General features: G+C 39.1%; 2 protein-coding genes across 9 annotated transcripts; both read right to left on the bottom strand.

Moving 5' to 3' along the window:
- Positions 1-18,021: 18,021 nt before the first annotated feature.
- LOC127624283 (mitotic checkpoint serine/threonine-protein kinase BUB1-like) lies at positions 18,022-51,079 on the bottom strand. Of its 2 annotated transcripts, none has more exons than XM_052099038.1 (25): positions 50,945-51,079; positions 50,113-50,172; positions 49,873-50,014; positions 49,190-49,386; positions 47,985-48,031; positions 47,817-47,899; positions 47,669-47,709; positions 46,525-46,700; positions 37,502-37,599; positions 37,093-37,352; positions 36,190-36,236; positions 35,976-36,092; positions 35,665-35,769; positions 34,205-34,286; positions 34,048-34,123; positions 33,368-33,542; positions 33,185-33,257; positions 25,950-26,989; positions 25,197-25,346; positions 24,809-24,909; positions 23,997-24,158; positions 21,677-21,834; positions 19,320-19,497; positions 18,764-18,870; positions 18,022-18,551 (listed from the first exon to the last, which is right to left on the bottom strand). In XM_052099038.1, exons 1-25 carry the CDS (start codon positions 50,965-50,967, stop codon positions 18,356-18,358), a joined length of 3,894 nt encoding a protein of 1,297 aa, XP_051954998.1. In that variant the 5' UTR covers positions 50,968-51,079; the 3' UTR covers positions 18,022-18,355. The 2 variants fall into 2 exon arrangements, with proteins under 2 accessions (XP_051954998.1, XP_051954999.1); XM_052099039.1 differs by having other exon boundaries at positions 24,809-24,906.
- A 1,570-nt stretch (positions 51,080-52,649) lies between these two features.
- Positions 52,650-67,090, bottom strand: LOC127624288 (heterogeneous nuclear ribonucleoprotein Q-like). Of its 7 annotated transcripts, none has more exons than XM_052099044.1 (12): positions 66,942-67,090; positions 65,876-66,035; positions 59,529-59,647; positions 59,332-59,439; positions 59,011-59,124; positions 58,259-58,435; positions 57,948-58,083; positions 57,238-57,443; positions 56,630-56,779; positions 56,424-56,545; positions 55,713-56,251; positions 52,650-54,291 (listed from the first exon to the last, which is right to left on the bottom strand). In XM_052099044.1, the coding sequence occupies exons 2-12, from the start codon at positions 66,021-66,023 to the stop codon at positions 54,263-54,265; spliced, it is 1,848 nt and encodes a 615-aa protein (XP_051955004.1). In that variant the 5' UTR covers positions 66,024-66,035; positions 66,942-67,090; the 3' UTR covers positions 52,650-54,262. The 7 variants fall into 7 exon arrangements, with proteins under 7 accessions (XP_051955004.1, XP_051955005.1, XP_051955006.1 ...); XM_052099045.1 differs by having other exon boundaries at positions 52,650-54,288; XM_052099046.1 differs by having other exon boundaries at positions 55,728-56,251.
- Between the last annotated feature and the right edge of the window lie 4,999 nt (positions 67,091-72,089).

Here is a 72,089-nt window from a genome sequence, read left to right as displayed (position 1 = left end):
AAGACAGAGCACCTGGTTGTTGGGAGGAGGGGTGGACTTCCTCGCATCACGTCGTTCTGCACTTCAAACCGAGCGTAGAAGTCGTTCAGCGCATCTGGAAGGGAGGCATCTTTGTCACAGGCAACTGATGTTGTCCTGTAGTTGGTGATGGCCTGGATGCCCTGCCACATGCGCCGCATGTCACCGTTGTCCTGGAAGTGACTGTGGATTCTCTGGGCGTGTGTGCGCTTTGCCTCTCTGATTGCCCGTGACAGTTTGGCCCTAGCTGTTCTTAGGGCTGCCTTATCGCCTGCTCTGAAGGCGGAGTCTCGGGACCTCAGCAGCGTGCGCACCTCCGCAATCATCCACGGCATCTGGTTGGAGCGTGTGGTGATGGTCTTGGAGAAAGTGACATCATCAATGCACTTGCTGATGTAGCTGGTCACTGATGCTGTGTATTCCTCCAAGTTGGTAGAATTGCCATATGTTGCAGCCTCCCTGAACATGTGCCAGTCAGTACACTCAAAACAGTCCTGAAGAGCAGAGATGGCTCCTGCTGGCCAGGTTTTCACCTGTTTCTGAAGCGGTTTTGTGCGTCTGACGAGCGGTCTGTATGCTGGAATTAACATAACAGAGATGTGGTCTGAGTAGCCGAGATGTGGGCGGGCTCCGCCCGTACGCGCCTGGGATGTTTGTGTAAACAAGATCAAGCGCGTTCAGCCCTCTCGTTGCAAAGTCCACATACTGATGAAATTTAGGGAGCACTGTCTTGAGATTTGCATGGTTGAAATCTCCGGCGACAATAAACAGTCCGTCGGGGTGAGCGTTCTGCAGTTCGCTCATAGCCCCATACAGTTCACAGAGCGCTTCCTTAGCATTAGCGCTGGGGGAATGAAAACTCCGGTTATTCAAACAGTGGTGAATTCCCGTGGTAGATAAAAAGGTCTGCATCTAACAGTCACAAGCTCCAACAGCGATGAACAGTAACTAGAGACTAGCATAGAGTTCTTGCACCATTCCGTGTTGATGTAAACACACAAGCCACCACCGCGAGTCTTACCGCAGAGAGCTGTATTTCTGTCGGCACGAAACGAGGCGAGCCCGACTAGCTGAATGGCAGCATCCGGAACTCTGTCGCTGAGCCACGTCTCTGTGAAAACAAAGATGCAGCAGTCTCTAAACTCACGCTGCGTAGCCTGCTGGAGTCGGATATAGTCCAGTTTATTGTCCAGGGAGCAAACATTTGAAAGCAGGATAGACAGGAGAGCCGGCCGGCTAGGGTTTGTTTTTAGCCTAGCATGGACCCCCGCCCTCTTTCCGCGCTTCCGCTTTCTCGCACACTGCTTACGAAGTCCTCTCCCCCGGCCACCGGCATCAGGCGACGCCGAGGGCTGGAGGCCTGGTCTCCGCAGCAAGCCATGTATGCGTAGCGCCTCCTGCAGGTCATCATGCAGCTTGGTTTTTGCATGAGTCTTATATTTCAGTAGTGTCTGGCGATGATAGATTTATGTGTTGCAAAAGTCTGGCTTTTTTAACAAAAATAGCACCATTGTGGATCCGGAGTGGCCGCTGCGTGCTACACGCCGCCATCTTGGATCAGTACCAAGATGGCGTACCAAGATGAAGCTGTCAGCGGAGGACATGTGAGGCATCTATTTCTCAAACTAGAGACTCTGATGTACTTATCCTCTTGTTTAGTTGTACATCTGGCCAGTTGTCCTTTGTCTTTGAAGATTTTTGGCAATTTCAAGCATTGTATAGCCTTGATTCCTCAAAACAATGATTGCCTGATGAGTTTCTAGAGAAAGAGGTTTCTTTTTTGCCATTTTTTACCTAATATTGACCTGAAGACATGTCAGTCTATTACATACTGTGACAACTCAAAAACAAACACAAAGACAATGTTAAGCTTCATTTAACAAACCAAATATCTTTCAACTGTGTTTGATATAATGGCAAGTGATTTTCTAGTACCAAATGATCAATTTAGCATTAATTACTCAAGGATAAGGTGTTGGAGTGATGCTGCTGTCTAGATTTGATCAAAAATGACTTTTTTCACATAGCGATGGTGCTGTTTTTTACATCAGTAATGTCCCGACTATACTTTATGATCAGTTGAATGGTTTATTAATCACATTCTGGTTTATTATTTCATGAACAAATTACATATCACAACTTACAGTGGGCAATCTTGAATCAAACAAGCACTCACTCAAATGTAATATGATGTGTAAAACCAGAAATATAATTTCTGTATAATTTGCTACTGAAGGCAAGTGCTTATATGGATCACATAGCGATGGTGCTGTTTTTTACATCAGTAATGTCCCGACTATACTTTATGATCAGTTGAATGCCCCTTTGGTGAACCAATTTCACCAAGTACCAATATCCTTCCAAAACAGCTAAATCTGTACATTATTCCAAACTTTTGGCTGCCAGTGCACATATATACAGTACTGTGCAAAACTTTTAGGCATTTAAGATGTCTTAACATGGTTATTTATATCTTCAGCTTTAGTCAATAGGAAAAATACATTTCAGACTCACAAACATTACTTTTGCAAATAGAAAAGATTAGAATAGAAGAGAAGAACAAGGTGCTCTGCAAGAGATGGCATTGCCCCCACAGAGCCCCCCATTGAACATCGAGTCAGTCTGAGATTATATAAAGAGACAGAAGAAATAGATAGAAGAACTGTGATGAATTCTCCAAGAAGATTGAACATCCGATCTGCCAACAACCAAGTAAAACTGTAACACACGAATATTGATTCATTTTTTATGATTACTGGACTTTGTATGACATTAATTGATAAATCAAAACTATTTATGTCATGCAACATTTTTCACAAGTGCCTAAAACATTTGCACAGTACTGTGTATATATATATATATATATCATATGTATATGTATATATATATATATATATATATATATATATATATATATAGATCATATACATATAGAAAAGATATACAGCTTTTCCATCACATTCTGGTTTATTATTTCATGAACAAATTACATATCACAACTTACAGTGGGCAATCTTGAATCAAACAAGCACTCACTCAAATGTAATATGATGTGTAAAACCAGAAATATAATTTCTGTATAATTTGCTACTGAAGGCAAGTGCTTATATGGATCGCTATTAGCAACGCTGTTCTCTGAGAGCGCCTCAATGAAACACGATCCTTACACATAGTGTTTTTGTTGGTGGCTTTTGTGCATGTTTAATTTTGTGGGCAGTTTTATGTCAATAGCTGGTTTAATAGGTCTACTATAATTGAGGATTAAAACATTTCTTGAAATGTCAAAGTAGAGTTTGCAGACAATTAAGAGGATTATACTGTACATGTCTGGTTATGAGTTCATTATATGACTTCTTCCTGCTGAGCTGAGCACAACCTACAAATCGACAAAAGCTGTCAGTCTATATTCTTTTTGACATAAGGACTGAAGATTCAACTATTTCTCCGAAAATTCATTGAAAAACAGACCAATAAATCTCTGAGAGACAATTGGCTTTTTCTCTAGGCTGTTGTGACACTTGAGCTATTTTTGACCATGGCGGCTGCATTTGAGAGTCCATTGTCCCCGCTAATTCATGTCTGCAGAGAAAAACTGTGTGCGTGTGTTTGTGTGTGTTAATGACACCGCACTGGCCATTAACTTGTGGCAAACAGCAGCTTTATGTACACAGGCACTTGCAGCTCTGTTCCCTAGAGAAAGATCTGTAACGCACATTTGCAAATTTGTCCAGATGTCCGAGAGAAACACTTTCGTCACACTGGAAGGCAAGAGACACGAGGGTGAGAAGGGGGATGAGAGAGTGACAGTGAGCAATATATATACCCACACACACATCCACACTAAGGAGACAATAAATCAATGCATTTAAAAGATCCACGGCAAAGACGTCTAGAGCTCAATTTAGTGGTTACAGGGATACTTCATCCCAAAAATTACCCTCATGTCATTCAAATCACGTATGACTTTTTGTCCTTTGTGGCACACAAAAGGAGATGTTTAGCGGAATGTTCATGCTGCTCTTTTCCAAACATAAGGACTGAAGACTGAATGGTGTCCAGGGGCTGTAAAGCGCCAAAAAGGACAAAAGAGCCCCATAAAAGTATTTCATATATCTTGTGCATTATTCCCAGATCTTATAAAGTTATAAATAGCTTGACCCAAATTTAAGTCACTGAAGAATATAATTATTCTCTGAACATCTTGACATCTTTTCTAGCTCCTCTTGATCCATTCACGATATAAGGAATAATTTGTCTGATTCTTGAACGAAATGGTCTGTTGTGTCAGATCTTTTCAATGTGCAGTATTGGTTGATCCATTTCACAAAGCTGCTTTGTTCAGACTGGTTATCAATGTCTCAAACTGTGCTCAGACCATCAGCATCACGTATTCTTCATCAAAAGAAATGAAGTTTCAATATGCTCAAATTCTTCCAAGACCAAATTATCTGAGCTATTATCGAATGTGATATTTGTATTACTTTTGTAGGCCTATGTTGCACATTTGTGTCTAATTTGTGTCTATTTTTATAGAAACGTTTGAGAAAAACTCTGTTTTCTGTGCTATGACAGAGAAACCCTGAGCAATACAATTTCCTCTGCTGTGACATGGAGAAGATGATGATTTAAATTTACAGTCAACATCTTTGTTCTCATGCAATAAACACAGGTACCTCAGGGAGAATTAACTACACTACTGTACACCTGATGAACAAACCCACATAAACACTCTCACATCAATACAAGCTGTTAAAATCAACTCAGAATTAAACTTCTTTAATGTATGTCATTAGCAAGTACATAGTCACAGTGGCGCCTCCAAGCAGGGGTAGGGGCAGGGGTTCAGTGCAAATAAAAATAAATAGGACATTACAGCACTCAAAAGATTAAACTCAGCTAAATAAACGCTGCAGAGTGCATCATTGTGTCATGTGCAAAAACCCTCTTAAAGAGACAGTAGCCAAATTACTGCTGTCCATAACATTTACATTCCAAGTAAAAGTAAAAATTATTCAATGGCATGTAAAAATGTAAAGACAATCAATCAACCTTCATTCTTCTGCAATGCTACGTACATACATTATGTTCCTCTTTGTTGGTTAACATTAATTTGTACATATATACATATATATATCCTTGTCTGTCCTTTTGCACTAAGAGTAACTGTTGCCTATCTTGCACATATTAAGCCTACCTCACAACAATACTTGCAGACTAGACATAACTTGCACTACAGTAACTACCTAGAGTAATTACTGCCTACACCCATCAGAATTTTTTCATTGGATCTGTTGCTATGCTTATTATCTAAAATACAAAGCTCTGACAATTTTAATTGTGAGTTTGTACATTGTGGCAGGGCAGAGGGCGGGGCCAGGTCGTGATCCTACACACTCGGTCCCGTATTAGGCTAATCAAGCCTCCGTGAGGGATAAAGGTCGACTGCAGAGGATCGTGAGAGAGAGAGATAGTTTACGGACATGTCCGCCATGTGTGTTTATGTTTGTGTGCTTCAGTTTATTATTAAAATATTATTTATATTGAAAAGCCCGATTCTCGCCTCCTCCTTTCCATTGATCCCTTTACACTGGTGCCGAAACCCGGGAAGGAGGAGGGATACGCCGTTGTAGAGTTCTCGCCACTACCGTCCACCCCAACAGAGCAGCCGTGGCCATCTGCCGGGGGACGAGGAGCCCAGCCGCCTGAAAGAGGACGATGGCCGCCGACCGCGAGGGGAGAAGGGGCTCCTAACCGACCGCCTGGAGCGGTCAGTGCCGCTGCCAGGGGCAGAGGAGTCCCCTTCCTGCCACTGAAACGGGGAGGGGCTCGCTGCCGACTGCCTGGAGAGGGAGAACCGCTGCCAGGGGCAGGGGAGACCCCTACTGTTCCCCCGAGAACGCGGCGGGGCGTTCCGTCCACCAGGGGCTGGAGGTCTGCCTCTGATCCACCCGGAGAGGCATGGCTGTCGTCCGATAGAGGGTGGAGGAGTGGCCGAGGAACAAGCTACGGCGTATCGGTGATATTTTTTCATCTCTCTCTCTCACTGCCGCTCTGCGTTGGCCTTTTCCCTCTCTTTTAAATTTTACAGTTACAGGAAGTACCCCCCCCCCCAGTTTAATTATGTCTGTTTCCCTCCCCTTGTTCCCTCCCTCATCCAGGTAGACAGGGATGACCTGCCAGCAGACAGGGCTTAGGGCACACCCTCCCCCAGGGAAAGGGGGGGGGGGGTGTACTTCATGCTGAGGGCTCCCCAGCCTGAGAGAAGGAGGGAGGAATGTGGCAGGGCGGGGGGCGTGGCCGGGTCGTGATCCTACACACCCGGTCCCATATTAGGCTTATCACACTGTCATGTGTGTTTATGTTTGTGTGCTTCAGTTTATTATTAAAATATTAATTATTTTGAAAAGGCGGTTCTCGCCTCCTCCTTTCCATTGATCCCTTTACATACATCTTGAAATATTTATGTCCAGCTACAGTTTTATAATCGTATTATTTCCCTAGGTTGACTTTATAATAAATAAACTTGACATTAAATGGATAGTCCACCCAAATTCTCTTTATTTACTCCCCCTCATGCCATCCAAGATGTGTATGACTTTTTTCTACTGCAGAACACAAAAGAAGATTTTTTTCATCTCTGTAGGTCCATACAATGCAAGTGAATGGTGTCTAGAGATTTGAAGCTCCAAAAATCACATAAAGGCAGCATGAAGGTGATCCATACGACTCCAGTGGTTCAATCTATGTCTGCTGAAGCGATACAAATGCTTTGAGTGAGAAAAATTAAAGTCCTTACTCACTATAAATCTTGTCATCTGCAGTCTCCTTGCCATGATCATAAGAAACGCTCATTCACACACTTCCTCGTGCTTGACGCATGCACACATTGATGTACACAAATCAAACACGATGTTGCCAATTTCATGGTTTTCACACCCAGTTGGGCTATAGACTCAAATATAAGTCTATATAAAACAGACTCAAGTTAATATATGTGTAATCTAGAGAACAACCCATCTTAATACATCTAAGCTGTCTATACATTTACTTTTGCCCTGCCATAATAAAAAATTATATTAACATTAACCTGTCATTAACCTCCAAAACAGTGCTTCATGTGATTATAAAACACATTTTATCTTCAAAGGGGCTGAATTTTGATCAAAGATTCATGAGTTTTGGAGAGGTATCCATGGTAACGATCTCAATAAGGGTGATATGAAGTTGGGGAGATGAAAATAAAAGCATATTTATTCCACTCTTCATTATGAGATGATGTGTGGTCGCTCATCAAGAGGAACAGCAATTGAAGTGCTCGGGGAGAGGAGAGAGCAGTGAGCAGAGAGAGATTTCAAGATGTGTCCGTATGAGCAGCTTGAGTTAAACTGATTTTTGTAAAATTGTTTAACAGAGCCACAGATCAATCAGGGCATCATCAGGTAGGTCAATGAACTCACATGTGCACAGTTTATAAAGCGCCTGGCAGCCACAATGCAACCGTGAAATTTACTGAGAGTGGTTTGTGTTCTGTGCGGCATACTCAGGGTGTGTGCTTGTTCTGAAAGCATTATTGAAAACATTGATTTCTGTGAAAATGCATCTGCTTCTTCTTCTTCAACAACAAAGTGCAAACTTGTTATGCATAGAAGGGTAGGCTCAGACAGAATCTGACAGTTCACATATTTTTAAATCGAACTCAGAGTACAACTTTACAGAATTACAGAAGTGATCATGTACAAACAGCCGTTCATTCTCGCAAAATACCTCAGACAGGGTGATTAAGACATAACCCCAATGTGGAACGCTTAAGATGCAACTTCTTACCAAATAAATAAATACATGATTTAAGTTTAATTATTTTATTAGTTTACTTGTATAGACCGCTGAGTGATACCTGATTGGCCAGATCAATGCCAGACCCTCTAAGATCCAAACCAATACCAGACTTTCCAAGACCCTGATTAGACTCATACTAGACCTTGCAAGAACCAGACCAATGCTAGACCATCCAATACTCTGACCAGACCAGATCAATATCAAACCCTGACCAGACAAATACTAGACCCTATAAGACCAGGTCTATACCAGACCCCTCAAGACCCATTTCAATACCAGACCCCCTAAGACCAACAGCAATATCAGACCATCCAAGACCATGACCAGATCAACACCCACTAAGAGCAAGCCAATTCCAGATCCTCCAAGACCATGACCAGGCCAATACCAGTCTCCCTAAGACCTGGACCAACATCAGACCCTCCAAGACCCAGACTAATACCAGACCCTCCAAGACATCTATTTAGCCAGGTATACAGTTAATTTATCCATCAACTCACAATCAGGCTGCTTTAGTTAGGTCTGCCGGAACCAGAAACCTTTATCATGATCATAACTCGCCAAATGTAATGGCATCTAGGCTAATATTATTTTAATTGTTTCTCTGTCTTAACCTCTGGATTCATATCCCGAGGTTACCAGATCCAGCTCCGTTCTTGCTTGACAGGGCCACGTTACCCACGTTACCCCAAAGGGCAACATGGGCTGTGAGATTAAATATTCATTTTAATATGAATTGTGTCATTTCATCACCAAATTCTGTAAAAAATTATTATTTCTAAGTTTTATTGTTTGCAAAAACAAGTAAATTCTCAAGTAAACAGTGTATTGCAGGTACTCCGGCCCCAAAGTCACACAATTGGTTAAGCCGGAAGTTGACATGTCACTCAAACTAAGGGAACAAACATTTGAAAGTGCTATAGTGCCAGTGTTTACATTCTTCCGGGGAAATCAACCTATAAATGTCTTACTCACTGTAGGCTATAATTGTCTCTGCGATAAGAGACATTATTTAAACATCGGGGGTAGAAAAAAAAAATCACACAACGATGTTGGTTCACATTCTAAAAATATGTATTTATGTGCATTACCCGTCTGAATTGGCTCCATACACTTAGCGCTTATAATTAAATTCACCCTTAAACCGGAGAGAGTTTGTTTTTGGAGATCAGTCTAATCAAAATCAGATGAGGACATCAGTGTATTGTAGAAGACTTGAACTGTACAATGACAATGTAATCAGAGCACGATGATCCCCTGCACCTTTTTTTGTTTCAAAAATGTATTTGAGGGCTTGCTTTCAAGAAGACCATCAAGAGGTTTTAAGTGGTTTGATGATAGTGGTGTGTGTCATTTTATTTTATGTTGATCTGCATATATGATTGCAAGGTAAATTTATCTATCCTCACTGGGGTAGGCTATTTTTGAGCGAAGATTTTGGGGTGTGGCTCATGAATATGAATTAGTTTATTATGACGTTGGTTAACCTGTGTACAGCTGTAGATCACGTGACCTAATTAATATGCATAAGCTGGCCAAGGGCCCCGGGGAGGCCCTGCTGCTTGGTGTCGGACTCTACTACTATGTGTCGCTGAGTGATGACTAAATGCAACCGGTGCCAGCCAGACATCATTTCAGGCTATTACAATAGAGGATGAACTGATGCCAACCATAAGACATGGGATACTTCATATGACACTGCCTGAACCTTGGACTTCACCGAAATGACCTGCCGGTTAAACTGCAATGCACCTCACTGATCTCTGCCTGCATCACCTCGGTCTATTGATGGACGACACTCTTATAATGGAATACATAGACTATCAATTAATTGCCAACAAAAGCCTTCATCAGCCAACTAATTAAGGACAATTACATCTATTTGAATTTCTGCAGTTAATCCAGGATAAACTTCAAAGACATTAGTCATTAATCTTACAGTTCATACAAAATCTTTGTTTAAACACTGGCCCTTAACACTTACTTAGTTTAATCATTTTAAACAATGACTTGCACAGCACATAAATAACTGATATTTACATTATAATCATGATGTTAGTCAGAGGGGAACTGGCCCCCACAGTGAGTCTGGTTTCTCCCAAGGTTATTTTTCTCCATCTTATGGAGTTTTGTGTTCCTTTCCACTGTCGCCATCGGCTTGCTCACTGGGGTCATTAATACAATTATTATATAACTATTTATGTATTTATTTTTATACACAATTTACAATCATATTTAATGAAACTACACAATAATGACTCTAAGACATAATATATATATATTACAGTTACATTTTCTGTTAAAGCTGTTTCTGTAAATCACAACATCTGATGTGTTGTGAAAAACGCTATACAAATAAAAATAACTTGACTTGACAAGGCCAATATCAGACCCTCCGTGTGCAGATCAATTACCAGACCCCTAAGACCCAGACCAATCCCAGACCATCCAAGACCCAGAAAATACCAGACCATCCAAGACTCTGGCCAGACCAGATCAATACAAAACCCTCCCAGACCCTGACCAGATCAGTACCAGACCCTCTAAGACCCAGCCCAATACCAGACCCTCCAAGACAAGGCCAATACTACACTCTCCAGATCAACACCTGATCTCTTAAGACCCAGACCAATACTAGACCCTCCAGAATTCAGACCAATATCAGACACTCCATGACCATATCAATGACCAGATCAATATCAGACCCTCCAAGACCCAGACCAAAGCAGACCCCTTGTGACCTAGACCAATACCAGAATTGTCAAGACCGAGAACAATACCAGACCCTTCCCTAGACCCTGACCAGATCAATATCAGACCCTCCAAGACCCAGACCAATACCAGAATTGTCAAGACCGAGATCAATACCAGACCCTCCCCTAGACCCTGACCAGATCAATATCAGACCCTCCAAGACCCAGACCAATACCAGACCCCCTATGACCCAGAACAATACCAGAATTGTCAAGACCGAGAACAATACCAGACCCTCCCTTAGACTCTGACCAGACCAGATCAATACAAAACCCTCCCAGACCCTGACCAGATCTGTACCAGACCCTCTAAGACCCAGACCAATACCAGACCCTCCAAGACAAGGCCAATGCCACATTCTCCAGATCAACACCTGATCTCTTAAGACCCAGACCAATACTAGACCCTCCAGAATTCAGACCAATATCAGACACTCCATGACCATATCAATACAAGACCCTCCCCTAGACCCTGACCAGATCAATATCAGACCCTCCAAGACCCAGACCAATACCAGATCCCCTACGACCCAGACCAATAGCAGAATTATCAAGACCGAGAACAATACCAGACCCTCCCATAGACCCTGACCAGATCAATATCAGACCCTCCAAGACCCAGACCAATACCAGACCCCCTATGACGCAGACCAATACCAGAAATGTCAAGACCGAGAACAATACCAGAACCTCCCCTAGACCCTGACCAGATCAATATCATACCCTCCAAGACCAAGACCAATACCAGAAATGTCAAGACCGAGAACAATTCCAGACCCTCCCCTAGACCCTGACCAGAATAATACCAGACCCTACAAGACCCAGACACAGAACAAAACTAAACACATATGTGAGCAAAACTGACATACTGTACAACCCTTTTTCAACATGAGCATCAGTAGGTTGGATGACCAGTAACCCATGTGAACATTCCCCCAGGAGCTGGTTTAACTCGCTTTAAGGGCACAGTATAGTGCAGTGACCTTCAGTAACCCTCTATCTGCTACTCTTCAATACTATGTCAACCTTGGGATTTCAGCTCAAACTTTTCAGAAATGACCCAGAATCACTTCAAAGATTCCAAGTGTCTTGAAATATGTTGTAGATTAGATAGAGCTCATTAGTCCAGTCTTATGAAACATTGTTTTTAGAACACAAAGCACTCTGTAGAGATTACATGAATGTGTTTTGCCTTTGTAGAGTTCATGTCAACTTGATGTTAATTGCCAGCTTGCTCAAGCGTCTGTTGTTGAAGCATTAGCCCTGAGGGAGTTGTGAGTGTCTGAATGTGTTAGGAGCTCTTGATAAAGTGCATCTCCACCATTTATCTGACTTTGCTCTCTAGTAGAACTCTCTATCAATCTATTCTCTATTAGTTTTTCTGTTTGTTCTCTGTTTTAAATTAAATCGAATGATCATGATGGGTCATTCACACCTGCCTCTCCAACTCCTGTAGTGAGAGGCAGCAGGAGCTGCTGTTAGTAAATCCATGTAATGCAATGTATGGTAAATTAATCATAGGACCCACAGAATAATGCATGCACACAAGGCTCAGAAGTGAATCAGTGTTTGGGGTCAGTGGTTCCTGCACTGTTCAAAATGTTTTATTGTATTAGAACATTTTATTTAATTTGAATTAAAAAGAAAATCCTGACAAATTAGATTAAACAGATGAAAGTGTTTTTTTATGGCATTTGTGTAACGCAAAGCAGATGCGATAATGGCCGCATTGTGTCAGGGTTTATTTTGCAATAATGGGAGGCTGGTTGTACATTATCCCTTACATAAATCTTGTTGTTCAGGTGTTTGTATGTGCTTCACAATAGCAACAAGAAAACGAGAGAAGGAGAGTGGTGTGTGTTAGGAGGGAGATCTCAGAACATAACACCCTCAACACTAGATGAGAAGAGCTGTCTACATTACTCAAGCTACTCACTTTATTATCCTAGATCCTTCTGAATTAAATTAATTAGGTTTCTGGGCGTACCCACATGAGGAAATCATACAGATGCCAGTTTGGGGCAAAAATGCCCCCGAAAATGATAAAATGCCCCAGATATTTAAATTGTGAGAGCAAACAAATGCCCCTGTAATCTGTCAGATCTGTCATCTGTCATGTACTGTCATTAATGGGGGCAGAACTGCATTCAACATGTTTGTTAGACCTTAAGAATTAATTAAACATAACTTAATTGTTTATAAGTAAATTCCATAGGGCAAGCTACCTTTAAAGTACACTCAGTTTAGGATTTAATCTTACATAAGGTGTGTGGCCTCGTTTTGATGGAATTTAGCCTACTTCATTATCTTCAGCTGATGTTTGACTCCACTGAACAAGTTTCTTGTGACGTTTCACTGTCCGGCTCAGTAGGTGATGGTAATGCACCAGAAACAACAATAAATATTAACAGAGGAAAACTGTATTTCCTGTGACAGCGCTATGGATCATGAAATAAATGTTTAACTAATAGTACATAAATAAACTGCAATAGTGTTGATGTCAGAGTTTTTGTTATGTTCAGTCGACAGCTGATTTATTGCATTGTGGGTGCTGTCTAGTTCGGTACACAACAATATTAAATTAGCCAGATAGCTAGCTAATGGCTAACGGCTACCGAGGCTGATTGGTTTTTATGACAGCAGGTCTGCCTGCTAATATTTCTAACAGGCTGATTTCATGTCTGTGATTCAATTAGCTAGTTGTGTATTCATTTGAACAATGACCACATCTGTCAACTTCCAAAATTAATAAAGGCACCTTAAATGTATAGTAAAATTTGTCTTGTGCACTATATTCAGAGTCTTCTGAAGTCATAATTTTATGACTGAAATTGAAATTTTCACAGGATGTCTTCCGTGTGCCGTTGCTCTCAAAACCCCTTAAGATATGTCTTGATGCACCATTTTTGAATGTGAAGCAGATTTGAGAGTGGCAGCAGAGGAGAAGATTATCAGTGAATAATGATTTAAATTTAATTCTGGTCCTCACATAAAGCTATCGTAGGACTTCAGTAGACATGGAATACAGTGAGTTTTAAGGTCTTTGAGTTTTACAGCTCCTGCATTCACATTGACTAGAAAAGAGCAATGTGAAATTCTGCAAAACATCTCCTATTGTGTTCTATGGAGCTAAGAAAGTCATACAGGTTTGGGAAAATACCCAAATACTCAATGTCCTGTTTGGGCCACTGGAAGGCGCACGGCTGAAAAGCCGTTACAGCGCAGTATGCTGTCAGAGCCAAAGCTTTGGATTTAGACCAATTAACTCTGTATCCCGAGAACTTATAAAAGGAATTAATAATTCTGTGGAGGCAAGGCATAGATCTAGTGGGGTCGGAGAGCAATAATAAAATGTAATTTTATTAAGCAGAAGATTATGCACCATACCTCCCACCACCACCCCTGGAAAATCCTCCTCCTTTCTTATTGCAGCTGCTAATGGTTCCAGGGCAAGACAGAACAATAATGGGGAAAGAGGGCAACCCTGCCACGTGCCCCTATCCAGAGAAAAATTTATCAATTTATTTGTACCGCTGTTTAAAGTAACTTTAAATCCAACCAATAAAAGTATTACCGAACCCATACATTTCTAAAATCTTAAAAAGATAATCTCATTCTACCATATCAAATGCCTTTTCAGCATCAAGTGAGATGGCAGCGACCGGAGACTGATCATTCACCATTGACCACAAAATATTGATGAAACACCTAATGTTATTAGAAGAGCTGTGGCCCTGAATAAACCCCAAATGATCTATAGGTATAAGAGATGTCATAACTTTAATAATTAGTTAGCCAAAATATTTGACTATTTTTACATCTAGCTGGATCAGGGAAATTGGATGGTAACTCTTACACTCGCTTGGATCTTTGTCTATTTTAAGAATCAGACTGATCCGGGATTGTGTGATGTTTGGCGGAAGCTTCCCATTCTTTAATGATTCCGTAAAAAAAAACTTCTAGAAAAAGTGGAACCAGTTCTGTAGCATAAGATCTAAAAATAAAAAATTCCACGGCAAAGCCATCTGGTCCTGGAGCCTTGCCTGTAGTCAAGGCCTTAATTACCTCACCAAGCTCCTCCAAGACTATCACAGAATCAAGAGAATTGCTTGATTGCTCAGCCGTCAGTTTAGGAATTTCTAATGGTTCCACAAAGTTTCTAATATCCTCATCAGTAGATGAAGACGTGGAACTATAGAGATCAAGATATAATTCTTTAAAAGCATTATTAATATCAATGGCTGAGGTAAATATTTCACCACCAGCAAATTTCTCTGAGGGAATGGTAGAAAAAGACTCTGTTTTATATATATCAAGCCAGTAGTTTTCCTGCCTTGTCCCCTGACTCAAAATATGACCGTCTTGCCCTGAATAGCCAAACATTTGTTCAGGCCCCTAAGAAACGCCTTAAGTGCCTCCCAAGCCACGCCCACAGAGGATACGGAGGACCAGTTGGTCTCCATATAGACTCCATATATTGATTACAGCCTTTAACATTTGTTGGAATTCAGGATTTTGCACAAGGTATACATTAAAGCGGCAACTATATGATTTCCTTTTCTCCATTTGTGGCAACACCTCTAAACTCACCAGAGCATGATCTGAGACCAAGATGTTTCCAATTGAGCAATCAACAACAGATGAAATGAGGGATTTAGATATAAATAAAAATTGATTCTAGAATAAATCTTATGGATATGATAAAAAAATATATATATACACTCACCTAAAGGATTATTAGGAACACCATACTAATACTGTGTTTGACCCCCTTTCGCCTTCAGAACTGCCTTAATTCTACGTGGCATTGATTCAACAAGGTGCTGAAAGCATTCTTTAGAAATGTTGGCCCATATTGATAGGATAGCATCTTGCAGTTGATGGAGATTTGTGGGATGCACATCCAGGGCACGAAGCTCCCGTTCCACCGCATCCCAAAGATGCTCTATTGGGTTGAGATCTGGTGACTGTGGGGGCCATTTTAGTACAGTGAACTCATTGTCATGTTCAAGAAACCAGTTTGAAATGATTCGAGCTTTGTGACATGGTGCATTATCCTGCTGGAAGTAGCCATCAGAGGATGGATCCATGTTCTCATTCTGTTTATGCCAAATTCTGACTCTACCATCTGAATGTCTCAACAGAAATCGAGACTCATCAGGCCAGGCAACATTTTTCCAGTCTTCAACTGTCCAATTTTGGTGAGCTCTTGCAAATTGTAGCCTCTTTTTCCTATTTATAGTGGAGATGAGTGGTACCCGGTGGGGTCTTCTGCTGTTGTAGCTCATCCGCCTCAAGGTTGTGCGTGTTGTGGCTTCACAAATGCTTTGCTGCATACCTCGGTTGTAACGAGTGGTTATTTCAGTCAAAGTTGCTCTTCTATCAGCTTGAATCAGTCGGCCCATTCTCCTCTGACCTCTAGCCTCAACAAGGCATTTTTGCCCACAGGACTGCCGCATACTGGATGTTTTTCCCTTTTCACACCATTCTTTGTAAACCCTAGAAATGGTTGTGCGTGAAAATCCCAGTAACTGAGCGGATTGTGAAATACTCAGACCGGCCCGTCTGGCACCAACAACCATGCCACGCTCAAAATTGCTTAAATCACCTTTCTTTCCCATTCTGACATTCAGTTTGGAGTTCAGGAGATTGTCTTGACCAGGACCACACCCCTAAATGCATTGAAGCAACTGCCATGTGATTGGTTGATTAGATAATTGCATTAATGAGAAATTGAACAGGTGTTCCTAATAATCCTTTAGGTGAGTGTATATATTCCCTCCCAGATGGGTTCAAAGGTCTCCAAATATCTGTAAGACCAAGATTTTTACACATCCTATGAAGCGTCAATGTTGCTCTAGGGGGCTTACACACTTTTGCTTCACTATTATCAAGGACTGAGTCCATCAAAAGATTACCTCCCAATATTATGAGGGGTGCCAGTGGCATGCAACATCCCTTCAAGATCTATAAAAAAAGAGCCCTGATCAACAGCGTGAGGTAAGTCAACCTTTGCCCCTGAATTTCTGCTAAAACAATAATGACTCTTCCTAATTTATCTTTAATCTGTTTGAGACATTTGAATTGTAGATGTTTACTTATCAGTGTAATGACTCCCCTGTTCTTACTTGAGCCAGCACTAAAGAAAATACATCCACCCCATAATCTTCCCAAAATGTTCCGCTTCCTATCGGGAAAGATGCGTTTCTTGAAGAAAAATTATATAATATTTCATACACTAAAGAAGATATATAACCTTCCTACTTTTTATGGGGTGCACTAACCCATTCACATAATTATAAAGACCACATTCCAACATTAGTGCAACAATCAAACCCCAAACTTCCCCCTGAACCAAACAAAAAAAAATATTTAAAAAGGTTTCCTCAGACATTCAAACGAATGTTCAGTGAGCCAGCCCATTCCGCTGCTACATGAGTGCAATAAATGACCTAATCACTCTAATGACTTGCAAGAAATACTCCATGGGTGTGAGACTCTGTGAAATGTACCTGTGCCCGCAATACTGATACCAGCTAAGGTAATGGTTGCCTCTTCCACCACATGTTAATGCTGACCTGCTTCACAAACTTTAATGGCTCACCCAGCTGCACACTTCAATTAACTTTGTGCCCAGTAAACACCAAGGTTATCGGACCGACACCGAAAATAAATGGTAAATTTACGCCTTTTCCGATAGTGCTTCAGTCCTCTTAATGAGCAGGTGACCTGCAGCTCGAGAAGCGACTGCAAACAATGTCACACTGCAAAGCAGGTACAGCACATTCAAAATGAGACTAAATCCTCTGCTCGTGTTCCCCTGATGGATGGTCGCGCTCACAACTCCTACCAAAGTCATTTTTGTCAAATGATATGCCATTTTACCGAGTTAAAATCAGTATATGAACACTGTACCTCTAGTTTACATTATATATATATATATATATATATATAAATGGTTTAACTTTAAAACAATTGCAAGAGTCTGAAAAACACATTGTCCTCTTCCAATTAATAATCTAAATAATTAAGAAAGATTGTCCCTTTATTTCATGTCATGTTTGTTATCAATATTAAAAAGCAGTATTTTAACAGCAGGAGGCAGTTCAAATGTGCACATTTTCCCACTGAAATGAAAAAGCGATTCCTTTATATAATTGTTTTTACTATTTTTTTTTTTATTCTTAACTATTATGCATATAGCTTTAATGTTCTAATATTAATTGAGGCTACATGTAATATTTGTACTTATTAAAATCATCACAACACAGAAACATTTAAATTGAACTAGTGAATAAATAATTGTAAAAATGCAAAGTATTGGTCTTTCATTCAACTTGTATATTTGACAGTCAAATGTCTTGTGTGCCAACAAGCCTTTACCAGATTGATTAATCCGAGCCCGTCTTTATTTGTCCAACAGTGTCATCTAGTGTGTCACACAGGAACCGTTCACAGCAAGTGTGCTTGTGATTCAACAAGATTTATTACAAAAGGATTCAATTCCTTTTTATTTTATTTTTTTTTACAATTTAATCAAAATATAAATCTCAGTGAAATGCAAAGAAAAAGCAAATGCAGTTTTAACCAAATCATTTTACGCTGACAAACACAGGCAACGTCCCACCTACAACAGCTGCAGTGCTTGCAAAATACTGTTCAATGAAGCCTGTCAGACATCTTGTCCTTTTTCAAAGCAAACTAAAACTTTCCAGCAGGAATTCAGCAAGAGCAATTCTGAGGAGTGTTCATCTGCGCGAGGACTGAGACTCCAGGATCTGGATCACCATTCTGTTCTTCAGGCTGCGCAGTTTGTTGCTGTAGTTCTCCTGCAAGACTGCGTTCAGACGCAGACGAAGACTGTGCAGACATGGTAAAGAGTTGCAGTCCGGCACGTTCAGCAGTGTGTGGAAGAAGTCCTGCCAGAGATCAGCATGAATGTTCCTGAGGGATGGATTAAAAGATCTTCAGAACAGATGAAGCAGTCTGTAATACTGCATCTTTAATATCTGCATGCTATCGTGCATCGTGTGTGTGCGTCATGTTATCTTGAACTTTGAACACACACAGCATTTGAAACCCATTGTACATGCATAATGGTAAAGTGCCATATATACATGTGAAATGGAATATTTAATTATAAAAAAAGAACTCACCTTTTGAACACTCCATTTGTTTTCCAAACTCCACCTTCATTTTTAACTTGCATGTACGTCCCAAATATCATACAATAGACCGTTCCCGCAATGCCAAAGTAATCGGTCTGTTAGAAACACAGCAAAATTCCAATTTAAAACTCCAAATTTTTCCTTCTGAACGCAAAACGTCATTTATGTCTATTTTAGATAAACTTGTAGCATTTTTAAACCCACTGAGAAACTACTTGAAATGACTAAAAGAAAATTCTTCAATAATTGCATGCGATTGTCTGCCTCTTCACACTTTTCATGAGCAAGTGACAACAGTGCTGTTCTAAAATTAGACGAGAAAGCAAATCTGTATGCATTCATATCATTCATTTTATGGCCTTTTTAACACTAAACAGCCAGTATAACAGGTGGCACCACTAAAAAGGCAAACATGCGTTTGATGTCTTTATATGTTGAAATGCGCTTAAATGCGAAACTTTTCGATTGAAACTCAGCTATTGTACAAACTACTATACAGTGGGTCAAGTGCACTTGTGATGGTGTGGTTGGGGATGATGGTTACCTGGTAGTTCCAGGGTCGCCCGCTCAGCATCTCCACACACTGGAAGCCTGATGTCATACATTTGGCAGTGAACACTGTGCCTTCTGGGAAGAGTGTCATATCAATGCTCTGACCCAGATCAATGAGAGCCAAACCGTGCTGTAGATTATCCTGCTCAAAGCAGTCATTCTCCAGAAACCTGAATCAGAGACAAACACCAGAATACTTGTTTTCATTGGAAATCATGTGGACGTGTTACAACGGGCTATATTTGGAATAACACACGTCCATGCTACACAGTCAGGGTTGGTTCCGCTGAGCTCAGATTCAGAGCAAACAATAACAGTTACTACAGTAGCTGCAGTAACTACTAAATCCGCACTTAAACCAAGTAACTTTGAAGCCATTTTCCTCAGATTCATTGCTGCCATAGTTGTGTTTTGCACTTATGGGGCAGTCTTACTGCAATATATAACATGTATACTGTACAGTATGTGCATTCTGTACACATGGAATTCCCGGACAATCTACTATAGTTGCCAAAATGTGCAGATTACAACAGTGTACATCGCAGAATAAAGGGCTTGGCCATATGGCTACAAACATTGTATCTCAATATTTTCCAGCCTACTGCTGATATTTGATTTATATCTTGATAATTAAGTATTTGCATAAAAGGGATTTATTTTTAATCAGTAGAATCATCATCATTTTACAACAGCGTTTTGGTGCCACACCAAAAAAAAAACAAAAAGGAAATAAATCTAAGTTTTCAAGAATAAAACCTAAATGTTTTGAGAATAAACTTAAAATGACAACAATAAAGTTATAGCATTATGAGAATAAAATCGTAATTTTTTTTCAGAATAAAATGTGAGGAAAAACAGCGAAGTGGCACGTCTGATTCTTTACATAGAGTAAACCCCACTAACCAGGTAGACAACATTGGCTGTGCAACTTCGTTGTCAAGTTTGCAGAGTTGAATTTGTGGGAAGTTTTTGTGAGCTCTGTCCATAAATGAGTTGTGCATTATTACAGGAGTTTTCAACCTGTGGACGCCTGTCAAGGGAGGCGCGAGATGCTTACAGACCAAGCATCACCCACACTGAACAGGACTGTGGGAATGTCAGTCAGGTTCCTTTTCCTGAATCCTGATAAAATAAATATTTCCTATATAACTCCTGCATTATCCTGATGCTAAAATTAACAAATGTATTTCTTTATTGCTAAAAGTCATATCCTAAAGATTTAACTAAATCATACACATCTATTTCTTGCATTAATGAAGCTGCTGACTCAACGTCCGTTCTATCGTTGTCGTGATACATTGTTTTTCCCTCTCAAAATATTTCTACTTTATTCACGGAATATACTACTATATTCTCATAATTTTGACTTTATTCTCATAAAAGGATCATTCTCAAAAAGGAATGGGTAAAAATCTCAATATAGATTCTTAAATCCCAAGATCGATCTTTCACTCAATGTGTACCCCTCTACTACAATGAGAGGAAATCACTCGCATTTGCAACCAAATGTCGTGCTGTGCGACTAAAGTGAATCTATATGGCAACTGGCTGGTAAATGTTTAGATTTCACTCATTAGTAATTGTGTAGTTTAGTCGTGCAGTGTTCAGCAGTGAGATCCTCCCACAGAGTATTCAGAGTAAAAGTTGTTCCGAATAATGTGTGTTCGAGGACGAGATCAACGAGACCATTTGTCATTGAATACTGTCACTTTTAATACACTTTTGATCAAAAACAATTATTTTTTTTTTTTTTACAAAGTTGTTGATCAAAAACATTTTAAACATCAAAATTAATTGTGAGGCCCTGAAGCTTCATGAAATGAGTCTAATGACGGACTATTCGGGAATCCTGGTGGCTAATTAAAATCATCTGCATATACAATATTGATTAATTTTATATCGCCAGTGGAATCGTCGCAATAATATTATAAATATTCAAAATATCTCCCAGCCCTATAGAGAATACCACAATGCAATCGGTTTGACCTGTTTCAGTCATCTCAATGGAAATGGAAGATGTAATATCAGCCATAATTTGTAGCATCTCTTCCTTGACTAATTTGATCGGACTGCGAGTATCAATTTGATTTAAAATTCTAAATAATATTGTCGTTTTATTTTGAAGATGATAACTGGATGCTGCTCTTGGAAATAAACCAGGAATCTGATGAGTTCAAATGACATCAATGTACATGCTTCTCTTTGAAGCTCTCTAGTTTCCTTACAATGTTTTGTAAACACGGTAGGCAGTTTACAAAGTACACTGCACAGTATCCAGTATGTAGTCAATTAGTATTCCATTGTGAACATGGCCAGAGTCTCTGGTGAGCTGTACATAAAGGGAAGTACCTCTCTCCCAACAGGAAGTTGTCAGGTTTGATGTCAGCATGTATGATGTTGGCCTGGTGTAGCTGCTCGACCATGTGCAGTATGCAGACAGTGAAGTAGAGCACTAGAGCTTGAGGAATCACCTTCTCACTGCGGCTCTTATACAGGTTAATAACATTCTAGAGGGATGAGAAAGGAAAACATGTCAGCTCACTCATGTAAAGGGGTTAGAGTGGGATTTCGGAGGTAAGGAAACCCTAAAGTCCAGTGGTGATTCTGCACCCAACTTTATGACTTCTCAATGATTATTCAGAGGCATAAATTCAATCCAATTATTAATCCTACTTATATATATATATATATATCCTCAATTCTAAATGGAAAAAAAATGTGCTAATATTATATATACACATACACACAGCCAAAAGATAGGAATAATGTACAGAATTTGCTCTTATGGAAAGTAATTGGTACTTTTATTCACCAAGGTGGCATTTAACTGATCACAATGTATAGTCAGAACATTAATAACGTGAAAAATTACTATTACAATTAATGATATTGATCAACAACCACTTGCTTGATTTGAGTCGTTTTAAAGCTTAGACTTATCTTTACAACAAATATAGCTGATCTCACAAATTCTAAAATACTGCTGATATATTTGAACTGTTCCATTTTTAATAATTAGCAAATTTGCGATAACAACAATAATATAAAAAAATAAAAAGTGTAAAAAAGATCACACAGCCATGTGTTATAAATCTTTGGCAAGGCCTTGATTAGTAGAATATGCAGTTTTAAAAGTGGCCTTTTCTTTGCAATTCTTCCCATAAGGCCTGCACCCCTGAGTCTTCTCTTTACTGTTGTACATGAAACTGGTGTTGAGCGGGTAGAATTCAATGAAGCTGTCAGCGGAGGACATGTGAGGTTTCTTTTCAAGCATTGTATAGCCTTGATTCCTCAAAACAATGATTGACTGATGAGTTTCTAGAGAAAGATGTTTCTTTTTTGCCATTTTTGACCTAATATTGACCTGAAGACATGTCAGTCTATTGCATACTGTGACAACTCAAAAACAAACGCAAAGACAATGTTAAGCTTCATTTAACGAACCAAATAGCTTTCAGCTGTGCTTGATATAATGACAAGGTGTTTGAGTGATGCTGCTGTCTAGATTTGATCAAAACTAATTTTTTCAAATAGTGATGGTGCTGTCTTTTACATTAGTAATGTCCTGACTATACTTTATGATCAGTTGAATGCCACTTTGGTGAATTAAAGTACCAATTTCCTTCCGAAACCGCAAAATCTGTCCATTATTCTAGACTATTGGCCGCCAGTACGTACGTACGCTACGTACACACACACACACACTTTGTTGTTAAATAAAATTCCACTGATTTCAACAAAACTAGTGTATGAATTGTTTTTGAGTCACTAAAAAAGACATGGTTCTCATTCATTCAGGAATCTCTTGCTCTTGCCGCGTTTTGCACTGTAAATTCAATAGGCAGTGCTGCCGCTGAATAGCACAGCAAGAAAACAGAAAAACAGGACTAATCTTTTATACAAAGACACATAAAAAAATAACAAATTCAAAAAGGAAATAACTAAGACAATAACAGATGTTAGTGATTTTTTTGCATTACATTCCCTATCAGAATGCTAGATTTTCATCTAGTTAGAAATAATAATAAGGACCATATTTCAATATAATTCTTTGTGCAACATTTTGATGTTGCTGCTAATTTTCCCATATTTTAATTTAACCAATGATTCATACTTCTATAGTTATGAAAAACAGTCAGTGTATTAATGCAATAATCATATTGAAAACGAACAAAAACTTGACAAAACTGAAAGGACACTGCCATAAACAGCACAATAATGGGGCGGACACACTACACTTGGTGCTCCATTCACTCCCATCCGAACGCAGGAGACTGGAAACACAAGCTCATGCAAAAGAAACTTCGTACGATGCTGCATTCCAAAGTTCAAGTTTGGTGGACTCTGAACCGCAAATCCAACAGAAGATCGAATCATCACACACTTACCTCTTGGCTCAATTCAAAGTAAATATATTTTAAAGCTGTGTGTTTTGTTGCATGAAAGTGTGTAGACAATATATTTTAACATTTTTAATAAAATATAATTTCTTATTTGTGCTGTATTATTCACTCACACCAGAAGCCGTCCAGTACATCATATCCTGGTCTGCAGCATGCTCAAAGTCTAGTGTGATTGTCCCTTAAGTGGCACATTAAACCCCGCCTCCAGAAAGTGCTAAACCTATAAGAGAATATTTCTCTACACTATGCACACTGGATATTCTCACCAGTAGTGTGCCACAGTTGTGCAGCTCTCCGATGAGGACGCTGCCATTGATGAAGAGGTGAGCCGAGTGTATGGTGTTGAAGAGATGCCGTACACTGGGCTGCAGGCGGCCATTCAGCTGACTGTCGATGTAAAACTCCCAGGGATTCGCTGGCTTCTGCACCTGTGAGCAGCAGAGGAACACACAGAGTGGATATTCCCTCGGTTTCAACTTAAACAGCAAACATACAGTTTCTCGAACTAGAAAAGCACCATGAAGTTAAAGGGATGTTCCTGGTTTCAATACAAGTTAAGATCAGTCGACAGCATTTATGACAATGTTGATAACCACATAAATAAATTTGACTCGTTCCTCCTTTTCTTTAAAAAAAGCAAAAATATGAGTTACAATGAGACACTTACAATGGAAGTCAATGGGGCCGATCCATAAACATTAAAATACTCACTGTTTCAATAATACAGACACAAGACATGAACAATATGTGTGTTAACATGAGTTTAGTGTGATAAAATCACTTACTAACCTTACTTGCCAATCACAAATGTTCTCTACGACAAGCTATTAAACTGAAATGTGTGTAAATCTGCGTAATATTTTTGCCAACAAGGGCTTATTTTTTTCATAAGTTTTCACTTTTATTTCCAATGCAGACTTTTCACAGAGCACACAAATATTCATCTCACACTGTGTATAAAGTTGAGAAGCAACACCTCGCTGCCATGAGATTCTCACTAATATCTTTGAATCAGGAATAATATGCATTATAAAACATGCTATAAAAATAAAACAATATTGTACTGTTTGGTCCTCACCTTCAGAAAGAGTTTTTGTGTTGTCATCAGATTGGTGGCCTGGTATACTGTGGCAAAAGCCCCCTGTCCGAGAACAAAGTCCACCCGCAGTGACTCTCCTGCTGAGGGTGAAAGATGAAGATATATATAAAAAAAAAAGCTTGACTCCTCAACAAGCTGCATGATATGAGGTATCGTTCATGTCTGATGTGGTGGTAAGCACATCAAACATCTATGAAAATGTCTTGGTTTGTGTTCTGCAGGAGAAAGAAAGTCATAAGGTTGAGTAAATGATGAGAGGACTATTATTTTTGGGTGAACTATCCCTTTGCATGAGTATTTGTGATTCATGCCTTAACACTTAACAGACCATCATTTATGGAGGTTCGGCTAGTTTAGAATGACTCACCAATCTGAACAGTCATTTTGGGAGTGATGGTGGGCAGGCGACAGCTCCAGACAGTGAGGTTGGGATGGGAAGAGAGAGGAGGCTGCAGGTTCGACAGCAGGGAGACTATCAGGTCCTCATCCCAGGGATCTGACACCAGATTCACACAGACTGCAGAAAAAAAAAAAAATGACATGAGCGCATTATTGGACACAAGCCAAAGTTTGTGTATAGAATGCTTTATATAGAACAGTATCCTCAATGCACTGTAATGCATGCATTGTAGGGATGGGTAAAATTATTGATTTGCCAATGCATCATGATCTTCATTTCAACAATCTCGATATACATTTTTTAAATCCCCAGATTGATCTTTCACCCTATGCGGCAACCCTTTACAATTTCTAAAAGCTAAATTCAAGCACTTTAAGCACTTCAAGGACCTTGTGTGAACTCTGTAAACAGTTTAAAAAAACATGGTAGTGGTCAAATCAAGCGATACAGAGATTATGATGTTTGAGGAGTCATTTCATTTATGATCACATGGACAGAAAACAATGTTTAATATTTGCCATGAGTTATGCCACGATATGGTTCATAATATATCGAAATTCGATATCGTCCCATCCATAGTAATAGACCTAAAATTAGGCTTCATTTTTTCGAAGCAAAATAAAGTTTGTAATTCTTTTGCGTTTAATTTTGGGGTGAAATATGACCCGCACATGATTACATAACCCCAACAGCTCAGGAGAGCAGTGATGTCAATAATACCTGGTCTGGATGTGTCCATGGGGCTCATAGGAACCTCCACTCCACCGACAGCCTTCTGAGCCGGACTCAGCAGAAGCATTGCACTTCCTACCGCAGGAAAAGAGATTTTCTTGGAGCTCTGTGGTGGGTTGGCAACATCCAGATCTGGTTCCGTCAGCCGTTGAGGGCTGTCTGTGCAGAGCCACTTTGGACTTGATGCTAGGTCTGGACTCATGGGTTCTTCCTGAACTGGTTTAGAGGCTTGCGTTGGACTCATTAAGAGAGATTCATGAAACGACTGCAGAGCCTTCCCCCCAGATCTTCGCCGCTGGAATGATTTCTTTGGAAGGAGAAATGGTACATCTTTAGGAGCTGAGAGCATGTCTAAATGCTGCTCTGCCATTGGCTCTGGATTCGTTGCCCACAGGACGTGTGGTTCGGGTGCTTTCTCTGGACTCTGGTAGATGGCCCAGGCAGGCTTGGTGATGACGCTCCATTCTGCTCCAGAGGTCGGACTCATCATGACATCAAGATCTGGATCTGTTGTATGTGCATAGCTGTCCATCTGTAACCAGTGCAGTCCAGGAGCATGTTTTGGACTCATCAGGACATCTTGCTCACAGAGGGACCTGCTGACAACATCCTGACTCTTCAAAGGCTTCCTCCCTGAATCTTGCCTGTGAAAGGACCTCTTTGGCATGAGAACATCAACAACGTCTTCATGTACTGAGACATCTCTATTAGGGGCAAATACATTAGATTGCATCGGATCTGGTTCTGGCTCTTTCTCTGGGCACTGATAGATGCTCCAGCTGGGTCTGGTGCTTATGTTGATGGACTTCATGGGCTCATCCTCCGCCCTCAGGTCTGTTTGATCGGGGAAGGACAGGGCAGCCAGCGGGTCCCTGCTGCAAGTCATTTGGCTGTGTTGGGCCAGAGAAAGCCCCTGACTCTGATGAGCCAAAGACACGCCCTCTCCAACAATAGTACCTTGAGCACGCATGCTGCACTCGGCCACCTCTGGCGCCTTCTCATCCACTGGACTCTGCTCAATGATAGGACTGCAGGCAAATGAGAAACTGGCCAATCAGCTACAAGAAACAATAAGCGCTTTTGCACCATCAGGCCGAATGGTTTCAAGCATAGCATTTCTCCTTGAGCACGGTTCAGTTCAGGAAACCATTCCCATCCTAGAATTCTCAGCATGGTTGGATTACACACACGGTTGGTCAATTGCCCATGAAGAACAGTTCATTCTAATCCCGATTTCACAGCACCACAGTGAACAAAAAAAAAAAAGAAGAATGTAACCATGCCATTGATCCCGGATTGATACGGTTTCCTCAACGAGAACCATTCGGCCCAATGATGAAAAAACAGACAGGAAGAGAGATAGGATTGCAGCTGAAGAGAATGGCTATATTTGGAATGGAAACTACCTTACTGCATACCATTTTTGAAAGTGTAGCAGTATGAATGAAAAAAATTATCAAATGCTAGTATAACACTGCATGTTTAATTCATAGTAATGAGTTATCTTGGAAAATAATACAATATATTTACATTTTTTAACCCATATTTCTACAACAATCTATCTACCTTTGAAAAAGAGTATTTTTTTATTTAATTAAATGCAATAACACTAACTTGGGGGGTTGCTATTCATCTTATTTACCTTTTAAAACTTTTCAATTACACCATTCATTTGCATAAGCACATTTTTGTTCATTTTAACTACTATAGAAACCTATACTTCTATAGGTTGAAGCATGAAGAAAATATGAGAGCGTGTCATGACACATGTAACTAAAAGAATGTTCATTAAAGTGTACTGGGACTAAAATCAGCCCAGCACTGGGCAACGGTGACACAAAATGAACATCATAATAATTCTGCTCAGCTGAAAATACGGAATTATGTAAGACATATGCTTTCACATGATTACATACATTTGAAATATTCTAAATTAATATTTTATTTGTATAAAATTAGTAGAGTATTACATTTTTCTGATTACGTCCAAAATATTATAAATGAAGGCTCTACAATTCATTTGAATAAAAAGTCCACTCTCCATGATCCGTGATATAGCGTCCCATGATAAACCATTACACCCCTAGTCTCACCCCTTCATTTCTGTCTGTGTGTATTCTGTATTGTGGCTGAATTATTGATCTGTGTTATAGTCTCGCTCATTCATTTCCAACGGTCAGTCAAATTTGACCGCAAACATCAGAAGTGTCACTTTTATTTGTCTCACAGCCTAAACTCAAAGAATTCAGTCCAATTTTGGGTGTGTGTGTGTTCAGATGGCAAATGTAGCAAAAAAAAACCAAGCCTCGAGCCACTATAAAATATACAATTATTATTAAAGAAACACAACTGATTTCAGTAAAATGAACATACTGAGAAGAAGGGTTAAAGTAGAGCATAACCAGAAATATGGTTATGCTCTACTTTAACCCTTCTTCTTCTTTATATGCACTAGGGTCGCCACGGTGTATGGCGTTACCGGTTTTACTCAGTCCAAGGGACAACACCGGTGTGAAATTTTATACCAGAAAAAAGGGAGAAACATTATGAATGTAACTTCCAATATCAATAAAATAACCTAACAAATCAAAAACCTTCAATAAAGAATAGTTGCCTAATGAAGAGTATGCAACCCATGATAAATTAACCTAAATAAAGCATTGAAAGCCAGATGTTCTTTACCAATGTATCAAATTACACATGCAGAGAAGTACGCAACTTTCAATTGCAGGTAGCGAATATAAAATACACGGATAACGGTTAAGACGTCTCAGATTTGGAATGACCCAAGAAATGCTGTTATACACACAGACAGGCGCTTGAAGAAACACACTTTATTACAGTATTAAGAGCAAATGACAGAAAAGCCGACTATACACATCTGACTTGCTGTTTGATCAGAGGTGTGCAGTTTCGTGAAACACACGTATGTAAAGGGTTCTCACTCTTTCTTTGTTTCAGTCTTCTGAATTTTTTTTGCAAGAATAGTATCGTCTGTGAGAATGATGTAAATAACCTCAGACATCTCAGTTCAGGAGGTATTTTTAGTTCAGTTCACTTTATTTACACAGAGCAATTCATTGTGAACGCAACTCTGCTGCCTATACATCTGTGATAAAAACATAAAATAATACAAAAACACGATCACCATGAACCATGATTTATATTTCAGTGATTATTAAAATCATTATAATTATGTTTACATTTAGAATGTTTTTTAGATCTTAATTTGTATTAGTAATTTTCCACCTGTTGTCATAGACAGATACTTGCATGACAGCAAATGGAAAGGTGGTTATATATGACTTTAAAAAAAAAAAAAATTTAAAAAACATTTGACCACTTTGTTAATTTAATTACTTTTAAGTTTTTTTGAAGTGCAATTTGGATTTAAAAATATCTGGTTTAAGTTTTTCATTTTTTAAATAAATTAATTTTCAATGCAAAATCACAAAAGCAAGAACAGCCAGGGAGGTTGATGAAATTGGATATATATATCCTAAATATTGTAACATATTTCTTGCATATCACCCAGCCCTAGGAGGGAATAAAACAAATGTATTCATACACATTCAAAGTCATTAACCTTACAAAGCATCTAAACTGGGTCCAGGGATGAAAGGTAATAAAACACCAAAATTAAACCCGCAACAACCCACAATAAGTGATGTATTTGCCCGGACAACGAAATACCCGAATGGTCGCCCATGATGGAGAGAATGCATGGATGAAGAAGGTTCGTTGCCAAAGAGATGTTGCCTTTCACAACTGTTGAAAAGGCATCTTTCAAAAAGTTAAACAACACACATTTTAATTGCACTTCCTTTTTTCAGTTTTTTTAGTTTAATTTGAAATCAAGCTGCCTTGCGTAGGATATTGCTTAACGAAAATTAATCCATAGTACCACTTAGTGTCCAACAAGCAGTAATACCAGAGCCATACAGAGAGAGAGTTGCAACAACTCCATTGACTCCAATGGAAAGTTTTTTTTTCAGCAATGGCGGCTCGTGGAGCCTCTCAGTAGTTCCCGGAAGTAGCAGCAAACACATGCCGCGCCGTAGAGATGCAGCAGAACAAACCGTTTGCAACGCACTTTTAAAAAGGCGAGACGTTTAAAGAATAATATTATCTTATTCTGTATATTATCAGTACATCTAAATAAAAATAAATTAAAACCTTATAGTTGAGTATTACTCATTAAATTAGGAGATAAGGGATGTTATCGGATAACTAACAGATTAGGCAAGGATTGGAGCTGGATAAAGTTAGTAACGAACACCCTATTCATTGTAAAATCTGTTCTCTTGATTCAGTTTCATCCATCGTTTTAAAAAAAAAAGTAATATTGTAATATATTATTACAATTTAAAATAACTGTTTTCTATTTTAATGTATTTTAAAATGTAATTTACTCCTGTGATGCCAAGCTGAATTTTCAGCCTTATTACTTTTGAACGGCAGTTTATATACGAGTATGCTTAAGTTGTTTTAAAGCTGAATATATTGTGTATATGAATAAGTATTGTAAGAATTATACATTAGATATATAATATTTATAATACATAAATAATTATATTACTATATACACTCACCTAAAGTATTATTAGGAACACCTGTTCAATTTCTCATTAATGCAATTATCTAATCAACCAATCACATGGCAGTTGCTTCAATGCATTTAGGGGTGTGGTCCTGGTCAAGACAATCTCCTGAACTCCAAACTGAATGTCAGAATGGGAAAGAAAGGTGATTTAAGCAATTTTGAGCGTGGCATGGTTGTTGGTGCAAGACGGGCCGGTCTGAGTATTTCACAATCTGCTCAGTTACTGGGATGTTCACGCACAACCATTTCTAGGGTTTACAAAGAATGGTGTGAAAAGGGAAAAACATCCAGTATGCGGCAGTCCTGTGGGCGAAAATGCCTTGTTGATGCTAGAGGTCAGAGGAGAATGGGCCGACTGATTCAAGCTGATAGAAGAGCAACTTTGCCTGAAATAACCACTCGTTACAACCGAGGTATGCAGCAAAGCATTTGTGAAGCCACAACACGCACAACCTTGAGGCGGATGGGCTACAACAGCAGAAGACCCCACCAGGTACCACTCATCTCCACTACAAATAGGAAAAAGAGGCTACAATTTGCAAGAGCTCACCAAAATTGGACAGTTTGAGACTGGAAAAATGTTGCCTGGTCTGATGAGTCTCGATTTCTGTTGAGACATTCAGATGGTAGAGTCAGAATTTGGCGTAAACAGAATGAGAACATGGATCCATCATGCCTTGTTACCACTGTGCAGGCTGGTGGTGGTGGTGTAATGGTGTGGGGAATGTTTTCTTGGCACACTTTAGGCCCCTTAGTGCCAATTGGGCATCGTTTAAATGCCACGGCCTACCTGAGCATTGTTTCTGACCATGTCCATCCCTTTATGGCCACCATGTACCCATCCTCTGATGGCTACTTCCAGCAGGATAATGCACCATGTCACAAAGCTCGAATCATTTCAAATTGGTTTCTTGAACATGACAATGAGTTCACTGTACTAAAATGGCCCCCACAGTCACCAGATCTCAACCCAATAGAGCATCTTTGGGATGTGGTGGAACGGGAGCTTCGTGCCCTGGATGTGCATCCCACAAATCTCCATCAACTGCAAGATGCTATCCTATCAATATGGGCCAACATTTCTAAAGAATGCTTTCAGCACCTTGTTGAATCAATGCCACGTAGAATTATGGCAGTTCTGAAGGCGAAAGGGGGTCAAACACAGTATTAGTATGTGTTCCTAATAATCCTTTAGGTGAGTGTATAGAATTGTAAGAATTGTAAACAATAAGCTTCATTTCACTAAATTTTACATTTCCGTAACTGCTGCTAATAGTTAATAGTTCATTGACCCATTGTGCGGTGCAAGCTGGAAATCACCTGTCACCAGCCTGTCTCTGTACTATCTGAAAAGTCATAAATATGACATTAGTTACCATGAGATTAGTGAAAACAATGAACATGAGGTAACATAAAAAGGCAACAGAAACCCTAGCCTGAAATAAGTTGAGGCAAATAATGGTAGCTGAACACTAATCCTCAAATATTAGCTGATTTTATCTTTAAAAAACAACATCGCTGTAACAACATACTCATGCTACATACATATGTCGGTGTGTTACATAAATATATAAAATAAATGCATTTATTGACTACTAATTACCAGAAATTGCAGTTCTGTCACTCTACTCTAACAGTTTGAAATGCCCGCCAAAGCACTTCCTGGAATCTATCAATTCCTTAAACATCTTCAAGCTGAATAATCAGATAAGTGGTTACTCATAAATTTAAAAGAACATCAGATAACGTCATGTGATACATATATACTAGGCCTAGAAAAAAAAGAAAAATATCCGATGTTACAAAAAAGAAATAGAAATCAAGTGGCATTTTTTATTCATTTTTTTGACCCCACATTACCTCCCCTTACAACATTTTAAAGTCATGTTCTGTTTCAACTAATTCTGTGGAGTATTTAAAGAGACAAATACAGTTAGAAAATCTGTTTTGCACCAAACGCTGCAACAGTACCTTCCCCCTGGTTTGGATACACTATTATTAGAGCTTGCTGCCCGTCGCTCTTGCAGGCGTCCACCTATGCATGTACTGCTCTTATCATGGAAGCGATAGGCCGAGAAACAAAATTGAAATTTACTAAATCGTTCACTTGCAAATATAGGCTACTTCACTGACACCCCAACCCAACCCTCCAAAGAAAAAAAAAACCTCATCAGATCTGCGCAAATCACACGAATCACCTATTTTGGATTAAAAATGGCGAATTTCGCCAAAAGGCAACTAGTTTGCAGGTATGAATATAAAATCCATTTTATTCATTTCCCCCCGAAAATGGTATGTGAGCCATGTATTTTTACGCTTAGAGTATCAATTCACTTGCTTTGCAACATGCACATGTCTGACTCATTTAACAGTGGCATTCTTGTGTTTCACGTGAGGAACGCCATTTATATGAGATTGTTCCAAAACAGTCACTTCTGAGGTTCTATTCCAGTTATGACGTTGCCTATGTAGACAGCGAGGCAAGTTTTAGAAAAGAAATTGGTCTATTCTGATCGGTTTATATATTTAATAGTAAATCCTTTATTCTTGGAGGATTGAATCTGCTTGAATGGGTCATAATGCTCCAGAATAATGACGATGTGTTTGATAAGGACAGTACCTGAGTTTAGTGGGCTGCCGCAAGAATGGATTTTCCTCAGGACAGCCAACAGCTCTGAGTGGCATGTTTTCCTCTGGTAGAGAACAATCATTAATAAGACATCCCTGAATACTGCTAGATAAAGAGTACTGGACTCTTGATTAAAGGCTCAGTACTGATTAATGCTTTCATGTAGTTGAGTACCTGACTCCTGCTCCATATCCCATGAGTGAGGAGCATGAGGGTGGAGCGGTGTGGACACCAGATGAGCAGACAGGGCGAAATCACAGGTGTGGTTGGGACACGGGCCCACTGAGACGTTACGAGCGCCCCATACGGTACTCTCATCTGTTATAGACTCAGTGCTGACTGGAGTGTCCTGATGAACAGATATAGTACAACAACAGCGAAAGGCAACGTCAACAAAGAGTCCATCAGTTTACTAATTATTCATTGTTTAGTTTCTTAATGAAGGCCTTTGACCAATTGGAAAATGTAATGTTTAAAAATAATAAAATGCCTTAAAGTTGATATGAAATCCAAATTGACCCCATTTATTTTCTTAATGCATGTGACTTGTCGTTATGGTGAATGATTAATCCATGAATATTTGCTACTTTCTTTTTTTTTTTTTTTTAAAGGGACGAGCATTGAAAATCACTTGAAATTTACTTAATTGGATAGTAAAACGTTATTGGATGTGAAGTGCACATTAAATCGCGGGTATCTCAAATACGTAACAGCTCTGACAACTAACAGTAAGTTTACATAGTACACCAAGTTCTTATAAATCAAAAGAGGAAAATTTGATTCCTCATGATATTACAGTTTCACTGCCGTATGTATTAATAAATGCAGTTGTTTTGCTGGCCTAGAGTCCTTACATTGGCTTTGGATACTGGGATTTCCGTCAGCGCTCTGCTCACGGCTGGATTGGTTCTTTTCACAGCCGCATCAGAACTGCAGGACATACAGACAGAAAACAGTCAGAACGAGACAGACAGCATATATGTGACAGAGTGGATGAAGGCCTGATCATACCCTCCATTCTCCTGCTCAGCTTTGTCCTGGAAAATCATGAATGGAGTCATGCTGGGCGGTTTAACACACAAGGGGGCACTACCTTAAAAACACAAGATGACAGAATCACAGTGCGTTCTAACCGGGTGCACCACAACAAGCCGCAATCTCGAAATGCAGGTGTCCAGAATTTCTAAAGTGAAATGCAGAGCAAAGTGACAAAATCGCAGCCAATCAGAACATGTTTGATGTTAAATATACAGCTATATGGTGTGGGAGCACCACACGACAAAAATAGAAACCAAGCGACTTGCAAAATGTATTTTTGCGTGATGCTGTTGACCGTTGTGGTTAGAGTAGGAATAGAATTTGAGTCTTCAAAATCTGCATTCTTCTGCCATTGTGGACTGTAAACTATAAAGAAATACTTACTAATATACTAAAGTACATAATAAAATGTTGCAAGCACTACGGAATCTACAGTGCCACAGCAAAAGAACGTTTTACATTGAGTTGTGGCCAGAGTTGCTGAAGCGTCTTTGACATGGTTGCTTCTCGAGCTACAAGCGACTTTCTTCTGCAGAACACAAATGAAGATTTTTAGAAGAATATTTCAGCTCTGTAGGTCCATACAATGCAAGTGAATGGTGACCAGAACTCAGAAGGTCCAAAAAGCATTTTTAAGGATTAAAAGTAATCCATACAACTCCAGTGGTTTAATCCATGTCTTCAGAAGTGAGATAAGTGTGGGTGAGAAACAGATCAATATTTAAGTCCTTTTTTTATTGTAAATCTACATTTTCACTTAAACTTTTTTTAAATTATTTAACAGCGTGAAAATATACTGATAAATAGCATCCGTTAACAAAATATTTAAAGAAGACCACCTCAGGCAAAGTCCCTTTAAAACAAATCAGTGGATCATTTATGTGAGCTAGTCCATTTACATGAACCATCCAAACAAACCGACTCGCTAAAATGAAGAGTTCCCAACACATAAGTGACACATTTATTTGAACCGGTTCATTTACATTCACTTAAATGATTCAGTTTCCCAGTTCTGCATGAGAGTGGACGGTTCAGGTGAGTGTGTTTGATTGCTCCCTCAGCTCCATTGCGGTGTTCACAATATAATGTGAACTCGTTGGAAAATGTAGCTTGTTGCACTTCTGTAAAAATATCTGAACTACCATCACTGTCAGTTACTAGTGTCGCTACTAACTCCTTGGATACTATGATTTTACAAACACAATAAACAGACAACAAATCTATCTATTGTGTGGTCCTCTCACTGGTTGCACACAAAAACAAAACAATGCAACTAGTGTAGGCCGATTCAAACAAATAACTTATTTTAATAAATTGGTAAAAAAAAGTCTCCTGTATCAGTCTTGAACTCACAAAATACCCATGTTAATTGGTCAAAGGACTCACTCACTGAAAGCATCATTAGGCCACCGAGTGATGACTTCAGAACATACCAGTTATTCTGCAGCTCTTCTCAAAGCTGTCCTCAGGCTGGATGAGGCTGTTGAACATGGTCTCCTGGAGGAGCGTGGGTGCCTGAAACATGTCCATGATCACACCTACATGAACAGACACAGATCAGAAAATCAAAAACCACACACACCAGTAGCACCACACAAACTAACATATAATAAATCAACATGTGACCTAATCTACAGATCAAAATATCATATCAAGTGTTTGCAAGCAAATTATGACAAATGACGATCTCCAAATTGCCCTCTGGCCTTAAATCAGGTGTGTGTGTTTGTGTGTGCATTCTTACCCAAAGCCTCTCGTGTGTTGACAGTGGGGGAAGGTTGAACACGAGATGGTGTGGCGTGAATGAAACCCAGTGATGTGTTTGGAGTAACGTGAGAGTGATTGAAACCTCCACATGATGCTGCGAGAGAGAGCGAGAGAGAGAGAGAGAGAGAGAGAGAGTGAGCGCACATACAGCAGCTGTACAGGAAGTGATGTACATGAGAAGGAATACTCACTGTCTGCTGTTCCATCTCCATCTGCCTCGCCCGGTTTATATACATCACTAAGGACAGACAAAGACACATTAAAGCTCACAAAAATGAGTGCATTCAAGAAAACAAAGTGGTTTACTCACCCTCATGTTGTTCCAAACCACGTATGACATTTTACTAGAATGTTAGCATATTCACTTTCATTGTACTGTAGACAACAACAGATCCAATAATAGTCAGTGGTAACTTGAGCTTAACGTACTACTGAACATCTACTTTTGGGCTCCAGAAAAAAAAAAAAAGAAAAAGAAAGTTACAACTAACAATGGCTTTACTTTTGTGAATTGAATAAATCTGAATTTGATTTATTTAGTCAGGGGGCCAATTCTGAAAAGGGCTTCTGTTAAGACTTTTGTGGACATGTTTTGGTACAAGCTGTCACCTTATTTTTTTAGTTAGAAGATACCCATAGGTAAGATATTAGGGTGGTTATCAAGCTGAAATTTTTTTTTTGTGACTTGTACAAGCAATTTCAGGCCAATTTTTTGGTTTCCTGCTCAACACAACATGCCAACAATAAATGTTGAATATCTCCACAACCCCAAGGACCATATACATAAAAATGGTATCAAATGAAAGCTAACACTCATGGGATGTCTGCTGATGTGTCAGAATGAACATTTATTGTACAGCGTAAGAGACAACAGAACTAGAACATGAAAAAAACAATCTCCGCCTAAAGAGAACCAGTTTTCAAAGTGAATATCAGCTTGGAAACATAACATAGTATCCCAAAACCTCTATCAATCAGTACCCCTATATATGGGAATGAGTCAAGCCAAGTTTAAAGCTTGTAGGGAGAGAGAGTGCAATGCTAGATTTCGGAAAAGTCCCACAGAGTTTGACATGGATGTGTTTGATACTCACTGATCTCCTCTGCTCTCCGGGACAGCACAGTGGCTGCTCTGCATCAGGGACGTGCTGGCATTGCTGTGTGATCCTGGATCAAGCAGACTCTCTCTAAAGCCACGAACTGCGCCGCTTGCTTCTGGCACGTGTCTGGAGTACAGAGTGTAGTCTGATTTCACCTCATGTCCAGTGCGGAGCTGCAGTCCTGTATGAGGCTGGGACGTTGCTGCTGGCTCCGGGGCTTCAACAGTGCGTTGTGCGGCTCTCTGCATGTGACTCTACAGGAAAACAGTTATAATGTTTGTTTTCATAATCTTCCATCAAAATGTATTGCAATTCTCTTCTCGGCTGCTGATGTAAGCAAGGCTGCAAGCAGCGCTGGTGTGAGAACACTTAGTTAATCAGGACAGGTTTAGGGAGTCTGTACCTCTGGCTGTAGAGTCACATTCTTCTCCAGATCATCCAGGAGCTGCTTCATCTTCCTCACCTCCTCCTCATCCTCCCACAGTCTGCGATGCTCCTCCGCTGATCAAACAACAGTTGTTACAGCACACGCATTACTTAAACATGTCAAATTCACATGATATTCATTATAAGAGGCCCCAGAAATATAACAGCGAGCTCAAGTGCAGTCAGAGACGTTCCTGCCCAAACAATCCCAAACCCCCCCTTTTATAACAGACACAGAGCAGGCAGTCCTTTATCAGCTAATCTTGAAGATAACAGAGACACTAGCATAGAAACCGGTACCTGAAGAAATGAAACCAGAATAACACTGGGCTTGTGACAACTACATTAAAGCATATAGGAAGATAAAACAGAAATGCTAAATATCCATATAAATGCAACAAGAAATGTAATTAAAAGAAACAAATGAAATTAATATGGTGAATATGTTAAAATGATATACTGAAAAGAAAAAAAAATACTGAATAGAACACAACACAATGTCTTTGTTCGCCAAATTACTAATGTTCACACTTCTGCTCTCTTGGCATGAGTGCTCCTCAGATAAGATTCACACACAAGTGTCTTTACAAACCAATTATCCAAGAACTTTTCATCACAAATAATGAGTAAAAATAATACTTCTGGTTTTTAATTATTAATCCTTAAATTGACCTCACATGTGCAATGCTCTACATCTCACAACAAAGCTTAAAAAGGACTGGGAGAGCTGACTACCACACCCGGAGACACGAGTTCGAATCCAGGGTGTACTGACTCAAACCAGGTCTCCTAAACAACCAAACTGGCCCAGTTGCTAGGGAGGGTAGAGTCACTTTGGGGTAACCTCCTAGTGGTCACTATAATGCGTTTTGCTCTCGGTGGGGTGTGTGTGTATGCCGCAGAGAAATAGGACTACAGTAGAGTCACTACATCACCATGAGGACTTTAGAGTGCATTGGGAATTGGACATTCCAAATTGGGGAGAAACAGGAGAGGACAGGGGGATAATTTATTTTCTAAAATAGTTTGATTCGGTCACAATTAAAAAAAATATATAAAATAACAATTACCACAAAATGCACCATAGTTTTACTACAGTAATCATATTTGAACCATGATACAGGTGGTAAACCATAACAATAATTCAGAAAAAAGAAAACTATGGTCATAATTAAGGCTGTCACGATTATAAAATTTGACTGACGATTAAATAATAAACAAACAATTTCCATTATGAAGACTGTGTGTGATAACAGCAAATTAACGGTTTGTTAATGATTGTTTACATCTCGTATCTATACTTTTGAAAGAGAGTATTTTAACATTTACAGATTGACCCCATTAACTTCCATTGTAAGTGTCTCAGATTTTTGTTTATTTATTTACTTTTATGGTAAACTAAATTTTTAACCATAAATGCTGTTGATTGATCTTAACTGGTGTTGAATCCGGAATATTCCTTTAAGGTGCGCTTATTAGACATTTATTTAAGACACTTATTAAGTCATTTATACATATTTAAATTGGTATCATATAATAAAATAGGGATATGATTTCCTTTAAGGTTTTAAAAACTTGAAAAATATTGCACAGGGGTAGAATGACATGAAATATTATATTTTAATACTCAATATAATCCAAATTATTAAAATATAATTGCTATTCAGGTTTGATGGGTTCTAAAAAAAAAATTATATTACAGTACTACCAATACTACATATTAGGGTTGCTTCGATACCAACATTTTGGCTTCGGTACGATACAAGCTCTGGAACCTCGGTATCAATACTAAATCGCTAATTAGGCAACAAATAAAAACCTATGATTTTTTTTATGAAATTACACAGAAAATGACTTGATTAAAAGAACTGCATTAAGGCTTATGTCGAACACTACATCATTTTCACTCGCCGACAGTTTTGTGGTGATCGCCGACAAAAGCCCGAAATCGTAGGCAAATCAGAGCTCGCTCCCGTGAGCGAAGATCGCAAAGTATGAATTATCAAAAGACGCGATCTGAGAGAATCGCTGATGCGTCACCGAGATATTTAGAATGTTAAATATCTGGAACAGTCTGCGATTCCAAATCTCGCAATGTGAAATATGTTTTGACTGAATACAAATGCATTGTTGACCTACAGCCAACGAGAGAGCAAGAAACGGGGCACGGGAAGTTTCAGTGTGAGTCCCGATGTACCTGCAACAGGCTGCGGTATTGAGAAAGTCACATTGGACCGAAGCAATGGAGGAAAAATTTTAGGAACATTGGCAGGAGCACCAGATTTGATGTTTCATCTAAACTGTAGCACAATTGGGTGGAGAAAGAGAAGAGTTGGAGAGAAATTGCCAATTGATTTTTCAGTATGAGGTACTTTTTCATATTGTAACCAATAAAATATATGATGCTTTTAGGCAATTCAAAGCATACACATCACATTCTGAAATGCATAACATATGATCATGCATTTGTTTTCATATCTCAAATCACTTATCGCATGTACTCTGTTGGGAAACATAATTTGGAGTCAAGGCAGAGTCGTCGGGGATTCGTCAACAGTGAAATGTCTTGTAATGTGTTCACCCCTGTCGCCGATTCCTCATGTAATTTGAAAACTCTACGACTTACGTGATAAGACAAACAGTTATATGAATAGTACCACAATCTGACGTCTTTGAAAGTCTTGTAGTGTGTAGAAGGCATTACAGATTCAGTGTTTTCCATTTAAAATTTTCTGGATTCAGTATTAAAAGTTTTATGATTAATACATGTAGCTTTAATCAAATGAAAATATAATAATTTTTAACACATATACATATATAGGGCGGGCCGGGTTGTGATTATACACACCCGGTCCCTTATCAGGATAATTAAGCCTCCGAGAAGGATAAAGGCCGACTGCGGAGGGTGGTGCGACGAGAGAGAGAGAGAGAGAGAGATCGTTTACGGTCAGCTGATCATGTGTGTTTGTGTCGTTAAGTTTTTCATTAAACTATTATTTATATTGTCAAGCCGGTTCTCGCCGCCTCCTTTCCATTGAACTGTTTTACATACAGTATTGATGAAAATATGAAAAAAACAGTATTGATGAAAAAAACCTCTCATTCATTCTGTAGCACGCAGTGAACGGGACTGCATATTTTTATTTAAATGATCACACTTGGACATATCAAGACTTTATTTCTTTTCAAATTGTCAACGATTTCATCTAAAAACTTTCATATCACAAGATTTTTCTAATGGCAACATACTGTAAATTGGTGAATTGATGATATCTTACCATTTAAATGTTTTCAGTGTCATGATATTTCATTAGTACCCATTATTATGTCTATGTTAGTACCAGTATACTGTGCAACCCTGTTATATATGCAATAGGTGGCCAAGATGACGGACTAGGAGTTAGGCTTCTCACAGCTCTCCCTCCCTGCTCAATGTGCTAAAACAGCAGATTTAGAACAGCTAAACAGCAAATCTGAAACTTTTGTGAGTACTTTTGAATTTTGAATTTGGATTTGACAATGCCTCCGAAGAAGGCACCCCAATCTAAAGAAGTGCAGTTGTAGACGCGTCTATGGAAACTATCCTTCATAAGTTTTTTGCTGAAGCTGATAAACAATATAAAGATCGCTTTGATCGTCTGGAAAATCAGCTTGTTTCCATTAAAACAACACTGGAGGAACACTCGAAAGAGTTGGACTCCCAACGTAAGCTTACTACTTCTCTTCGTGCTCAAGTGAAATGCGCTGAGGACGCCATAACTGAGCAGTCTGAGGCTTTAAAGAAACTTCAGGAGAAATTAATCACGATGGAGGACCAGGGCAGAAGGAGCAACCTACGTATAATCAACCTGAAAGGAGGAGTAGAACATAGTAATGCACTGTCCTACCTGTTGAGCATCTTTCCTACATGGTTTCCTGAGTTGGCCTCCAACCTTCCGGAGTTTACGCGAGCACATCGCGTTGGCCGCCCGCGTTCTGCGGGTGCTTCCCCACGGCACATGATCTTTAATTGTCTTCGCCTCACTGACAGAGACAGGATCTTGGGCCTCGCAAGGAAAACACCTGCGGTAGTTGATGGTCAAACTATCCGCTTTACTGCTGACTACAGTGATTTCACTGCTCGACTCAGACGTCCCTGCTTTCCAGTAATGAACCGGGCACGTACCTTGGGGTTTGAGGCTTTTTTGTTGTATCCCGCTGTCATCAAATTCAGCCGAGGGTCGGACCAAACCCAGTTTGGTGATTTAAGTGAGGCTGTCAAGTACTTAGATTCTTTTGACTCTTCTGATCCTCATTCATTATGAGAAATATCATTTACGTCTGCTATCATGCTTGTTTGTTTATTTCCGTACGGCATGAAGCGTTATTTAACGTCTGACGTCACTTCGTGGTGACAGACTTGTTCTCATAGAGAGAGATGATTGTTTGTGGTTTACTTTTTTTTTTTTTTAAGGGAAAGGGAAGGAAGGAAGTTTGTGTACTTGAGTGGTTGATTTTCTCTGACCTTGAAGATTGCTGTTTTTGGTTGTTCAATATATGCCGTTTTATTTTATTCCACCACTGGGTCTCTGGTATAAAGCAAACAAAAATGTAATGAGTGTGTTTTCTTTTTGCTTATTAATTTATTTTACCTATTCATTTTAAGGGATTTATTATAAATCTTGAAGCACTTAATTACGTTGCGGAAAGTAACTCAGTGGTTCTATTATCAGGGGAGTGAATGAAGACAGTTTAGTTTAATTTGTTATCTTGCTTTTGTGTGTGGATTTTTGTATTATTATTATTTTTTTATTTTTTAAATGTAGGTATGATTGAGTGTTTGTGTATATGGTGTTGGCTCTCATGTTCATCTCTTCTGCACTTTCACGATTTTTACCTCACAAGGTTAGTAAGCTTTATTTTCATTGATTACAAATATATATTTTATGGGTAAAGGTCTCCATGCTATCCATCTTAACATCCGTAGTTTACTCCCTAAAATTGATCAGCTTAGAGCTTGGCTGTCCTATAATAATCCCAATATAATTACATTGTCTGAAATATGGCTTACTAATAGTACTACTGACGCTATTATTCACCTTGAAAATGATGTGATGTATAGGGCTGACAGAGGTTCCAGGGGAGGTGGCGTCTTTACTTATATTTCATCTAATCTGAGTTCACAGCTAATTATCCCTGAGGTGAAACCTGAGTTTTTCGAAGGTATCTTTGTTAAGATAACTTTTCATGCAAATAAACATTTGATAATAGGCAATATTTATCGACCACCTACAGCTCCTAAACTAGAGTCTGTTAAGAACATTTTAGCTATGGTATCATTACTGGGAGACTCGAGAGAAATTATTCTGCTGGGGGATTTTAATTTAAATTGGAATGATTCTTCTACATTCAAAGAACGTAATATGGTTAATGGTGCTAATTTGACTCAAATCATCACTGAGCCCACTAGAGTCTGCTCTAACTCTAAATCTCTCATTGACTGGATTCTTGTTTCTCATCCAAACAGAATAATGACTTCTGGAGTTCTCTCTGACTGCTTTAGCGATCATTCCATTATCCATTGTATCTGGAAAATTGCAACTCCTCATCTTCCTCCTAAATATATCAAGGTACGGAAACTAAATTATTTAATAATAATCTATTTGTTAATGACCTTCGAAGGATAAATTGGGACAGGTTCTACTTAATTCCTGATGTTGAAGCTGCATGGGATTTTTTATACTGAAGTTGGGCTAGTTATTGACAGACATGCTCCATGGAAATCCATTAAGGTTAAAGGCCATCATCTGCCTTGGGTTAATGGTGATCTTATTAATCTTTTTAAAAAGAGAGATAGGGCCCGGGTTAAACATAAACATACACAACTGCCTGAAGACTGGGAGAAATACAAACGATTACGAAATTTATGTTCAACTCAAACAAGAAACGCTAAAGCCTATTATTATCGAGATAGCCTGTCAAATGAACTAAGTAACCCAAAGCAATTCTGGATGCGAGTTAACACTCTAGTTGGTAAGTCCAATATTACTTCAAATAATATGATAATTAATAATGAAATAACTAATGATCCAGCCGTGATTTCTAATGCCTTTAGTTTGTTTTTTCTCAAATACCCCTTTTCCAACCTCCTGTTTTTCACGCAGACCCGTGTCTTAACAGCCAACCCTGCGGAAGCTCCTTCAAATTTAGACAGGTTAGATCAACGGAAGTTCAACAGGCTATTAATAAGCTTTCTAATAGCAGTAGTCCTGGCCCTGATGGTCTTGAGGCTAAGTTTATTAAACTTGCCTCGCATGTACTAGCACCACCATTGGCTGTACTTTTTAATATGTCATTTGATACATGTGAAGTGCCTCTTGCTTGGAAATGTACTAAAGTTATTCCTTTGCACAAAGGTGGAGACTCACAAATTCTGAACAATTATAGGCCAATATCAATAATTAATAGTGTGGTTAAAGTTTTTGAGAAAATAATTTTTATTCTGTTATCTGGTTATTTATCTGATAATAATTTACTTAATGCCAATCAGGTTTCAGAAAACACTTTTCCACTACCACTGCTCTCTTAAAACTCTCTAATGATATATTTTCTAGTTTTGATGACAATCTGTGTACCGGTGCCATTTTCTTAGATCTCTCCAAAGCCTTTGATTTAGTTGATCACTATATTCTATTGGATAAATTGCATGCTAATGGTCTCGCAACATCATCTTTACTCTGGTTTAATTGCTATTTTCATCATCGTCGTCAGGGGGTGTCCTACAGGGGTTGTCAGTCAGAGTATACAGGCATAGTAAAAGACTTCCCTCAAGGTTCTTCTTTGGGACCATTATTATTTTCTATTTTTGTTAATGACATGCCCTTATGTTGTACAGACTGTAATATTAATCTTTATGCCGATGATACAGTCATTTACTGTAGTAAACCCACTATCTCCGGGATAAACCTTGCTTTACAGCATGACTTCAATTCTATACAGCAGTGGCTATTGGCGAATAAACTTCTCCTTAATAAATCAAAGTCCTACTCTTTATTGTTCCATAGAAAAGCCTTGGATATAGGTGAAAACAACCTTAATCTTTGTTTTCTTGATTCCTCTCCTTTAGAGTCAACTGAGACCTTTAAATATCTTGGTGTTTGGTTGGAAACTGATTTATCTTTCAAAACTCATGTACAAGCATTGACAAACAAACTTTTCTCTCATCTTAAAATACTTTATCAATCTGTTAAATGTTTTAATTTTCCGGTCAGGAAAAGAATAGTCTTACAGCTGCTTCTGCCTATTTTGGACTATGCCGACATTATTTATCAGAACACTCCTGCTTCTTATTTGCATTCCATTGATGTTGTCTACAACAGTCTTTGCCGTTTTGTTCTCCGTTGTCCCTTCAGGACACACCACTGTGTGTTATACAGACAGTTGTCCTGGTTGGCCCCTTCTGCCAGGAGACATTCTCACTGGTTACAGTTTATTTTTCAAAGTTTTTACTTGAATTATCCAGTTTATCTCAAGCAACACTTGGTGCTTTATAATTCGCTATACAGCCTGCGATACAATGATCAGATTTTTTTTGTTGTTCCTAGAGTTAAAAGACAAGTAGGGAAATATGCATTTTGTTTTAAGGCTCCGTATGATTGGAACGATCTTCCTCTTTTTATCCGTTCTTTAACTTCACTTACAGCGTTTCGAAGGGCTCTCGCGGAATATCTTCGGATATATTTGTCTTTGTTTCTAGTTTTGTTTGTTTGACCATGGGCTTCATTGGTCATGTGTTTATTATTTCTAATTTTTATGTCTTCGTTTTTATTCATTTATTTATTATTATTGTCATTTTCATTCTCAATGTTTTTTTTTTTTTTTTTTTGTGTTACTATTAGTCCTTGACCTTGTGCAATGCTAGTCATGTGGTTGTTTTTCTGTCATGTTATCTATGGGGATCGTGTTGGGTGGGGTTGAGCATTGTGAGCTGGTGTGTGTGTATTGTTGTGTTTTGTTGTGCTGATTTTGACCGTGATATTTGCACTGCTGTTTTGGTTCTTTTTTTTTTTTTGCTTTGATGTATTGGAGGACCCCCTCGAAAACGAGATGCTTCATCTCAAGGGGATAATCCTCGTAATAAAGATATGTTTATAAATAAATATGCAATAGTAAAACATTTTTGGCCTTAACTCTTCACTTTCACGCGTTATTATTTCACACGACTGTCCGATAAAACCTTCAAGCACTTATTTTGCATGAAGACCTTGAGATTCTATTCAATCATCTCAATAGAAACGGTATAAGTGGGCGTCATCTCCTCTGTGTCACTGCATGTATGAAACCACAACGACCAAGAACATTTGCCTTTAAATGCTCGTTAAATTAAAGTGAAAAAGATTTTTGTGTGAGTTTGGCGCAGACGGCACGTGCATCCGAGCTCTTCAGAAGCAGATAATCTTCAGGAGCTCCTTTGAGTTCGGTACACAGAATTCTGAATTCAATTGAGATGCACAAACTCGCTGTTCATGGGATTTATACAGTATATTTGCTTAAAATTCCCTTATTTGGACGGTAATATGTGATTGGATTTGAAGTGCACAATAAATCGCAGTTAGACCAAATCATCCCGATCAGGTGATTATGTATTAATCACAACACGCCTAATCATAATCATTGTAGTTTAACTTTAGTAACACCATGGATAAATTGTGGTACATGTACTATGGTTTTTAAAATCATACAGTCATGGTTACTGCAGTTTCATAAGGGGATGTTTATTTTATGAAACCATGGTAAAAATCAACTATTGTGATAATACATTAAAACTGTAGGAACCATATGTTTTTTGGCAAAAAAACATCTTCTATGGGGCCATTTAGTCTCACATTCTTTTATAATATAATTTTTCTCACACCGTCTGTCTACGTCTAACATTCCTTCCATCCATCTGTGTGCTGATGCCATGTAATTTGAGTATGTCAGAGAATGGTGATCAGTGTGTATCGTGGGATGTTTTCTCACCCAGTCTGCGCTGTTCCTCCTGCTGTTTACATTTGGCAAAGTAGCGTGTGGCTCGGAGCTCTTCAAAAGACAGCTCTGATCCGTCATACTTCAGCTCATCCACACAGTACATGGACACACACTGCACCGCATTACTGCTGCTCGTCCGGCTCGGGTTATTCTCCGATCGAGAGATTCTGACCACAGAGGAAACACTTACCAACACCGCTATATTCACTTCAGTTGAACTTAACTTCTAAACCACTGACTCTGAACTGGTGCTGCAGAACTCAGATTGTACATTGGATATCAAGCAATGACTTAAAAGGATACCAAAAATGTTCATTTATTGTCCAGAAGTGCACAAAAAAATGCCCGTTCAAATATTTTTCACACTCTCACGATGTTTTTTTTTTTTTCCACAGGAGATTTATGTCTTTTTTCCCCCTGAAAGTCATTCATAAAATGACACTGATGGAAATGACATTTTTTACGTTTTTAAATCAAAACAGTTTGGTGTGGTGGACATGACGCTGCAACTCTTGGAGTCATGTTGGTTTTTGCTAATGATTTTAGTTTTGAACATCTAATAATTAGTATTTTTATAATGTATTTTCATAATTGAATATTTAAATTCTGGTTACCGGACAAGACTAAAACTGTAAAACATTAAAGGCATTTGAAATATACCATAAATAGTGAAGGCCTGGTAAAAAGTCTTCAAATTGTGTTTTAATAAGATCTTCATATAACAAAAAGGAAAAAGTTTAAATCTGTTAGTTTTAATAAAAATTAACCCCTGGAACAGGAAAGTGCCAGAAGTTGAAGAAACAGAAAGATGTGAAATGCAACAAATCGTCTAATTGTGCACAGTTAGGACAGCACAATAAATTTTGGTACATTTAAAATAATGTCAATTTTCCCATCTGCCAATGTCATGTTAAATATATAAATAAATTTCCATGTTTGATGTTTTTATTACTTCTGTGCGATACGCAATTGTGGTACTTTGTTGGGTCACCAATTGATGGCTTGACTTGGTTGTAAAATCTGATCCTGAAGCAAACCATTTGAGAAGCACTGGTCTAAACCATAGTGACTGCTCAAATCAAACATGCGACACGTCCTTATCAGAGAACGTAAATCGATGATAATATACACTTACATGTGCACTGTTCTAGGAGCAGGAGAGGGCTCTTCTGGCTCCTGCAACACAGATTTGTTGTATTTAACTTTAATGTGTATGAATTCAAATCCTCATCAAGAGTAAAGTGAAACACAGAGAGCGAGCGTGAATCGGAGCATGGCTTTACCTTGCATTGCAGTTGAACAGCATCTCTCTGTCTGGGATTCTGATTGACAAGTTGGGAGTTCTGAAGTGGCTGCCGCACATTATCTGTGTGATTGAAGAGATGGTGATGTACTCATTAATGTCCCAAGTAACAGCCACAGTAAAATGAAAGATGCACCACAAGCTTTACCTGGTTGTGCTGTTTGAGTATTTGCAGATATTCTCCCCTTAAAGAGTCTGAAAACACATCACAATTCAACAAGACAATTAGAGGGAAATGGAGTCAGTAGGTATTTCAAGGTAAATGCATTTGAGGATTCTTTGTAACTCAACAAGACAATGAAGTTGGCAAGAATTTGCAGTCTGCCTATCGACTCCACATGCACAACAAAAGCAGTGACATCTCTACTTGAAATTCTTCTAACTGAACTCGTTATTAATCTAAAAGAATTTTCCATAAAGAAAAAAAAAAAAAAACTTACAATAATTTATCTCTAGGGATAAACCAATATGAAGATTTTTAGCCGATATTGATAATTTCCATTGAACGTGGCCAATTTGTTTAAAAGAGAGCCACAATAAAAGTTAATTAGAACATAAACATATAAAAAGACACAGACTAAACATTATCCGATGATAATGAATAAAAAACAAAAAACTTCTGTTTTTAACCAAAGAAACAAACCCCCTTTTAAATTCTGTATTATACTGGTATAATGGATAAAGCAATCCAAACCGGTAGAGGGTGCCGCTTGCTCACAAAGCGCTGAATACAGACTATATTTTGAAACATAGCCTTTTAAGGTTTAGTAATGGCGCAAGGCCATATTGTGATTTCAATCCTAATTCTCTCAATTAAGCAGCATTAATGGATATTATATATATATATCTCTCAGAAGTCAAACTCTGCTGGTTTTAAAGCATCATGTATAGCCAAGTGCTGCTTTCATAACTGTCACATCTGTTTATGCCGGTTTTTCCACATTAACATGAGAACGAGAAAAAATACAAAATGTTTAGGAGTGCCAACATTTCAACCAGACATGTGGCATGACTTATGGGAAAACAAAGTGCCTGAAGTTGAAGAAATACACATATACATACATATATACATATAAATATTATTATTTTTTTTTTTTTGAGTCCCTCCTTCAGTGTAAATCTATGGAATTTCTTATCGTCCACCAGGCAAAACTTCAAAAAGTAATAGCACACCTCTTCTAAAGCCACACAACTTGAGGAGTCCTTCATGTCTGTGTTTTGATAGTTAGGGGTTTGTTCAAATCTCTCAGCCAAAGTATGAGCAATAGTGATGGTGCTGCTTGCCTTAGCCAGCGCCACAAACCAGCTAAAAGAAAACTCATGAGCTTGTTGAGTGGTGTGGCGTTCACTCACTTGTACTGTTGAAGCACAATGTCCTGTGGCTGGGCTGTGTTCTCTATAGCTCTCTGGTACACTGTCTCAGTCTGCGCAAGCAACCCTTTCTTCTCAAACTGATGGGCCCAGTCAATATACAGCACTGCCGTTTGCGTCCCAATGCCCTGGCCATGCAGATGACTGTACACCTCAATCGGGTCACTGTAGAAACTCGCCTGGAGGGAGTGGTTAAGGTGGGCGAGTACACCCAAAATGAAAACGCTTTCATTATTTAATTCGCAATGAGAGACATTTTAAAGAACCTTTATTCAGTTCTTTTCAATAGAGACAGAATGGAGAAGAAGATTTAAGAGCTAAAGTGGAAGGGAAGATTTAAAGAGAATTTGGGTCTGTTCATCAAACTAAGCAATCGTACAACTTGGAATAAAGTCTCAAGAGTCACATGGACTTTTTACTTTTATGGTGTTGTTTTTTTTGTCCCGTTTCCACCTTGAAAGACACTATGGGTTGTCATTGTATGGAAAACACCTGTTCAATAAAGCTCCTTTAATACTGTATTAATAACAATAACAGTAGGTTTGGTACAACATATGCGTGTTTAAATATGAGAATTGTGCTCTTTTGGCCAAACCAATCATTTGATTTTAGAGTAAGACAGCGATTTCAGAATAGTGATAGTGAATTTGTGAGGATGCACGTACACATTTGACGCAGTGAGTGACGTAACGCAGGTCATTATGGTATCGCTCATCTTGAAGGAAGGTTTGAACAAGGCGGTCCAGCACAACAGACATCCCCTTCCTCTCCTCAGGGGACAGCTTGCTCTCTAGAAACTGCACAAACCTGCCACAACACAAAACACATTTTGTAACAGGCAGAAAAGGTGCTCGGTACAAATAACTAGAATAAAGGCAAGCCATTCATAAAAGATAATGACTTACTTGTCCCAAGGATCTAAGGGGTCATCTCCAACATAACCGCAAACACTTGACTCAAAGGCCCTGTAATGATCATTAGTGACAGTTGTGAAATGTGCATTAAAACTGCATAATTCAAATGCAATTGTGAATTAACATAACTGATAGTGACAGAACATGACATGGTTTAAAGTAAACCAGGGTGAAAATGGGTCCAGAAAACAAATGATTCGTTGTCAGAAATCAAATGCAAAGCTAGTTATCATTTCTCTGATGTGTCAGAGTCTCTGCCAAGCAATGCATACAGTGGAGCTTCACACTGCATATAATAAACACCTGAACAATATGTGAAGCTGACACAGGAAAATTGATTTAAACACCTTCAAAAATCTGCATTTATATAAAAATGGGTTTAGAAAGAGAACAGCATAAATACTAAATGGATAAGGTTTCATGTTGGCTTGACAATACCTTGTCAGACAGACAGTTGGAGTTAGAATATTCTTAACACGTTTTAAATTTTAGGATTAGCGTCATAGCAACCGGAGACAGAATAGTCTGAAGTACTGTAGCAAGTTTGATGGGTGTATATTAAAAGATGTGTGACGAGTTAGTCAGACATTTGGTTTTGGTTTAGGGTTCAAAAACAATAAACCCTAAACATGACTGGAGGAACAGTGTATTTGGCTTTGTAGAGCCAACATGATACTCTGGCATCAAAATAATTATGCTATATGGAATCGAATAAACACCTCTGTGTTGCGAGAAACCAGATACGATAAACAATAAACAACTGAAGAAGACCTGAATTATAAACAACATATTGCCGAATCCTACTCTGTCGCATGCTACTTACTTAAAATATGAGTTAACGTCCATCGTTTCTTCTTGATTAACTCCGAAAGGCTTATTTTAAAGGCTTATAGTTACACGCAATTAATTTGGAGTTGTGTGTATATATAATCATAAATCCCGAATAGTTGTCCTTTTTGGTATCTATCTAGCCCCGCTTTGGCGACGACAACGGAATGTTTTCAAATTCACCGCTTCACCAATCACAACCCTCCGGGATGCAGAAAAGCCAATCGTCGTCCACTACGTCATCATTTCCCCCGCCCTCTATGGCCCCTCCTCTCTTGACAATTAGTTGCTCATTCCTGCTCATGGAGGTTTTCCTAATATGCTAACAATATATGTGTTATTAAATATATTACATGATTTCAATAATTTACCTACTTTAATGTGTACAGATGTTGTACGTTAAAGCAACTCAAATAATGGCGTTCCTGAAATGTCTGACGCCCTACACACGAGCTATGACGTCATGCATGAAGGTCTTTAATGAGGTGAAATAATGGCGCTTAGGAGACCTGACCTGTACTTTTTTCTCTTAAATGTACCTTCCGGTGCTCCCCGATACGGCCCCCACCATATTACATAATGCCAATTGACTTGTTTAAATATGGCTCAACAAAAATGTTCCGTTGTCTATTCGTGCGCGTGTTGTTTGTCGGTGGGTGGACGGTACATTGTTACTCTTGTGCGTTTATGCCTCCTTAGAAAAAACGGTGTTTGTAAAAACAGTGTTTGTTGAAGACAGAACTATATAGTTCCGTCTTCACCCTGCAAGCTACAAACACCGTTTTTTCACCGATTATTTATATAATCATAAAACATTTAATACTGAATCCAGAACATTTTAGATGGAAAACACACCAATATATTATTCCAAGGTTGTCCAGATGCCAGATCTTCTATGAAACGAATCATGCTCACTCAACACACGTTTCAACCCATGTTTGTGACCACAACCTGGCAACCTACAACCCAGTTGAGTTGTCGATATCTGCGCAGGTAGTTGACGCGGGAAGTTGAATCAAGCATCACTGGTAGATGAGAGAAGACTCAGGTGGTGCTCCGGCGATAACACTAAATATACATGTAAATTTAACTGGATGGAAGAATTTAATTTCATATCTCGAAGCCATTTGGTACCCAAATGTTGACAGGTATATATAGATAGATATACAGTATCGATGAAAACATTTAATGAAAAAAATCTGATTACCTCAGACCTATGCCTCAAACACAAGGCTGCTATGGCTGAATAACAAAATGCTGATATTGTGTACACTTTTGTGAAATTGCTTAGATACGACAAATCAGAATATAATAATTTAATATTATACTACTGTTAGTATTATTACTACTTTTTGAATATTACATTTTTGTCTTCAATTTTCAAGGCATAGAGCTTTCAGACGTTTGAGTTACTTTTTTTGACTAGTTAAATCAATCTTCCCATTATGCAGTTACACTCCCGTCACCAGTAGGGAAATATGTCAGACACAACAAGTGCATTTCTTGTACTTGTCTAATTACATTTTCTGACTTATTTCTCTGTCCATTTCAATTTCATTAAAGATTTCCTTAAAAGTTCATTAGCATTTCCTACATTCAACACTAGTCACATATTAAAATTCTACAACCAAGAAATATCCAAAATTCAAGTTTGTTTAAACAGTGCAAGCACTCAGGAGACTTTCAGAATTAAACTCCACAACTTTTACAAAATTTATTTGCAGGAATGCAAAAACACTTATGCACCAGTAATTTATTTAAAACAAACATAAATGTTCATTAAAATGGTTTGACTGTGATACAGAACTAATGGTGGAGTCAGTCATGTTCAAAATCCAGTCAATATTGTCAAAGATAAAAAAAGAAAATGGAAACAAATTGGCAGAATCCCTTTAGAAAGGTATAAACCCTATATGAGTAAGAGACAGAATAAAAAGTTACAGATAACATGACCAAAATGATGCATCTTAACCCATCACAGTAAATGTGATGAAAAGGCAGCTATGGCATGCCCAGTTAAATTACATCACAATCCCTGTCCTTCCTTTCAGAGCACAGCTCTCATTACAGACTGAATAATGGCAAAAACTGTACAACTCTTGCCATCCAATCCAGCCTGATTCATGACCAGTGCCACAGATGGAGCAAAAACAATATTAAACCTGATCTCCACCTTTACCGCCTGAGAAGAACAAGGAAGCACTTGGCATTTCAGTTCTCTTATATCTGAAACTTGATTGGTTGTCTGAGAGAACACAAGTCTCACTGATGTGCATGGTCAAATCTCTGAACTTACCTTTACAAACGGCAGCAAATCGTGCATGTTAAGGTGACGGTTTACAAATGGGGCAATGTTGGTTTCAATCGGGTCAAGCAGCCATCAGCATGGACTGCGTGTTATTAAAAAGTGTGGTTCAATTGGAGGGGATTGGAGAAACATGGCTCAAGCTTAAAGTTCAAACCTTTATAAAAACATTACATCCTCCAAACCAGTAACTACATCCTCAGAAGCAGGTGGCTTGCTTAGCTCAGACTGGATGAAGGCAAGGCTTCTTTAGACTCATCATGACTGTCATTCACATGCAGTCTGACTGTTCAACATTATTACAAAAGTACATTGGCTCTGCTGTTGCCCTTGTGCATAAGTTGAGTATAAAAAGCCCTGCTTCCATTAAAAGTCTACAAATGTACAGTACAGATAGAGCAGTTTCAGCCTCCACGATGAGGTAGTTAACCGCCCTTTAAAAATAACTAAATTAAAGCATTTAACTGAACAAAAAAAAAAAAAAAAGGTTCCAAAAGCAACCATTTTACCTGGAATGCCTGACTGATTGTGCCAGGTTGAAACAACTAAAAATAAAATGCAAGACTTGATACAAGCTTAACTTGTTCATCCCATGATAAGTTACCATAAAATTTTTTAAAAAAAGCGCAAAAATATTCAACAGCATCAAGCTCGTCCAAACCACAAATCTACAAAGTGCAATATACATTTAATATTAAGGATAACTTCCTTAGGGCTCGCTCAACCTCCAGAAGTAACTGGAAAAAGTATATTCTCTCACAGCATAAGAGTTCTGGAACATTTCTATAAAGCAAAATTAAATACAAAAAGAAAACAAACACACACAGAGTGCAAATGTGTCTAATCGTAACTTTGCATCGATGGCAATCTTGGGAGGCAGACAGGGAGAAGAGATGCTTCTGTAAGGCAGGAACTGAGGTGGACCATCAAACAGACCTTACCATCATCACATCCACTGGCAGCACCTGGTATGGCCCCACTGAGCTAGTCAGTCTTCACTGGGACATGTCAGGACCAGCCTCGACCCCTTTTCCCTGCTAGCCAGGTAACAAAAGGAACACAAATTAGAGGAGCGTTAACAATAAATACAACACAAAATGGAAAGAAAAAGTACAAAGGACAAAAACGAGAGTCTGCAAGGATGTAAGACGAAATAAATGCATTCAGTAGAAACTATCGACACCCTATGGTTTGGCATGCACAACTGTGAGAAGCCTGAAAGAAAAACAAGCACAACAGATCTGGCTCTAAGCGACAGGAATTAGGTGGTTTGAAAAGGTGGGAAAGAGTTATGATAGTTTATAGATAAGAAACAGGAAGAAAAGTGTGCTTAAAGCAAAAGATACTAAAGACAAATTCATGCATGGTATTTTTATCCCACCATTGCTCAAATTTGTAACAAACATGCAGGTCAAATTGTGCTTTGTGGCTTTTATTGCATTCAGACTCTTGTCCGGTGGAGTTTTTCCAAACGAAAACCCAGCGAATCCAAAACAAGGACCCGGGAGAGAAGATTCCGAAAAATTGAAATGGCAGTGTATTGTTAGAGAAAAGCCTCTCCGTTGGAGGCGATTCTGTGCAATGGGGTATGCGTTTACACAAAGCTTGTGTGGAGAGAGGATGTGGACTTGAACATGGTGATATAAATCTGAAGGCATGCAGAGTGAGGTAGCAGCACATGTCTAACAGGCAAACCTTTAGTCCTTTTCTTCCACATGGAGCCATAAATTTGTAGGCAATTTGAAGAGAGAATTTGCCGAAACATGAATTTGAAACACAATTTGAGTTTTTGTACACTGTTGCGTGTATGTTTATTCAAGCAGACAAACAGCAAAGAATACAAGCCAAAACGAAAAGCCAAAAATAAGGATCAAACATCCTTTTTTTTTTTTTCTTTATGGTTTCCCCAAAAACAAGACAAGCTATTTTACTAGCATTATCTTTTGTAACATACAAATAGCAATGTCCTTTTTTTTTTTTTTTTTATATTTTTGTTGTATACAGTTTAGGAGACAGTTTTTTTTTTGTCCTTTTGTTGCTGTTACCTACTTAAGACATGGAGAGCAAAATTCCTATGAACATACATGGTACTATATAGCCAAATAGACAGGTTGAGCACAGAATTGCAAATTTAAAATTTTTAATCCCGATTTTAAAAAGTAATAAACGACTTCCAAACAAAACATAAAACATAATCAGTTCGGCAGAAGCAGGTGGGAGTGTGACTATTGATTGAGTCCAAGCGGATTCTTAAAATATATACAAAAAACCCGCAAGGAAAAGAAGCGAGGCAACCATTAATGGATTTTTATTTAGGGCCAATCAAGTCTCTATAAAAAGGTTATTTAAAAAAAAAAAAAAAAAAAAAGGAAAAGAAAGCCCTACGTTCTCTAATTCCACTGGTGCCCAAAAGAATCCTGATAAAACTCCTGGTTGGCAGATTTGTAACCATAGTTACCAGAATGATCGCCACCTTGCAAGGGTTGCTGTGCAATAGGTTGCGAGCCCCAGTTCTGATTAATGGTCTGGCGCCGTTTGGAATCTGGCTGGTTGTAGCCATCGGCTTTGCGCTTGCCTCCTACATTTCCACCGCGTCCACCCCGAGCACCACGTACCCCGCGCCCTCTCGACAGAACCCCGCCTCTGGCTCCTCCGCGTGGGCCTCTGCTCACTCCTGGACCGCCTGCGCCGCGCTGTGGGAAGCCCGCCCTGCCCCGTGGATTGCTGGCCCCTCTGCCCCGCACGGGAGACGGTCCACCTCTGGCCCCGCCGTGCCCCCCTCGACCTCGAGCAGGAGCCTGGAAATCATCGTAGCCGAAGTACGGGTCATCATAGCCACCCCTGTAGTTATGGTAATCGTAGCCATAATAATCATAGTAATCTTCGTAGGGGTAGTAGTCTGGCGGGTACGAGTAACCCCCGCGACTAGCACCCCTGCCGCGGCCCCTGGCAGGAGGAGGCATTTGAGGCGGGCCATAGTAGTAGTAATCATCATACCTGGAAGAAAAGAGCATAAGCATGTTAACGAGCAAAATTACCACACTTCTACATAAACGATTATTAGTCATTTCTAATATGTAGTAGTGGGGGACCCCAATACACTGGTTGGTCAGTCACCTTTGAACCACAACAAGAAATCATTGCATGCACGTCAATTCATAAAACTCACATTTGAGTCTTGACTGCGTGACGCTGTGCCTTCCTCTCTTTTCGTTTCTGGTCGGGTGGCTTAGCAAACACAATCTCGATGTGCTCTCCTTCCAAATCTTTACCATTCATTTCCGCCAGTGCCTGTGAACATAGTGAATGACATGCTATGGTCATTATCGTTCAACCAGAGATTTATTATCGGTTTCAAATCGACAGAAATCTTACCTTGACCGCACCATCTCTTTCGTCAAAGTTAATGAAGGCATAGTCTTTAAGCTTCTTCACTCGCTCCAGTTTGCCAAACTGACCGAATGTTTTTTCAAGTATTTCCTCTGTTACACTATTCGCCAGGTTCCTGACAAACAACACTTTCACCTACGTGCACAGATGGAGATGAGATTGAGCGCCGTGCATATTTAGACCTAATATAAACCCAATATTTAAATCAGATCAATAGTGCACCCGAAACGGAAAAGTACATCAGTCATGAGAGCAAAACTAGTGTTAGTGATAAGCAATCTTGGAGAGGCTGTCGAGTCAGATCTTAGCAGTAAACTGTCAGCGTAACAAAGTTACTCCAGAACAGTGAAAAGAATTCATCATTCAGACAAGCCTGATTGCCCTCCAATTTAACCATGTTATTGCAATCAAGAGAATTAATCCAACAGATTAATTATAAATACAATAAACACAAAATCAGTCACAAAACCAACAGTTCTAGTTCACAAAGTTACAAGTCCATGAAAATGTGTCATTATCAGGTGTTAAAAATGCAGTTAAACTTGTCTAAAATATAAAAAGATCTCTGTGCGGTGGGTGGGTAATATCCTGACCTTTGCCATGACCTCTGGGTCAGGGTCTTCTATAGGATCGGCCCACTCAACTGTGACCACATTCCCCCAGACCTTCACCTTCCCGCTCATGAGCCTCCGGCGAGCCTGCGCTGCCATTTTGTGGTCCTCATACTCTATAAAACAGAAGCCCCTATTCTTTTTCTTATCATCCGGCTGATGGTAAATGATGACATCCGTAAGCCCCTCTGATGAGAAGAGAAACAGTTAATATCACTTAAAGAAAATCATTTTGAACATACATAATGTGTCAAGCCAGTTTCTCAATCCTGGGGATCCAAAGCACCACTGAAGAGTTGACTTGAGTTAGGTAGAGTCACTGTCTCAAAGGGATATTCACCCCAAAATGAAAATTCTATCATTTACTCACCCTCACGCCATCCCTGATGTATATCACTTTCTTCTACTGAACACAAAATATTTTTTAAAGAATATTTCAGCTCTGTAGGTCCAAACAATGCAAGTGAATGGTGACCAGAACTTTACAATTCACTTATATTGTTTGGACCTACAGAGCTGAAATATTATTTTAAAAAATTTCATTTGTGTTCAGCAGAAGACATCTGAGATGGCATGAGAGTAAATCATGAGGATATTCATATTTTGGTGAGATACTCCTTTAAGAAAATGTAAATAATTAAAAGAATAAAAAAAGAAAATGACTGAAAAATGCTGCATTAGCCAATGCTCACCTGTGACTTTGGAAAACTCTTCAACAAGCTGTTCTTTTGTCTTACTCTTAGGAATGGAACCAACAAAGAGTCTGTTGTTTGCGACAGATATACACACGCCAATATGTTTGCCGGGGCGAATTTCATGATTGTTACACTAGGAGAAACAACAGATGAATTGAATTTGCAATGCTCTCTGTAGATGACAATGGCAAATAAAAGTAAAAATGACTTGGAACTAGGTTTTCTGATTTTGAATTCTTGTGCTGATGTTTAAAGAACAAATGTGCTATCAAGGCATGCAAGCATTTCAGTTCCAGAAATGGTCTTACTAGCTTGACAGCCTCCTGTGCAGCTTCTTTAGTGCAGAAAGTAAGGAAGGCATAACCCCTGTTCAAGCCGCTCAGTGGATCCATCATCAGACGCAGGTCCCAGATGGGCCCTGCCTTCTCAAACAGAGGCACCAACTCATCCTCAAACAAGTCCCTTGGGATCTTCCCAACAAAGATCTGCAGGACAGAGTGTGGAAACATCAATGACAGTGCCTGACAGATCAGTCTATATCTTGATGACTAGTGTTTACAGCCATCCTAACACACCAGAGGATGTGCTATTAATTCAAGAGCTTCTTTTATATTCAAGCTCTCAATCTAAACAGATGGCTCAAGAGTTGATGCCTCAGAGAAGGGTCAAAATGGTGACTGAAAATAGTTAGGCTGGCAACATGAACAATTCTGAACTCAATGAACACATCGATGAACACTTTTGTTAGTAAAATTGACTTTTTATTAGTTAATAAACATAATACATTTGTCAACATAGCAAATTTTAGGTGACTTTTTTTGGAGCAGTGACTACTGGATTTACAGCAGCCAGGTGGTTTCCAAATGTTGAATTTCTGAGAGGGGGTCGAGTCAGATCTTAGCGGTAAACTGTCAGCGTAACAAAGTTACTCCAGATCAGTGTACATAACTCATTCAGACACCAATCTGTTATAGATATCTGATGTAACATTTAAAGCTGTAATGGCTCCATTTCATTCAGTGATTATTTGAATGACAGCTGCTGCTCTGATGTGAATTACCTCCGTTCCGATTGTTGGCTGAACACCCGTGTAGACTGATTCTGGCGGAGGACCACCATACTTGCGCTGACCTGTAGTGACATCTAACGTGTAGCCAGTTCGATCAAGCAAAATCTGTAAGCAAAAACATGCATGTTACCAACACAACCCAGAGTCTACTTACCGCACAAAATAAAGCCCAAATTGGCAAATAAACTAAATAACTGGATTACAGCTAATAACAAACCACAACAGGATTGGGGGAAAATATCTTTCTTTAAAGACAATTTTAAATTTGTTACCATCCAAAAATGCAGTACTGGTGGTTTGGTTTGTACATACTTTCATTTTTGCCTCGTCTGGTCCTTTAGTGGTATCTATAACTTTGTTCCCCTGTTTCTCTCTCTGTCTGTAGGTCTTCATCACTCCACAGAGAAAGGCACTTTTATTCTGGGTTACAAGAGAGAGAGCACACAACTTGGTAAAACCTCTCATATTTCACTGCAATCATTCATACACAATACCGTGATTGCACTTACTTGCACATGGGATAGATCACTCTCTTTGAACTGTACAAGAACTTGTAGCGCGCCTTCCTCATTGAACTCTTTCAGTGCTTCTATGGCCCTCTCATCCAGGTCACTGTGCGCTACGAGGCCTGAGGGGAGGAAACCAGAGAGACCTCGGTGTTCATTAATAGACAAGTGACATCACAAAATGCAGGGACGCTTAATAACCGGTGTCCAATCAGATTCTTATAAGACATCAGAGTAACTGAAGTTACTCAGAGAGAGAGTTCAAGAGTATCATCATTTGGACAAGGAATTAAACCGTTTTCATAAATGACATCTAATTTAAAACTAAAAAAAATACTTTTTGATCAATGAATTTCCATGATTTTCAGTCATTCACATTTACTTGAGGATTTAGAACAATTTGTATACTATAAATGATGTCAATGCAAAATCTTAAAGTGCAACATATGGTTTTTTAAAGTGCCTAATTTAGTTTTAAAGGTCTCATACAATAGCTTTACATGCATCCAAGGTCAAAATACTTCAATTTCCACATAATTTAAATTGCAGCATTAACTCCCCCCAGTGTCAAAACAGACTTGTTTCAAAGATCCATTCTAAAGCATTCATTCTAAACTTCTCCTTTCAGAGAGCCTTCTCCGATTGGTCAGATGTCCCAGTCTATTGCGATTGGTCTACAATTTACAGCAGGTGTCGGAAAGGAAATGGCCACTACCATATCAGAGTTTCAGCCTTGTCTGAAAAAATGTCTGTTTTGATTTTTGAAACTGAGACTTTTTTTTTTACATACACAAACAGGTATATAACACTACACGGAAAGGTAATATTTGAAAAACCATAATAGGTGCCATTTAACTATCCTAAATGTAGGGTTAATTTTATGCAAAATATTTAATCCTTTTTTTTTTAGGGCTGCACAATTAATTGTATTTTAAATCGCGATCACGTACCTCTCGTGGTTAAGCATAATTCATAAAAAGCATAACAGAACCGCAACGCAGATGTTTACGAGTCTTGTATGTGCACAAGGATTATGATTCGGTGCTCGATGCACATTAATTCCATCTCGTGCTTTGATAGTGTATGTTTTAAACAGAACAACCGAGCTCAGAGTTCGGTTTGTGACCAGGTTATTTAAAGTGCTACACATTTACCCCAGTTGCACATTTGCCTAATTCCAAATATATTTGGCAATAATAAGTGTGTAACAAATCTGAAGTAACCCCATGGCACCAGGGCTGTTTGGAGAGAGTAAGAGATGAGAGCATTTCTCGTTCTCTCGTTGTATGGATGTAGCACAAATCTCCACTGTCACCTCTGCTGGCAACACACAGAAACAACATACCGTCTTCATTCAAAATTGACACTTGAGACTGTATAGCAATTCTGTACACAATAATTACAGAAAAATATAACTACTTGCCTATATATTACTGTAGGGTATGGGGATATAATAATAATAAAGAATGGATCTTAAAGAGGATGCAAATGTAAACACGCAAGTAACTGTTTATATTAACAGTAAAAATGGGCAAAACATTCCCTAATTTTGGTCAAAAGGAATAATTTACTAGTTTGAAGTTCCAATAACTTGTTTAAAACGAGAGCTTTTTTTTTTATCTTTTAGAATCAATATCCAAGCAGTGGCAACAGTATTGATTTTATATTTTGTTCAAATTATGTTGCCTTGTAATTAAAAAAACAATTAAAATAGAGGGCCTGGGTAGCTCAGCAAGTATTGACGCTGACTACCACCCCTGAGTCTCACGTTCGAATCCAGGGTGTTCTGAGTAACTCCAGCCAGGTCTCCTAAGCAACCAAATTGGCCCTGTTGCTAAGGAGGGTAGAGTCACATTGCGTAACCTCCTTGTGGTCCGATTAGTGGTTCTCACTCACAGAGAGTAGCATGAGCCTCCACATGCTGCGAGTCTCCACGGTGTCATGCACAGAGAGTCACATGATAAGATTGATGGTCTCAGAAGCAGAGGCAACTGAGACATGTCCTCCACAACCCAGATTGAAGCGAGTAACCACGCCACAACGAGGACCTACAAAGTAGTGGGGATTGAGCACTCCAAATTGGGAGAAAAAGGTGATGATTAAAAAAAGATAAAGATTTCAAATAACAGTATCGGGATACAAATTTAGCAAAATAATCACGATCATCATTTTCGCCATTATCTTGCAGCCCTATTTTTTTTATTGATTTGTGGTTAAATATGCTCAGGACATTTTATTGATGGTTTGATGACCAAACCAAATCACTCGATTGCACTCACAGCACAATTACAAGGCAATTACTAGGACTACTGATTAGGCCTGTCGCGATTATCAAATAACCATTTGATTGCGGTCATTATCTAACTGCAATTATTGGGCATTAAAAATCCAATCACATTTTGATCTTCAAATAAGGGAATTTTAAGTGAATATACTGTATAAATGCCATAAACAGTGAGTTAGTGTATCATTCAGTTTAACTCAAGAGTCAGAAAGTCACTGAGCTGCACAGCGGAGGTCAACAAGCTCCTGACCTGAAGAGCGCGTGAAGTGCTCTGAAGCGCACGCTGTAACAGAGGCTCACGCCAAACCCCCGTGAAGTATAAACTTTGATAGTGAACGCAATGCGCTCTAAAGTCACTTCAAACGATTGTGTAATTGCAAATGTTCGCGGTTCATATGAGCAGTAACAGAGATGCACAATAACCATTTGGGTGGAGTCATAAAATGATTAAATGAAATCTCAAAGGTTTTGCTTCATGATAAATAAGGGTTTGTTTGTTTAATCAGAGCATTCAAATAACATGAATTAAGTGAAGAAATTACAAGATTTGTTTTACTATTGTATAATATAATTAAAATATTCTATAAATAGTATACACACATTTGTTTATTTAAAAAATAATAAAATACACAAGTTAAAAAACAAGTGTAAATGTAAAATTGACCAAAACTAAAGTTGACCAAAAAAAAAGACTAAGTATTTATAAATATTTACATATAAAAAAACAAATTGTCATTCATATGTTTTTAAAGCCATAAGGAAATCATAGTTCATTCCTATACAGTGAGGAAAATAAGTATTTGAACACCCTGCTATTTTGCAAGTTCTCCCACTTAGAAATCATGGAGGGGTCTGAAATTGTCATCGTAGGTGCATGTCCACTGTGAGAGACATAATCTAAAAAACAGAAATCACAATATATGATTTTTTAACTATTTATTTGTATGATACAGCTGCAAATAAGTATTTGAACACCTGTCTATCAGCTAGAATTCTGACCCTCAAAGACCTGTTAGTCTGCCTTTAAAATGTCCACCTCCACTCCATTTATTATCCTAAATTACATGCACCTGTTTGAGGTCGTTAGCTGCTTAAAGACACCTGTCCACCCCATACAATCAGTAAGAATCCAACTACTAACATGGCCAAGACCAAAGAGCTGTCCAAGGACACTAGAGACAAAATTGTACACCTCCACAAGGCTGGAAAGGGCTACGGGGAAATTGCCAAGCAGCTTGGTGAAAAAAGGTCCACTGTTGGAGCAATCATTAGAAAATGGAAGAAGCTAAACATGACTGTCAATCTCCCTCGGACTGGGGCTCCATGCAAGATCTCACCTCGTGGGGTCTCAATGATCCTAAGAAAGGTGAGAAATCAGCCCAGAACTACACGGGAGGAGCTGGTCAATGACCTGAAAAGAGCTGGGACCACCGTTTCCAAGGTTACTGTTGGTAATACACTAAGACGTCATGGTTTGAAATCATGCATGGCACGGAAGGTTCCCCTGCTTAAACCAGCACATGTCAAGGCCCGTCTTAAGTTTGCCAATGACCATTTGGATGATCCAGAGGAGTCATGGGAGAAAGTCATGTGGTCAGATGAGACCAAAATAGAACTTTTTGGTCATAATTCCACTAACCGTGTTTGGAGGAAGAAGAATGATGAGTACCATCCCAAGAACACCATCCCTACTGTGAAGCATGGGGGTGGTAGCATCATGCTTTGGGGGTGTTTTTCTGCACATGGGACAGGGCTGACTGCACTGTATTAAGGAGAGGATGACCGGGGCCATGTATTGCGAGATTTTGGGGAACAACCTCCTTCCCTCAGTTAGAGCATTGAAGATGGGTCGAGGCTGGGTCTTCCAGCATGACAATGACCCAAGCACACAGCCAGGATAACCAAGGAGTGGCTCTGTAAGAAGCATATCAAGGTTCTGGCGTGGCCTAGCCAGTCTCCAGACCTAAACCCAATAGAGAATCTTTGGAGGGAGCTCAAACTCCGTGTTTCTCAGTGACAGCCCGAAACCTGACTGATCTAGAGAAGATCTGTGTGGAGGAGTGGGCCAAAATCCCTCCTGCAGTGTGTGCAAACCTGGTGAAAAACTACAGGAAGCGTTTGACCTCTGTAATTGCAAACAAAGGCTACTGTACCAAATATTAACATTGATTTTCTCAGGTGTTCAAATACTTATTTGCAGCTGTATCATACAAATAAATAGTTAAAAAATCATACATTGTGATTTCTGGATTTTTTTTTTAGATTATGTCTCTCACAGTGGACATGCACCTACAATGACAATTTCAGACCCCTCCATGATTTCTAAGTGGGAGAACTTGCAAAATAGCAGGGTGTTCAAATACTTATTTTCCTCACTGTATATATGTATGAAGTAAGATAAGTAAAAATGACTTTGTGTATGAAGCACACATTCAGTAAAAAAAGTAAATCTTAAATAGGACAATTGTGAAAGCCCTTAACGAGACAATTAATAATTATAGTCGCAATTATTTGTTTGACAATTAAGCGGTAGTCAAATTTCAACATTGTGACAGCCCAACTACTGATTTTCCAAGGCAATTTTGATTTTAAAATTCCCTGATATTTTCAGTGGCAGAATTACTCTTTTTTATGATTTTAAACTGCATTTTTATTGTCACTTATTACAAACAAATATTATATATATACTAAAGTATCGATACTTCCGATACAGATGTGGTATTCAAGTATATCGATCCCCACATAAAAATATAGATTAAATTTTTTTTAATAAGTCATTTTATTATTTAGATTACAGTAATATTAATGCTTATAAGATTTGAAGTGGAAAAACAATTATTATATTACTGAATAGTTGCATGGCACCAGAACTATTTTTTTCTTCCACTTGAGGAGCAGACATGCTAAAATACACTATCAGTCAGTGCTCACCCTTTCAGTCATAGTGCTTGTTCAAAGAAGGAGCAGTCCTTTCCAGAGGTAATGACAGAAAAACTGCATCTGGAGTTATTCACACAAAGTAATGACAAATCTAGACATGACATGTATTATAATGAGCTGTTTGACCATTTTTACAGGCTTGTTAAATTCAGAGTTGTTAAAACATAGTTAATGATCTGTAATCCTCGTTACTAAATGATACCCTTATGAAAACATACTATGGCTTTACTGCAATAATATTGTATTACTAACCACAACTGTAGTGACTATGTTGTTTTTTTTTACAACTGATACACTTACTGTTGTATCCATATGGTAACTTGGTTTTAGTAATAGTAACACATAATATATATATATATATATATATATATATATATATGGTTTGAGGTTTTATATGTGCTTATACTGAACTAATTATTAAAGGGTATACAAAGTAGCCTAATAATTTTCTGTTTAGGCCCATAAAAAAAAAAAATGTAAGTAATAATATAGCTAATTTTATCCAAAGAATTCGTAAAAATTAAATAGAAGTATCAGTGATATTTTTTATTCAATACCAAGTACTTTTAGGCCAATAAGTGGTATTTTTAACCATGGTAGATTTTTTTTTTATCTGCAATCACTGGAATTTTTATGACAAGCCTAAATAATGCTCTGCCTAAATTCATCCTGAATAATCCACAGTAAAATAACTAATAATGATTATCTTAAGTGCACCCATCCCCTCTTTATAATCAGCATATGTTAGTGATAAGCCGTGGGGGACATCACCTGTCTCTGCTCCAGACAGCTGCCTCTATTGTCCTGGCATATGCCCAACTTGCCCACGTTTCCCCCCGGGACAGCCCCCTCCCCATCACCCCCCTTTAACAACAGAGAGCTAATCCCCCTGAACGGCTCTTCTCTCAGAATCGGACCAGACATGCTCAATTCAGCCTTTATTATTGCGGCCCGGTGTGCCATTACAATTCAGCATCATTTAACGCTGCAGTACCCATTTTGTGGTGAAACCACACAAAGTTGCTCATTGCATTCCAATTCCCTACTCAAGAAAGACAGATATCACACAACATGCACTGAATGGGATAAAGTATGAGGAGTCAATTCGGTCCAAGTTTTGGCTTACCTGCTAGGTAAATTTCATCTAGCTTTTCAGCAACTTTTTGTGGTAAACCAGCTTCTAATAAAGTGTTGAAGTGTTCAGAATGGGTAACTGCAGCAGACGTGTCCATTGGTTCTTCAGTACCATTCCCATTAACATGTTCTGTGGCCATGTCTCCAGAAATCTGTTCAAATGCAATGAGCCAAATTATTCCAGGTTTTGATAGAGACAGCAAACAAATAACTTGGGTGTTCAATTTTATCTACAGGGTTTAGCACTGTAACCTTAAAATCAGAAAATGCTGATAGCAATGATAACGAGATGTTATAACCCTTTTCATGCTCATACCATTATAGCAATCACAACACATACAGAACTCTAATTCTTCGGGTTTAGTTTCGCCCAACCAATCAGCTTGCGTTTTCATCGTGCTCTCGAGTCTGTGTGTAATGCATCTGCCTCTCGATAAACCAACCTGCCATCAACCATTACAAAACACTGTACATCTGTAATACTCCTCGAAATCAGTGCGTGCATGCCCTTGCTGCTGGCTGAACTGATATCAAAACATTATTTGCACGGTCAGTTAGTGTTAGTCCTCGCACCGGTGCCTTTAGAGGCGCGCGCGTGTGAACATGAGGCCCAACAAAAAAAATGAAGGCCCAGCTATTTATCTTAAACACAGTTGCAAGTATATGTTACATAACCCAATTATTACTTTATAAATTAACCATAGATGCAGAAATAAACAAAAAGATTGCGCACGTGAATAGCGTTGGATGTATATCAGGCGCGTGTCTTCAGTCTGTGCGGCATTAGCATAACCCACCAGCGTAAAACACACAATTGCTCTGCGTTCATGCATTCACACACTATAATCTGCAATACAAAATAAAATAAAAAAACACAACACAATGTGGTGCTTAAAATGAGCTGTAGGGCTGATCTCACACCGCTAATGTGTGCTGAACGTGTCCGGTGCACCCCTCCCCCGCGCGCTCCTCGCATTGTTTCCAAACACCGGTAAAATAATGCCAATCTCTGCGTTTATAACGCCACTAAGGGCCCATCAATGCGGGCGCACGATTACCTGGCGACGTTTTGCTGGTCTGTTCGGGTCGGTTGGTGTTGATGTACAGGGGTGGGTAAATTATTCCCCGGCAGGGCTCCGCTTGATTCCCAATAATGTAAAATGGCGGGCAGCGATGTACACGCGCGGTCTCCCTATCTACAGTCTCGTGCGCGCGCATCAATGGGGTTTCTGACGCAGTTGATCAGGGGCTGGCCCACACAGGGCGGGAACCAGGCGCGGCGCTAGGGGTGGGCTTACTGTGCCGTTTCAGTAAAAGCCCCGAATGTTTTTATAACATTGTTCTAATCACCGAGTTTTCATACTCGCAGTAAAAAAAAATCCTTATTAGAACCGCTATTCTGCTTGCTGCGCATCAAATAATTTCTTCATTCACTCTTGAAAAGAACCGCCCAATCAGACAAGAAGTACTGATTGACAAGTAAATTGGCCAATCGTTGATAAGAATTTACATTAGATCCAGCCAATGAGGTGTGCACTTGTCTTGATGAGGAGATTTATTCGAATATTGAAATAGACATTTTAAAAAAGCAGTAGTAAACATCAGCAAGTATTCTGCTAACTGCTTCAGGTATGTGTAACTACTACTTATTAATTGCACTGTCAAATGAGGCTAACTATTTGTCCCTTAACAGCTGTGTAACTGTAAGAAATAATGTCTCGGTTATGTACGTAACCTCGGATCCCTGAGATGAAGGGAAGTAGACATTATGTTTACTAACGTATATGGGGAGTGCCTTCATACACAACCTATTTGAAACCTCTTTATAATAACGCCAATATTCTAATATTGGCTATGGTGTTTGAGCCCCACCAAACAAGTTTCAGTGGAAATGTTCTCCAGGAAGGAAGTGCCCGGTAGTTCTGGTACCAAAGAGCAATGGCTCGGCCCGTTTCTGTGTTGACTAACGGAAAGTGAACGTGGTGTCCAAATTTGACGCTTCTCCAATGCCGCAAATTGATGAATTACTCGATCGTTTGGGCGCGGCTCAATTTTACTCGACAAAGGGGTATTGGCAGATCCCTTTAACTCCAATGTCCCGAGAAAATATGGCTTTTTCCACACCGTTCGGATTACACCAGTTTGTGACACTTCCGTTCGGTTTGTTTGGAGCCCCGACCACGTTTCAGCGCCTTATGGACAAGATCCTCAGACCACACACGGCGTATGCCGCCATATATAGATGACATAATAATTTACATTATTGACTGGCGGCGGCATATGCAACATCTGAGGGCCGTCCTGAGAGCGCTAAGGCGGGCGGGACTCACGGCCAACCTGAAGAAGTGTGCAATTGGGCGGGTGGAAGTTAGGTATCTGGGGTTCCACTTGGGTCACGGGCAGGTGCGTCCACAGGTTGACAAAACCGCAGCGATCGCAGCCTGCCCGGCACCCAAGACCAAAAAGGGGGTAAGGCAGTTTTTGGGGCTGGCTGGCTACTACCGAAGGTTTGTGCCTAGTTATTCTGAAGTCACCAGCCAGTTTCTGAGTAGTCCTCACGCAGCTGCAGTATTTAATTTCAATAATCATATCAGCAGCACCTAGGAAAGTGTGAAAGAGTACTAGTCAGGTGAAATCACTCTATCATTCTGATTGGATTATAAGACCAGACTGATTGCTATAAAAGGAGGGAAGAAGTGCTTCCAATCATTGTGTTCTTGTTCGTAATGGTTACCTCTAAAGAAAGATGTGCAGCCATTTTCGCTTTGCATCAAAATGGCCTCACATGCAAGGAAATTGCCGCAAAGAATATTGCACCTGAAAGAACCATTTACCGGATCAAAGAACTTCAAGGAGAGAGGTTCAACTGCAGTGAAGCACCAGGACTGTCTCCTCCTGAGGAGTCAGCTACAGAATTGTGTCACCAGTGCAGAGCTTGCTCAATATTGGCAGCAGGTTGGTGTGAGTGCATCTGCACGCACAGTGAGGCGAAGACTTTTGGAGAATGGCCTGGTGTCAAGAAGGGCAGCAAAGAAGCCACCTCTCTCCAAGAAAAACATCAAGGACAGACTGAAATTCTGCAGGAAGTACAAGGATTGGACAGCAGAAGACTGGTGCAAAGTTATTTTCTCTGATGAAGCCCCCTTCCAACTGTTTGGGACATCTGGATAATCAATAGTCTGGAGAAGAAAAGGTGAACGCTACCATGAGTCCTGTGTCGTACCAACAGTGAAGCATCCTGAGACTATCAATGTGTGGGGTGGCTTTTCATCCAAGGGAGTGGGCTTTCTCACAATTCTGCCCAAAAACACTGCCATGAATAAAGAATGGTATCAAAACCTACTGCAAAAACGATCCAGGAGCAATTTGGTGATGATCTAATATGAAAGAGGAATGGGCTGAATTTCCTGTCATCAATAGCTGCAGATTTAACACGATCAACCTTAAAAAATTTAATTTAACTCATGTTAAACCTGACCTGTACTTTTGTTTGGTAATCTAACATTTAGGAAAGTCTGGTATTCTCATTTTGTTATCATGCATTTCTGTTGATGAAAATGAAATAATTTGTGGATGTTCTGTAGGCAGGTTCCTAATAGGAATAATAGCTTGGTGTCATGGCTCTGGATTTGTAGGTTTTAAACATATAGCCTGTGTTCAATTAGTTTGATTAAAAACAATAATAGCATTGGTCAGTATTACTAAGGAGGATTGTGGATGATTGTCTATAGTGGTGGAATAAAGCATTTGGGAGATCTGAAATGTTTTCAATCTAACTAATTTCATACTCAGGAATTATTTTTATGTGTTGTATGCCAATGTATCTTTTAAACATATTTTAAAGTGCATCCAGTGTATTATGATGCATACATGGATGTTTCTGGGGGGAATGGCCCTAGCCCTCACCCTCCGATCCAACAGGTCCCAGACATGCTCAATGGGACTCATATCTGGGCTCTTCACTGACCATTGCAGAACTCTGACATTACTGTCTTGCAGTAAATCAGGCACAGAATGAGCGGTATGGCTGGTGGCATTGTCATGCTGGAGGGTTATGTCAGGATGAGCCTGCTGGAAGGGTACCACAGGAGGGAGGATGATGTCTTCTAGGGCTGTCAAAATGGCTGAAAATCTAAATTCGAATTTCTTATTTAAATAATAGTAATATTCGAATTATATTCGAATTCTAAAGACATAACTTTATGTTAGAGGAAAAAAAGTACTGTACTGTCTCCTAAGCCCACAAGAGGGCGCAAGTGAGTGCAATGAGCAACTATCCAAATCAAGCGTCGCATTTTTTATTTTATGAAATGACATGACTTTGTTTTAAGTGCATAACATTTTAAACAATCGTTCATAGATCAAATATAATTTCCTAAATGTGCACGCAAGGAAATTGAGGTAACAAAAGTGCATATAAGTGGAAGAGCATCAGTAATAAGAGAAAACACGCTTCAACATACAGCATAATGTATTATGTTAACACAAAATGGCAAACTGTTTTGAATTCTGAAACAATCCACTCACTCATACATCTACATATTGTTTGTCAAATACACCAGACGGTCAACTTGATCTGCAGCAAGTGCTGAGCATTTTTGTTGATAATGTTTCCAGCTGATGAAAACACACGCTCAGCTCTGACTGATGTGCCAGTAATACCCTGGATTTTTTAAATAATGGCCCCTCTTCATGACATTCTTGAGAAAACTCTTCGGTATGAGAAGACTGCAAGTGTGTTCTCAAGTTAGATGTTGTGAAGTGATATAGCAGCGTTTTCTTACACAACTTACAAATTACGTTGGTTTTGTCAACAATCTCGCCTTCCATACTCCAGAAACCGAAGAAGCGCCACACAGCACTTTTAAGATGTTTTGGTGTAAGTAAGATCCTCTCCGACTGGCAGTCCTTACTCAATTTTCAGACATTTTTCAAATTATCAACACAGCTGTGCCACATTTAATGGGTTGAACCAAGGCCGTAACCAGGATTTTTCACATACCGAGGTCAAAAATACACCCCCTCCAAAAAAAAAAAAAACACTTGAGAAATAAGCTTGGCTGACAACATATTTATTACATACATGTGCAAACTGTGCACCGCGTGTGTGTGTGTTTTCCTCAGAGACATTTCCAGCATTGAAGGACATCCGGGGCTTAGCCCAGACAATTTTATTTTCACACTAGCAACCACTTCCCTGTAGTCCAAAGCTGGGGAGAGGGTATTCTTTGAGTTTTGCTCTGGCTGGGACCGTTTCTACAGTTCCTAAATCTTCCACTCTAGTACTATCCTCAACATCCTCTCTCCTCCCTGAATCATCTGTGATGCAAAAGAACAGATACAGCACATAACTTATTGCAAATCAGCTTCAAACAACTAATTCATCAAGTGCTACATATGTCAAAGTGTAGACCAATACATTGAAGTAAATGTATTGGGAAGAGCAGATCAGTGGGATTGCCCTAAGATCTATCATGATTCTTGAATTTTCATGTACATTAACAAAGTCATCACAAAAGAGTTATATTATAGTGAGTAAAGTGAGGTAAAAAATATTTAATATAAATAATGTATATTTTTTTACATAAATAGACAAAATGATGTATAAAATCCTAAGTTAAAGCAATACATGAATGGCAATACACTGACACACCATGACATCGAACTGTATATAATTATCAATGTTCATCTGTCAAAATCCTTTCATTAGGATTATTAGGATAAACAATTTTTCACTTTTAACTTTCTCTAAAGTAAAGTGACTGATTAATTGTTACCAGTTTCCATGCCTGATTCTGGCACAGCTGCTGCTGCTCCTCAATCTGTTGCTCATCTTTGCTACACTCTACAAAACCATTTAATCAAATCAAAGTGTATATTTACTACAAACTAATATCACAAAACAAGTCACACATACATTTTATGTTAATGCTTATTGGTTATCCTTAGCGAAAACAACACCTGATAAACAAGAAAAGTACACTCCGGCGTAAGAGACGTATGCGCTAACAAGAAGGCTACAGCCTTTGCGTCAGTCGCTAGTGCACCTCTTGAGGTCAGGAGAGTGAGGTTTACACACTGCACAGCTATCTACCTGCTGGCTCTCGTTACAAGTGCAGTGTGATAAACTAGTGTTCCTGGCTACCCACTGACTTAAAAATCCCCGTCATTTTTGCTGTCTTTCCTGCTAACTGCTGTTAACTCGC

Source organism: Xyrauchen texanus, chromosome 30, assembly GCF_025860055.1.
Source record: "Xyrauchen texanus isolate HMW12.3.18 chromosome 30, RBS_HiC_50CHRs, whole genome shotgun sequence".
NCBI classification, from domain to species: domain Eukaryota; kingdom Metazoa; phylum Chordata; class Actinopteri; order Cypriniformes; family Catostomidae; genus Xyrauchen; species Xyrauchen texanus.
This window is presented reverse-complemented; position numbering and strand designations above follow the sequence as displayed.

Bases quoted from the DNA above. Each gene is read 5' to 3' on its own strand.
- LOC127624288 (XM_052099043.1), bottom strand. From the start codon at position 66,023: ATGGCCACAGAACATGTTAATGGGAATGGTACTGAAGAACCAATGGAC. The intron at 58,084-58,258 runs GTAAGACCATTT...TGTTTCTCCTAG, and splicing joins CACAGGAGGCTGTCAAGCTA to TGTAACAATCATGAAATTCG. The intron at 57,444-57,947 runs GTGAGCATTGGC...TCTTCTCATCAG, and splicing joins AGAGTTTTCCAAAGTCACAG to AGGGGCTTACGGATGTCATC.
- LOC127624283 (XM_052099038.1), bottom strand. From the start codon at position 50,967: ATGGACGTTAACTCATATTTTAA. The intron at 34,287-35,664 runs GTATGTTCTGAA...TGTGTTTTTAAG, and splicing joins GAAGAGCTGCAGAATAACTG to GTAGTGCCCCCTTGTGTGTT. The intron at 24,910-25,196 runs GTGAGTCATTCT...TTTCACCCTCAG, and splicing joins CAAAATGACTGTTCAGATTG to CAGGAGAGTCACTGCGGGTG.